Source organism: Pelophylax lessonae (genome assembly GCF_965119305.1).
Source record: "Pelophylax lessonae genome assembly, chromosome: 3".
In the NCBI taxonomy this organism is placed as follows: Eukaryota; Metazoa; Chordata; class Amphibia; order Anura; family Ranidae; genus Pelophylax; species Pelophylax lessonae.
The window spans coordinates 438839169-438911257 of record NC_138770.1 but is presented as its reverse complement, the minus strand read 5'-3'; the positions used below and the strand labels follow the sequence as shown (position 1 = coordinate 438911257).

The following is a 72089-nucleotide window of genomic DNA, read 5'->3' as shown; positions in this document are numbered from 1 at the left end:
TCTGCAAATGGAACCATCTTCCAGGCAGACCCTATACATTTTGGGTCCCAAAGTCTCTGCGACGATAGCAGGAAGCCAACGAGTGTTGGAAGCGCCATAAGATCGGGCCCATACCTTTTGCTGGGCTGTAAACCGGGGAATCTCGTCGTGTTCGACCCTCTTGTCTTGGAACTGCCATACATGTTCCTGGACCGTTTGAGGGCGGAGCATGTCCAAAACAGTCCATGGCTGCCGACCCAAAAGAAGTTCAGCTGGAGTTTTCCTAGTGGTTGCATGTGGTGTGGTTCTGTAAGCAGAAAGGAAGGAGTCCAGCTGCTGGGGTGACAGGGACTGTTATTTACTTGTAGCCACAGTAGCTTTGAAATAGCGTTTGAAGGTCTGAACAAACCTTTCTGCTTGACCATTTGTAGCCGGGTGGTAAGGTGCGGTCAATTTGTGTTTGATGTTGTGGGCAGTCAGGAAACTCTGAAACTCCTGACTTGTGAATTGTGCACCGTTGTCTGTGACAATTTCTCTGGGGTATCCAACATAGCAGCGAGATGTAACAGTATGGAAATCGTCGCCTTAGTCGTCGGCTGGGTAACAGGAATGACCTCAGGCGACTTTGAATGGATATCAATAATGATCAAAAAGGTGTGTCCTCTGATCGAGTCTGCAAAGTCCAAGTGTAGGCGAAACCAGGGAACCGTGGGCCAAGTCCAGGGCTGGACGCACCCTCGAGGAGGGTCTCTTGCAGTTTGTTCACATCCAGCACACGCATTCACATATGTCGTGATATCGGAGTCGAGGTTCGGCCACCACACATAGCCTCAGGCCTTTTGTTTCATACGTGTGCCCCCGGGATGACCAGTATGTAGCAAGTCCAGAATGTGTCTCCGGAGGGTCTGTGGAACGAGCACTTGGTCTCCCCATAAAACACAGTTGCCAGCCACAGTTAATTCCAGACGCCTACGGAAGTAAGGTTCATAATCCTGTGTGACAGTTGCAGGCCAACCGTGCCGTACCCAGGAGAGTATTGTCTTAAGGAAGGTATCCTTGGCTGTATGGGCTGCTACTTCCCCGGAAGACAGAAAGGACAGGCTGGTGTAGCGACAACTCTTGACAGGTGGAGAAGAATCTGTTAATGTCCTTGTCAGACGGGACATGGCGTCCACATTAGCATTGGCATCATGGCTGCGATACTGGATTTTGTAGCTATATGCTCCCAAGAATAGGGCATAGCGTTGAAGATGGGCCGCAGTCGTCTGGGAGATGCCTTTGTAAGGACTAAAGATCGGAAGGAGTGGTTTATGATCAGTCAGTATGGTGAATTCCCTGCCATACAGGTAAAGATGAAACTTCTTAATTGCCCAATGCCCATATGAGCGCCAGAGCCTCTTTGTCAATGTGAGAGTAATTGCTTTCTGCTTTTGTCAAGGACCTGGAGGCGAATGCCACAGGTTTCTCTGACCCATCTGGTAAAACGTGAGATAGCACAGCCCCTAGACCACAGGGTGAGGCATCACAAGCCAAGGTGAGAGGCCTTTGGAGGTCATGCATGACGCCAACAGCTTTCGCTTAGAAACTTCAAAAGCACGTTGGCATGCAGCTGACCAGTTCGATCTGGAGTGTTTCTCCAAAAGCTTGTTTAATGGAAACAAAGTGTGTGCTAGATCCGTCAGGAATTTGTGGTAATAGTTCAGCAAGCCCAGGTATGATCGCAGCTGTTGGACGTTGGTTGGGGCTGGAGCTTTTACTAAAGCATCAACTTTGGCTTCCGTGGTGTATATACCCTCTGCATCCACAAGGTGGCCACAAAACTCCAATTTAGGTACCATGAATTGGCATTTCGCTAAGTTCACTTTTAGACCCTGCTCTTGGAGTCTGGCCAACACAAGCTCCAAGTTACGCTTGTGTTCCTGGTCCGTCAGGCCCGTGATGAGCATGTCATCTAACAGGCACTGTGTGAAAGGAATGTCCGCCAAAATCGAATCCATTTTGCGTTGCCAAATGGCTGGGGCGGAGGCTACCCCAAACACCATCCGATTGTATTCATACAGTCCCTTGTGAGTGTTGATGGTTAGAAACTTGCGGGACGAAGGGTGGACCTCAAACTGTAAATAAGCTTGCCTGAGATCAAGCTTGGTGAACTTTTGACCTCCTGCAAGAGAGGCAAAAATGTCATCTACTCTGGGTAGGGGATACTGGTCTATCTCCAGTTCAGAATTTAGTGCCATGCGGAAATCGCCACAAATACGTAAGTCCCCATTCGCTTTCTTTACTGGTATAACTGGTGATGCCCACTCGCTGTGCTCTACCTTTGAGATGACACCTTGTTCCTCCAGCCGGCTTAGTTCAGCTTCCACGCCTGCTCGGAGTGCGAAAGGTACCGTCCGAGCTTTGAAGAACCTAGGCTAGGCATTGGGTTTCAGCCTGAGTCTCACACAGTCATGCTTTATTTTTCCCAAATGGTGATCAAAGACTTGTGGGAATCGCTGTTTCAAGGATTCCACCCATTCCTCTTCATCCCCTGATGGGATGGTCACGGTGTTGCAGGGGTTAATGGCGATGTCTGGCATGCCAAAGTAAGCAATCCAGTCTCTCCCAAAGAGAGGGGGTCCCCCATGTTCTAGGATATATAATGGCATTCTCTTCGTCTGACCCTTGTAGGATACCTGTACTTTCACGTACCCCAGTGGGTGGAGTATCTTCTTTGAGTATGTCTGCAGTTTGATTGGTGTTGGACGGACAGCTGTTCGGATCAGAAGTTTTCTCCATGGTTTCTGGGTGATGACTGAAACTGCTGCTCCTGTGTCTACATCCATCTTGAGTTTCTTTCCTTCCACGGTTACCTCTACAGTCATTGCTAAGGGTGCTGAATGCATATGATGTATGTCCAATCTGTGGAGCACTTCCTCATCCTCGGATTCAGATGACGATGTATATCTTCCCACCATATATGCCTTTGTCCTGGTGTTCAGAGGTTGTTTATTTCGTACCTTCTTACTACGGCAGACTCGTTTCAGATGGCCTGCCTTACCACAATTATGACAGAGCTGATCCTTAAACCCACAGACTTTGTGATCATGGTCTGTATTCCCACAACGGTAGCAAGCTGACGTCTGGGTTGCTGAGGTTCTATATTTACAGTATGCTGCAGTTTGCTTGACTGCTGTTCTGAAAACTTCCTCTTTAACCTCTTCCCTTCTGCTCTGGGGGTTCAATGCCTCTGTATCTTTCACAGCGATTTCCATCACTGAAGCTATCTCAATTGCCTTTGTAAGGGTAAGGTCTTTCTCTGTTAACAGTCTCTTTTGGCTAGACTCACTATTTAGTCCCATGACAAACTTATCCCTCAGTGCAGTCGGTGTGTACTCCCCAAAAGAACAAGTTGAGGCTAGTCTGCGAAGGGCGAGCACATAAGCCTTAATATCTTCACCCGGCTGCTGCTGCCGCTGATAGAACCAGAATCTCTCTGCAATCTCTAGTGGTTTAGGCTGGAAGTGATTCCCTAACAGTGTCAGGAGCTCTGTCAAAGTCTTAGTTGCTGGTTTTTCAGGGAAAAGGAGATCCCTAAGAGTGTCATATGTCCTAGCACCAACCAGTGTCAGAAATACTGCTACTTGCCTGTCGTCTGGGATGGCATTTGCAGCAAAATATTGTTCCAGTCTCTCAATCCAGGAGCTCCACGACGTCTGTTCTCCATCAAATTCACTTAATGTCCCGATCAATGACATTTTCCTGCTGGGCTCTGTGGGTGTTTGTATCCAGCTGACAATCCAGAGTTTTTTTTTTTTTTTTTTCTTCTTCTTTTCCTTTCTCACATGGATAGTAACCTTGTAAATCCCATCCTCGTCGCCACTGTTGTATTCTCCGTGTTGTGAGAGACACGGGACTCTGGTCTGGAACAACAGATGTTTATGTAGTACTCTCTGTACAGCATTACAGGACAGCTCTGTATTTCAATACATCTCTACATGTCTCCAAGATGGCCACTCTGCCCCTTGACCCTTGTCATCACTCCTGGGTGGAGCCAGCCAGTACATGTGAAACCCTTCAGGTATAACACCAACATGTACTGTGACATACTGAAGCAGAGCATGATCCCCTCCCTTCACAGACTGGGCCCCAGGGCAGTATTCCATTATGATAACGACCCCAAACACGCCTCCAAGACAACCACTGCCTTGGTAAAGGTGATGGACTGGCCAAGCATGTATCCAGACCTAAACCATATTGAGCATTTGTGGGGCATCCTCAAACGGAAGGTGGAGGAGCACAAGGTCTCTAACCTCCACCAGCTCTGTGATGTCGTCATGGAGGAGTGGAAGAGGACTCCAGTGGCAATCTGTGAAGTTCTGGTGAACTCCATGCCCAGGAGGATTAAGGCAGTGCTGGAAAATAATGGTGGCCACACAAAATATTGACACTTTGGGCCCAATTTTGACATTTTGACTTAGGGTTGTACTCACTTTTGTTGCCAGTGGTTTAGACATTATTGGCTGTATTGAGTTATTTTGAGGGGACAAGCAACTTTACACTGTTATACAAGCTGTACACTCACTACTTTACATTGTGGCTGATCTGAGTCAGAACCACAACCTTCATCACAATTGTCCTCACACAATTACAAAAAGAAGGGGATATATGAAAAGATGCAATAAAATATTTACAAAAATGTGAGGGGTGTACTTGTTTTTGTGAGATACATACATATATATATATATATATATATATTGTAACGGCACCCCGGACACAAAAGGGTTAAAACCGTTTAGGAGATCTTCCCCTTCCAGAGCTACAGGCACAGCTACTTGCAGGACACCAAACTCCCGAACTGGAAACCAAGGAATGATGCAAACAGTGTAGCTGGAACCTTATGAATGCTGCATACAGCTGAATAGGAAAAACCATATGAAGGGTTTACACTCCTAGCAGTCAAACTGGAACAGCATACAATAAATCCCCCCAATAACGAGACAAAGCTCCGAGTTGAGGGTAAAACAGGAACAACATATATTGGAAGAACACAGCACACTTTTATACAGAATTTGGAACATCCTTCCCCCAACAACCGCTTTCCTATTGGTCAATTGTAAAGTACCTGCAGTTCCCAATAAGGTCCTCTCCAGCCATGCAAATGAGGGCTTGAAAATGAGTCAGCAGTGATTGGTCAGATAGCTTGACCAGAAGGACTGCCATGTGCAAGGAGACAGAAGCCCCAGGGGGCAATCAATGTACACAATAGTCAGACACACAGTGGCGGCTGGTGCTCAAAATTTTTGGGGGGGGCGCAAAAAGAAAAATGTAATAGGTATTGCTTCGCGTCAAAAAACGCAGTAAAAAATTGCGTGACTTTGAAGTCATGGTACAGGCATGGCACAGGTGATGGTACAGGAGATGGTATAGGCATGGCACAGATATGGTATAAGCATGTCACAGGTCATGGTGCAGGAGATGGTACATGCCCCCTTTCAATGCAGAGACCAGCGTACATGCCCCCTTTCAATGCAGAGACCAGCGTGCGTGCCCCCTTCAATGCAATGAACACTGTGCTATGCCCCCTTCAATGCAATAAACACTGTGCTGTGCCCCCACAATGCAGAAATCAGCGTGCATGCCCCCTTCAATGCAACTGTGCTGTGCCCTCTTCAATGCAATGAACAATGTGCTGTGCCCCCTTCAATGCAATGAACACTGTGCTATGCCCCCTTCAATGCAATAAACACTGTGCTGTGCCCCCTTCAATGCAATAAACACTGTGCTGTGCCCCCTTCAATGCAATGAACACTGTGCTATGCCCCCTTCAATGCAATAAACACTGTGCTGTGCCCCCTTCAATGCAATGAACACTGTGCTGTGCCCCCACAATGCAATGAACACTGTGCTGTGCCCCCTTCAATGCAATAAACACTGTGCTGTACCCCCTTCAATGCAATAAACACTGTGCTGTGCCTCCTTCAATGCAATGAACAATGTGCTGTGCCCCCTTCAATGCAATAAACACTGTTCTGTGCCCCCTTCAATGCAATGAACACTGTGCTGTGCCCCAACAATGCAGAGTTCAGCGTGCATGCCCCCTTCAATGCAATAAACACTGTGCTGTGCCCCCTTCAATGCAATAAACACTGTGCTGGGCCCCCTTCAATGCAATAAACACTGTGCTGGGCCCCCTTCAATGCAATAAACAATGTGCTGTGCCCCCTTCAATGCAATAAACACTGTTCTGTGCCCCCTTCAATGCAATGAACACTGTGCTGTGCCCCAACAATGCAGAGTTCAGCGTGCATGCCCCCTTCAATGCAATAAACACTGTGCTGTGCCCCCTTCAATGCAATAAACACTGTGCTGGGCCCCCTTCAATGCAATAAACACTGTGCTGTGCCCCCTTCAATGCAATAAACACTGTTCTGTGCCCCCTTCAATGCAATGAACACTGTGCTATGCCCCCTTCAATGCAATAAACACTGTGCTGTGCCCCCTTCAATGCAATAAACACTGTGCTGTGCCCCCTTCAATGCAATAAACACTGTGCTGTGCCCCCTTCAATGCAATAAACACTGTGCTGTGCCCCCTTCAATGCAATGAACACTGTGCTATGCCCCCTTCAATGCAATGAACACTGTGCTGTGCCCCCTTCAATGCAATAAACACTGTGCTGTGCCCCCTTCAATGCAATGAACTCTGTGCTGTGCCCCAACAATGCAGAGTTCAGCGTGCATGCCCCCTTCAATGCAACTGTGCTGTGCTCCCACAATGCAATGAACACTGTGCTGTGCCCCCTTTAATGCAATAAACACTGTGCTGTGCCCCCTTCAATGCAATGAACACTGTGCTATGCCCCCTTCAATGCAATAAACACTGTGCTGTGCCCCCTTCAATGCAATGAACTCTGTGCTGTGCCCCAACAATGCAGAGTTCAGCGTGCATGCCCCCTTCAATGCAACTGTGCTGTGCCCCCTTCAATGCAATGAACACTGTGCTATGCCCCCTTCAATGCAATAAACACTGTGCTGTGCCCCCTTCAATGCAATGAACACTGTGCTGTGCCCCCACAATGCAATGAACACTGTGCTGTGCCCCCTTCAATGCAATAAACACTGTGCTGTGCCCCCTTCAATGCAATAAACACTGTGCTGTGCCCCCTTCAATGCAATGAACTCTGTGCTGTGCCCCAACAATGCAGAGTTCAGCGTGCATGCCCCCTTCAATGCAACTGTGCTGTGCCCCCTTCAATGCAATGAACAATGTGCTGTGCCCCCTTCAATGCAATGAACACTGTGCTATGCCCCCTTCAATGCAATAAACACTGTGCTGTGCCCCCTTCAATGCAATAAACACTGTGCTGTGCCCCCTTCAATGCAATAAACACTGTGCTGTGCCCCCTTCAATGCAATGAACACTGTGCTATGCCCCCTTCAATGCAATAAACAATGTGCTGTGCCCCCTTCAATGCAATAAACACTGTGCTGTGCCCCCTTCAATGCAATAAACACTGTGCTGTGCCCCCTTCAATGCAATGAACACTGTGATATGCCCCCTTCAATGCAATAAACACTGTGCTGTGCCCCCTTCAATGCAATGAACACTGTGCTGTGCCCCCACAATGCAATGAACACTGTGCTGTGCCCCCTTCAATGAAATAAACACTGTGCTGTGCCCCCTTCAATGCAATAAACACTGTGCTGTGCCCCCTTCAATGCAATAAACACTGTGCTGTGCCCCCTTCAATGCAATGAACTCTGTGCTGTGCCCCAACAATGCAGAGTTCAGCGTGCATGCCCCCTTCAATGCAACTGTGCTGTGCCCCCTTCAATGCAATGAACACTGTGCTGTGCCCCCACAATGCAGAGTTCAGCGTGCCTGCCCCCTTCAATGCAACTGTGCTGTGCCCCCTTCAATGCAATGAACAATGTGCTGTGCCCCCTTCAATGCAATAAACACTGTGCTGTGCCCCCTTCAATGCAGAGTTCAGCGTGCATGCCCCTTTCAATGCAGAGCGCCACAGCATTGTCCCCCAATAATTGCAGAGCGCCACAGCATTGTACCCCAATGATTGCAGAGTGCGCCACAGCATTGTACCCCAATGATTGCAAAGAGCCACAGCATTGTCCCCCAAGCACTGCAGAGTGCCACAGCATTGTCCCCCAATGATTGCAGAGCGCCACAGCATTGTTCCCCAATGATTGCAGAGCGCCACAGCATTGTACCCCAATGATTGCAAAGAGCCACAGCATTGTCCCCCAATCACTGCAGAGTGCCACAGCATTGTACCCCAATGATTGCAGAGCGCCACAGCATTGTTCCCCAATGATTGCAGAGCGCCACAGCATTGTCCCCCAATAATTGCAGAGCGCCACAGCATTGTCCCCCAATGATTGCAGAGCGCCACAGCATTGTCCCCCAATAATTGCAGAGTGCCACAGCATTGTCCCCCAATAATTGCAGAGCGCCACAGCATTGTCCCCCAATAATTGCAGAGCGCCACAGCATTGTCCCCCAATGATTGCAGAGCGCCACAGCATTGTCCCCCAATAATTGCAGAGCGCCACAGCATTGTCCCCCAATAATTGCAGAGCGCCACAGCATTGTCCCCCAATGATTGCAGAGCGCCACAGCATTGTACCCCAATGATTGCAGAGCGCCACAGCATTGTACCCCAATGATTGCAGAGCGCCACAGCATTGTCCCCCAATGATTGCAGAGCGCCACAGCATTGTCCCCCAATGATTGCAGAGCGCCACAGCATTGTCCCCCAATGATTGCAGAGCGCCACAGCATTGTACCCCAATCACTGCAGAGTGCCACAGCATTGTACCCCAATGATTGCAGAGCGCCACAGCATTGTCCCCCAATGATTGCAGAGCGCCACAGCATTGTCCCCCAATAATTGCAGAGCGCCACAGCATTGTCCCCCAATGATTGCAGAGCGCCACAGCATTGTACCCCAATGATTGCAGAGTGCCACAGCATTGTCCCCCAATGATTGCAGAGCGCCACAGCATTGTCCCCCAATGATTGCAGAGCGCCCACAGCGTTGTACCCCAATGATTGCAGAGCGCCACAGCATTGTCCTCCAATTATTGCAGAGTGCCCACAGCATTGTCCCCCAATAATTGCAGAGCGCCACAGCATTGTCCCCCAATGATTGCAGAGCGCCACAGCATTGTACCCCAATGATTGCAGAGCGCCACAGCATTGTACCCCAATGATTGCAGAGCGCCACAGCATTGTCCCCAATGATTGCAGAGCGCCACAGCATTGTCCCCCAATGATTGCAGAGCGCCACAGCATTGTACCCCAATCACTGCAGAGTGCCACAGCATTGTACCCCAATGATTGCAGAGCGCCACAGCATTGTCCCCCAATGATTGCAGAGCGCCACAGCATTGTCCCCCAATAATTGCAGAGCGCCACAGCATTGTCCCCCAATGATTGCAGAGCGCCACATCATTGTACCCCAATGATTGCAGAGCGCCACAGCATTGTCCCCCAATGATTGCAGAGCGCCCACAGCGTTGTACCCCAATGATTGCAGAGCGCCACAGCATTGTCCTCCAATTATTGCAGAGTGCCCACAGCATTGTACCCCAATTATTGCAGAGTGCCAGCATTGTACCCCAATTATTGCAGAGCGCCACAGCATTGTCCCCCAATGATTGCAGAGTGCCAGCATTGTCCCCCAATGATTGCAGAGCGCCACAGCATTGTCCCCCAATGATTGCAGAGTGCCAGCAGTGTACCCCAATCGATGCAGAGTGCAGCGTGCGTGCTCCCTTCAAACTTACCTGGCGGCGGCGCGGCTCAGCTTCTTCCTCCTCTTCTGCGGCGGGTCCTTCTCCCTCGTCTCGCGGCGGGAACCGGCGGGCGGCCTCTCCTCTTCTCTGAGCGGCGGTGACGGTGAGTGATTGATGCACGCACCGGCACCGCCCCCATTCGACGTCAGCGATATCCTGGATGATGATTGGTCCAGGCTGGAGACTGGACCAATCACAGCCAGGATATCACGAAGGTGGGGGTGGCCAAGCGCTGTTTCCTGCGCCCAGGTTACGCCCCCAGAAGGCAGCCAATCGGCGCCTCTTCTGGGTCGTAACCCCCACCCCCCCTTTAGCCACCACATTGGCCGGCGAACCGATTTTTTTTTTTTTTCCGAACTTTATTGTTCTTTTTGTCTTTTTTTTTTTTTTTTTCTTCTTTTTTTTTAGGGGGGGCGGCGCCCTGGCGCCCCCTATGCACGGGCCGCCACTGCAGACACAGAACAATGGTTCCCTAACAAGCCCTCAATACACATTACTCTGAGTGTCAATACATCTCTTAGCAGACAGCAGGTGAGTTCATTAGCACACCCGACAATAGGTGAATGGAGAGCCACCTCAGACAGTCCGTCTCCTCATTGGACTTCCTGGAATGACCATATTAGGAGTGCACTTCCTGTGCCTTACAGTTTACAGGAATAAGGTTTAGCTTCCAGGATAGAGGCAAGACTCCATTAGCCACATGGTTAAAGAAATACAAAAAGACACAAAAATGCATAACTCCCAGTCTACTGAACAGAACCCCCACATTCAACCCATCCCCAGATAGCCTGGATCTGAGCGCTCAACATATCCAAACAGCGTTTAGATGCCACAAACACAGTCAAATCGCCATGGGGTTTACGTTTAGCATGGGCTGATGAGAGGGTCCATAGTCACATTGCAGGAGGCGAGCAACCAAGCTTCTCCAATGCCCAGTGGCGAGATTGGTCTCGTCACATATATATATATATATATATATATATATATATATATATATATATGTATATATAGATATATATATATATATCAACTAACTTAAGTTATTACAGATGCATGTCAAAAAACTTTTGATCCCTTGATAAAGTCACGTGTGTCAATGATGTATCGCGTTGGGAGGAGCCGGGTGACGTCACTTCCGGCTTACGGCCGTAGCCGGAGGTATCTTTGTGTTTGGCACTGCATCCGCGGTTTTTTATTTACTGCTGCAAATACCCTTTTTAAATGTAAGTGCTTTTCTATTCATTAGAATTCATCTGTGATGACATACTGCACCATGATGGCATTTATTTGAATCCCCCCTATCTGAGAATATTGGCGTGAATTGGGAGTCATTTGATCACCATTAGCAAGTCCGCGGTCGTCTTGGAAGGACACATAGAGGAGTAAGGAGAAAGAAACTAAGAAGCTAGGACCTTTCCCCCCCTGTTTTTGGTGACAACCATCCATTAATCCATCCATCCATCCGGAGGAGATCCATCCCAGAGGCAACCATTGGTCTGATTGAGATTATTCTCAAACACGCTCTACTGAGTGTGCAGTGAGGTGAGCGGCTAGTGCACACTTATGTTGGATTTAGCTCACGATCACCAGACAACACAATTTTTTTCTGCATGAAATTTTGGGTGTTGATTCATGAAGTTTCTGTTTATTCACTTAATTGGGATATCACTATCTACTCACTATATGGACTTTTTATCTATATTGGTTGATTTCGTTTATTAGAAGTTTTTTTGGGGAATTTGTCCATCTGTACGTCATATATTATATTTTATTTTTTCCTCATCATTGCACCTATTGTTTTGGTTATATCTTATTTATCACTTCTAGCACATAGGACACATTCATATTTGGTTTATTCATTATATTTACACTTTTTTTATCCATCTGTACCGTTCATTTTTCTAGTTTTTTCTACAATATCTTTGCACAATTTATTGTTGAAGATAATTATTTACATCTACACTTATTGCACATCATTGTCTACTTGCGTTATCAAATATTTTTTAGGGATACTATTTTATATAATTGGACACTATTTATTTCACATCAAGATTTTTCCACATGAATTAGCGCCAATTTTTGATTGATTTTACCATATTACAGATGCATGCTTTTGAAACCTGTTCCTTCTTCAAGCAGTTTTGAAATTGGTTCAGTAGAAAATAAAGTACAGAGCTTTACGATTTTGCTGGCAAAAGCTAAAGTTCAATAGGAGCGAAAACTGCAAAGAGAAAGATGGACAACACAAAATGCAATTGAGATGAATGTGATCCAGTTTACCAAACAGTATAAAATTACATTGATTTTGTTAGCATTAGCCAATAAAAAATATACAGAATTTATTTATTGTACAGTATGCAGCCAACTCTAATACAGTAATATGCCTTTTCGATGTTTAGTAAAATTAAGAATATTAATTTCTGCTGACAAGGGTGTCCATTGTCATCTCATATTCATCATGTTTTGTTGTTTGTTTTTTCTCTCTATTTTACAAAATAATTTCAAGTTTGCACCTAATTTCAATTTGTGCACCTTGATTATTTTCTGTTGTATAGAAAACATCTTTGGTTGTACTATGGAAAAAGGAGTTGGCTCAAAATTCTGATTCCTCTTGAATAAACCATTATCTTGAATTATTGTTCAATTATTATTATTGCCTATTATTGTTTTTCCTTATTCTAAAAAAAAACAAAACAAAAAAACAAAAAGTTTTAACAGTCTTTAGGAATACATTGGTAATGGTAAATACATATTTCTGCTGATAATCATAATAGGAGATATATGTATGTTTTCATTAACGAACCCGACCCTCTCCCTGCCGAATTTACTACAAGAACTGACCAGATACGGATCTCTTTCGAACTTTAAAATTAATTTTGGTAAGTCGGAGGCGATGGGAGTGAGGGTGCGCCCGCCTCTTTAACGCGTTCTACAATCGAGTTTCGGTTTTCGATGGACCGATAAAGCCCTACGATACTTGGGTACCTATATTCCATCTTGTCTGACTAGGGTATATGAGTTGAATTTTCCCCCCTTGATTGAGGAGACACGTAGTCTTTTGGAAAAGTGGCATACAGGCCTCCACTCGTGGTTAGGCAGGTGCAACTTGATAAAGATGAGTATATTGCCTAAGCATATTTATCTGATAAGGGCTCTCCCGGTATGGTTGCCTGCTCGGTACTTCAACTCGATCCATGCTCTTTTTACCAAATTTGTCTGGGCAAAGAAAAGACCTCGTCTTGCGCGGTCGCATATGACCAGTCCAAAAGTACAGGGTGGTTTGGCCTTTCCGGATATTCAGAAGTACTTTCAGGCAGCCCACTTAAGTAAAATGGTCGACTGGTGCCGGCATCAGACATCTAAATTATGGATTAGTATAGAACAAGCACAAACTAATATTCCTCTTAGGGTAGCACTTTGGTGCTACCCAGATCTGCCACCACAATTAAGACTTCACCCTCTTTTGGGTACTACGCTTCGAACATGCCACCTAGCTAATATGCGGTACCTTCTTTCACCCTCTTGTTCCCCATTATTTCCGGTAATTGGTAACCCGCGATTCGGTCCGGGCCTTTCGTCACCAGATTGGTGACATTGGGCCCGGCCGGATATGTTTGGGTGGCCCAGGTCTTCGTAGCGGATAGTTGGCCGACATTGGAGACCCTGACAAATACAGATGGTGATTTTAGGATTACTTTTTGGTCTGCTCTCCAACTCCACAACTTCCTACATACCCTACCGAAACCCGTAGACTTTACGCGGAGCTTGACTAAATTTGAAGAACTCTGCCTAGATGAGGGAGCTTTGTCGCATACAGTCTCCTTAATATATGGTTTATTAACGATCTCGCTAGGTAATTCTCCCTTACCATGTTGACTAAATGGGCAGCTGATTTAAATTGCACCTTCACACCATCACAATCACAGAAGATCATCTCATTGACTTTTAAAACGTCTATTTGTACTAAAATTCAAGAGACCAATTTCAAGATATTGACTGGGTGGTATTATACACCTTATAAACTTCATAAGATTTTCCCAAATGTATCGACGAACTGTTGGCGCTGTGGAGGGGAAGATGCAACGATATTACATATTTTCTGGTCCTGTCCGAAACTTTCAATATACTGGTCAGAGGCTAGATCTATTGTTCAAAAATTCACGGAATTTCATATTCAGGATGATCCGGCCTTTTTTTTGCTCCACTTATCAGATATCCCCATACAGAGATATGAGAAGTCTGTGGTACGCCATCTAATCAATGGAGCGAAGGCTTGTATCCCCGTGTTATGGAAAAGTTCCGTTTCTCCCACAGTAAAAGATTGGCTACGGAGGGTAGAGGCTATCAATAACATGGAAGATTTGGTGATGACTGCACACGGTAAACGGGGGCTATACTGTGAGACCTGGGAGCTCTGGAATACCTTTATTATGTCTGATGAGGGTGTGGCTCTGTTGCACTCGTAGGTGGAGACTGTGAGAGAATTTCCTCTGTCGGAGCTGGCGACTATTTTTTAATTTTTTTTGGGGGGGGAGGGGTGTTGTTTGTTATGTCCTGAATAAGAGAGGTAAATCTGGAATAGACGGGCAAGTCTAGGGTGTTCTCTGCTCCTTGCCGTGAGCACTTGCTATGGATAGTTGTGTAAATCTAATGAGCTTCGCTTATGAGTGTTCATGGCAGGGGTAGTGAGAATCTGTATTATACATTTTTTTTTTCAGGATTAATTGATCCAATTTTCCCTTCTTTGATGATAATTTGGTCTGATATGTATTTACCTTTATTTATGTTTCTTCGTTGTAAATTTTGTGTGCTTCGAAAAAAGAATAAAAATTATATTTGAAAAAAATAAATAAATAATAGGAGATATATTATTCTAATGTGGTAATGTAGAAAAATACTAAATACACACTAATAAAATTATACAATCCTAATCAACCATATTCAAGTTCTCAATAAGGCTACAATCCCACCAAAAAAGTAAAATGAGGGCATCTAGTGGTAGATAGGGAATTTAACAACAAAACTAGAAGGTTTTAAAAAATCTTTTGATAGATTTAATTTAAAAAATACTACTATAGTCAGGACATGCACCAATCTTAAAATTATGAAACAATATACAGAATAATCAATCAGAAAATCTAAATTGTTCTATACTGAACAACACATGTTGAAAAGTAAAATGAAACAAGAACTTGAACATTACTTTAGATTCAACATGTCTACAAATCATAATTGTTGCAATAGAGAAGAAAAAAAAGTATTAAAAGGTATAAAGATTGTTTTTTATCCTTACAGATGTAGCACTACCCCCAGAGGAGCTGAATTGTTTTGTGATTTCTCTGCACACCTGAAGATGACACCTTACTCACCCAACACTTACTGACACGCCTTGATATTTTTTAAAGAATTAATTAGGCCAAGCATAGCCTAGAAGAAGAGAAGTTTAGCAAGTGTATCTAAAAAATCAATAATGAAATAACTTTACTCTTGAGAGAAATAGTTAACACCTGCAGTATTCTGATTAACAGTAATTAACAGAACTAAATTGCTTTTACTGAGCAACAATATATAAAGACAGTCCTAACTTGCTATAGCAGTCCCTGTTTTGTCACACTGGCCAGTGATTGATGAAAAAAGAAACATGTTGGTCAAAAAAGTGCTCTGATTCAGCAAAAATCATATTTAAGTCAGAAAGGGATAGACATTGCTGATTATCTCTCTTCAGTGCTGCTGAGACAGTCCCTCTTTTCGTTCCTTACAAGTGATGGGAGTGCTCTCTAGTACAGTCTGATCTCACCAGGCATCCAAATCACACCCTCCCAGGGAGAAGGTTCTCAGTCTGTTTGCTTCTCACCCAATTGTGGTCAGCTATGGCAGGAATCCATTCCTTCAGCAACAGCAGCAGCTCAGTCTCTTCTGCACACACCTGCTTGTTTGAGGACTGTCCTCTTCTAATGGTAAGGGGTCTGCTGATGGTCACAGTTACTAACCACGTCAGCAAGTGAAACACTTTTCCCTGGGTGAGCTCTTAGGATCCAGGTCCCCTTCCATGTAGCATTGCACAGATGAAGCATAGGTGTGTGCAGCCAATTGCATTAGGGTGTGCACCCCAAAGCTCAAGCACACATACATGTGTTTGTATTTATATGTACTGACTACATTGTGCTCAGCCCAGCGTACCTTCTCCTGGCAGGCGTAAGTCCATCCCACATTGCAGGATGTGTTTACTTCTCCCTCTCTCGCCTGCTCCAGGTTTCGGCACCTCCTGTTGTAAAGTCAAATAAGGCAGGCTGGGGAAGGAGTCAAGTACAGTGTTGTTCACATTGGATAAGGAGGCAGCAGAGACATTGAGCAACTGTAGCTCCAGGCTTTTTATAGATACTGAATGGTTGGCAACGTTGGTAATTAAGGTGTTCCCAGGCATACCTAGGACCCCCCTCCGCACACCAATGACACAGAGTATGATGGCAGCAGCAGTCTCTGATCAGCACTCTTCTCCTGGGTAGCACATCATCAGATAACTCCAGCAAAAACCACACACCACTGTTCCCACCCTACTGCAACCTTGTGTTCCACTCTCAAAGTTGCTGTCAGGAAAGCTCTGGCAGAGGATTAGTTAAACCCACAGGCTAATCCTGGCTCCACCCTTCTCATCAAGGAACAGCATTATTTAAGCTGGATCAGAACACAGGTTCAGTGCTGTCTCGTCTTCAGCTTCCCCTGTTTGTTCCTGCATCTGCTACCTGTCTCCTGTGAAATACCAACCCGGCTTGATTTTGACCACCCCTGCCTTCTGCCTGCATCGACCTCGGCTTGACCTTGACCATCCTTCTGCTCCAACGATTTAATCTGATCTGCTCTTCCTGTGTATGACCTGGCTTGTTTAACTCTGCTTACTTTCAGTTCCTGGAAGCTCCCAGTCACACCCGCTGCCTTCTCTCCACTGGAGTTCTGTGGCCACCTGACATCCTACTCTGCTATTAACCAGCACCAGCACGCCATCAGGCACTCGTGCGACTTTGTACTCCTGCGCCTCCTGTTTACACTACCAGGGGCCCCGAGTCAGAGGTGTAAGAGAGGCCTTCCTCAGCATATTCAGGCTCCACCCGCCAGGTACGTGATAGTACGAGACAGCCATGTCTGAGCCTGAGCGAGGAACCTCTCCCATGGATGAACTTTGCCAACACCTGGCTGGCCTTACACAGGCCGTGAAGAGCTTACAGGAAGGTTATGTTCAACTGGAGGAACGGGTCCTATCCCTCTCCTCTACTACCTCCGCTCCCAGTGCTGCTTCCTCATCCTCCACCGGAAACCCTGCACCTCCATCAGTTGTGAGGTTACCTCCAGAACCCAGAGTGCCTATCCCAGAAAGATTCTCTGGTGACCGCAGCAAATTTAGAGCCTTCCGCACTGCTTGTGAACTGTACTTTGCCCTACAGCCTCGCACCTTTTCATTGGAAACCACAAAGGTTGGATTCGTGGTTTCCTTGCTACTGGGTGAGCCCCAGTCATGGGCCCACCGCCTATTAGAACAGAAGGCTGCTTCCCTTAATACTCTATCCTCCTTCTTTGAGGACATGGCCCAGATTTATGAAGACCCTCAACGCACCGCCACTGCAGAAACTGCGCTTTATTCTCTCCAACAAGGCCGCAGAATGGTCGAGGACTATGTCTCTGATTTCAGACGTTGGAGTGCAGATACAAATTGGAATAACGCAGCTCTCCGTTACCAGTTTCGTATGGGACTCTCAGAATCCCTAAAGGATGAACTTGCCAGAGTTGGAGTGCCACATTCCCTGGACGATCTCATCAAGCTCTCTATTCAGATCGATCGGAGGTTAAGGGAGCGCAGGTCTGAGAGGTCTACCGGAGTTTATCGCCCTGTATGGATGCTTCCTCGGGTCCCCAGTCCTCCTGGTCCCGCTCTCGTTGAGAATTCAGGATCTGCTGGTGATTTTGCTGAACCTATGCAGCTCGGCCTACTCCGTCCCTCGCTCACCCAGGAAGAACGCCAACGCAGGCGTCTGAATAATCTGTGTATGTACTGCGGGGAACCAGGTCATTACGTGAGGAACTGTCCTGCCAAACTCCGTAAGTGCCTGTCTATCTCCTCTCCCAGGCCTTTCACTCAGCTTAACAACTCTTCTCATCTAAATATCTCTGTTCTATTACAGTTCCCAGGAAGAGTTATTCAGGTTCCAGCTATCATTGACTCAGGAGCCTGTAGTTGCTTTATTGACCAAACCTTTGCTGCCAAGCATCAGATCCCTCTGCAACCCAAGAGTCTGAAGCTTTCTGTTCACCTTGCGGATGGATCCGCTATTAAATCAGGACTAGTCTCACAGGAAACCATACCAGTACCTGTCATCATTGCTTCCTGCCATAAAGAACTCTTATGTCTTGATGTCATTGCCTCACCCTTGTTTCCTATCATCTTGGGGATGCCGTGGCTGCAGGCTCATAACCCACACATCAATTGGATTACACAAGAGATCCAGTTCAACTCTTCCTATTGTTGCCAGCACTGCTTATCAGATTCCCCTGGTTCACCTTTGTTATGTATGGACTCAGACTCTGAAGTTTATAAATCTGTTCCTACTGCCTACCTGGACTTTCTGGATGTCTTTAGCAAAAAGGGGGCAGAAACTCTTCCCCCTCACCGGTCTTATGACTGTCCAATCGAGTTACTCCCCGGGGCTGAGGTACCTTTCGGTAGGATTTTTCCCTTATCTGAACCAGAACTCTTGGCCCTAAAGGACTATATTGATGAAAGCTTGAAAAAGGGGTTCATTCGCCCTTCCACCTCTCCGGCCCGAGCGGGCATTTTCTTTGTTGAGAAGAAGGATCATTCCCTTCGACCTTGTGTCGACTACCGTGAACTTAACAAAGTCACAATAAAGAACCGGTACCCCTTACCCTTGGTACCCGAACTTTTTCTAAAACTCAGATCAGCAACGATCTTTACAAAACTGGATCTTCGAGGAGCGTATAACTTGGTCCGCATACGGGCCGGGGATGAATGGAAGACGGCATTTCGTACCCGATTTGGGCACTTTGAATACCTGGTGATGCCCTTCGGTCTGTGTAATGCACCTGCTACATTTCAGCATTTTGTCAATGATATTTTTCGAGACTTTTTAGACCTTTTTGTTATTGTCTATCTGGACGACATTTTGATATTCTCTTCTTCTTTGGAGATTCACAGGGAACATGTAAGGAAGGTGCTAACTCGTCTTCGACAACATGGTCTATACGCCAAACCAGAGAAGTGTGAGTTTGAGCGGTTGAGCATCCAGTTCCTGGGACTGATAATTTCTACCGGAGGCATAGAGATGGACCCTCAGAAGGTTGCTGCGATTCTAGACTGGCCTGCTCCCACTGATAAAAAAGGAATCCAACGTTTCATTGGTTTTGCAAACTTCTATCGAAGATTCATTAGAGGATTTTCAACCATCATTTCCCCTATTACCCAATTAACCAAACAGGGCAACAGGTTCTCCTGGACTGCTGAGGCCCAGTCTGCCTTTGAAAACCTCAAACAATTATTCACGTCAGCATCCATTCTTAAGCATCCTGACCCGGTTCTACCATATGTCCTGGAGGTTGATGCCTCAGAAACGGCAGTAGGGGCAGTACTCTCCCAGCGCCAAGGAACCAAGGGCCTTCTGCATCCAGTTGCATTTTTTTCCCGTAAACTCTCTCCAGCCGAGAGGAATTACGATGTAGGGGATCGTGAACTCCTAGCGATTAAGGCAGCATTGGAGGAGTGGAGATATCTTCTGGAAGGGGCAGCTCATCCTATTCTTATTTTTACAGATCATAAGAACCTGGAATACTTAAGGACAGCAAAACGCCTGAGGCCACGTCAAGCTAGGTGGGCATTGTTCTTTGCGAGATTCTGCTTTCACATAACCTACAGACCTGGGTCAAAAAATACTAAACCAGATGCCCTATCCCGAATGTTCGCAGAATCGGAAGAAGCTGATCTCCCGGACACCATTCTATCTCCCGGAAACTTCCTCCTGTTGCAGGAAGACTTAATTTCTCGAATCAAGCAGGCTTCTGTAGGAATTCCCTTGCTCCCTGAGACACCTTTACAAACCAGGGATGGTCTATTATGGCACCAGGACAAGATCTTTGTACCAGAAGGTGTACGCATTTCTGTTCTGAACCTGTGCCACGACCATGCGTTGGCAGGACATTTTGGGGCCAGCAAAACAGCCGAATTAGTACTCCGTACATTTTGGTGGCCCCATTTACAGGAAGACTGTAGGAAATATGTGGGGGCATGCACCACATGTATCCGGAACAAAAGCAGCAGGACGAAAGCATGGGGTTTGCTCAAACCACTGCCCATCCCAGACAGACCTTGGAAAATGGTGTCAATGGACTTTATAGTGGAACTTCCCCCTTCTGAGGGGTGTACAGCCATTTTTGTAGTCGTCGACCGGCTCTCTAAAATGGCACACTTTTTACCCATGAAAGGCACCCCTTCTGCGTTGGAAACAGCACAAGTGTTCATTAAAGAAATTGTGAGGCTTCATGGAGTCCCGAATAATATTGTATCTGATCGAGGGGTACAATTCACCTCAAGATTCTGGAAAGCTCTATCTGAGGCCCTGAAGATTGAGTTATCCTTTTCCTCAGCCTACCATCCTCAAACAAATGGACAGATGGAAAGGACGAACCAGACTCTGGAACAATACTTACGGTGCTTTTCCTCCTTCTCTCAAGATGACTGGGTAAAACTGCTGCCATTAGCCGAGTTTGCATATAACAATACTAAACACTCAGCTACCCAGCAAGCTCCTTTTTTTGCTAACTATGGTTTTCATCCATCTTTTCTACCCAATTCTATCCCTGAATGTCTCGTTCCAGCTGTGATGGAAACAGTAACCTTCCTCGAGGCTAACAATAAATTGTTACAGGAAGCAATTACCAAGGCACAGGAATACAGTAAAAGAAACTTTGACAAGAAAAGACGTGGGGAGTTAATCCTGGAACCTGGCGATCAGGTATGGTTATCCACAGTTAACCTGAAATTAGCCTGTCCTTCAAGGAAATTGGGACCTAAATTTGTAGGACCATTCCCAGTAAAAAGGAGAATTAACAACGTAGCCTATGAATTGGAACTACCAGCTTCCTTTAAAATCCACCCGGTTTTTCATGTCACCCTGCTAAAACCCGCCACCCCTGATCCTTTTCCTGAGCGAAATACAGGTCCCCCCGAGCCAGTAATTGTGGACGGTGAAGAGGAATTTGAGGTCGAGGCAATTATGGGTTGCAGGAAAAGGAGGAATCAGGTACAGTACCTGATTAAGTGGAAGGGGTATGGTCCTGAGGACAATTCCTGGGAACCTGAAGAAAACATCCATGCCAAAAGACACATACAGGCTTTCAACCGGGCCCATCCAGCAAGAATGGCCCAGTTGGGCATCCGGAGGCTGCCCATTGGGGGGGGGCCATGTCAGGAAAGCTCTGGCAGAGGATTAGTTAAACCCACAGGCTAATCCTGGCTCCACCCTTCTCATCAAGGAACAGCATTATTTAAGCTGGATCAGAACACAGGTTCAGTGCTGTCTCGTCTTCAGCTTCCCCTGTTTGTTCCTGCATCTGCTACCTGTCTCCTGTGAAATACCAACCCGGCTTGCTTTTGACCACCCCTGCCTTCTGCCTGCATCGACCTCGGCTTGACCTTGACCATCCTTCTGCTCCAACGATTTAATCTGATCTGCTCTTCCTGTGTATGACCTGGCTTGTTTAACTCTGCTTACTTTCAGTTCCTGGAAGCTCCCAGTCACACCCGCTGCCTTCTCTCCACTGGAGTTCTGTGGCCACCTGACATCCTACTCTGCTATTAACCAGCACCAGCACGCCATCAGGCACTCGTGCGACTTTGTACTCCTGCGCCTCCTGTTTACACTACCAGGGGCCCCGAGTCAGAGGTGTAAGAGAGGCCTTCCTCAGCATATTCAGGCTCCACCCGCCAGGTACGTGATAGTTGCTCAGCCCATGAAAATGATTGCAACAGTACATGGACCACACAGTCAGTCCTCCCTTCATTCTGCAGGCTGATGGAACAACAGAGTTTCCTTTTTTCCAAGCAGCCCAATTCACTGTTTCTTTGCTCTATTGCCTAACTCAATCACCATCCTCCAGGCACAGGCAAGATGGTTGCCCCCTGCACTGGAGATAAATGAGCATTGCATTAATTGATTCTGGACCAGTATGTCTAAAGAAAGTTAGAGACCCTGGTCACCACAGGAGAAGTGGATAGGCTGACTCTTTGCCGAGCAGGGTCCGCCTCCACTAACAAAAGTGGCCCAAGGTCGGAAATTAAGAAGAGAAGACAAAAGGATGGAAAAATCAAGATGAGGGCTAGTAGGACTTTAACGGCACTGTACACACACTATAACTTCATGTATATAAAAGCTAGAAAAAGTTTTATTTCATAAACAAAATTAAAATACAATACCACAAGTCATAGTTAACAAAACACATTAGTGTACACAAGTATGTTAATACTATAGCATCACTTAATAGACATGCTCAGAATAGGCCTGTTTGGCTGTATCCAATAGAACTATGCCCGACATGTTTCGCGATAGCTTCTTCAGGGACGGATGCCTTTACTAAGAGTGTCCTTGATAGTATTCTATATTTGAAATAAATATATTGTTAAACAAACATATTTGTTGATCAGTTTATTGCACAGTGGATCCCCCATCGTGGCGAAGAAACACCCAACCAGCCATGATACCCGGTACCAGTGTCCCAGATGGAAGGAAGGGGGCGAAAAATGGCATGCACTAACAATGTCTCCCCGGACGAGTGCGGGAATTGAGTGTGTACAGATAGACCATAACATTCCAACATTCAAGTTCTCATGGCAATGTATACTTTCTTTCAGATGTCAGCGTTTGGTGACTAGTGGGATGAGTATTATGACCCCTAAGAGATTTCTCTCCCTTTCTGAAACAACTGTTGAAAAGCCACTCATAACCTTTTTGAGATATCCTGTGAGCAGCGATTAACATATGTATGCCATCCCTGTATATATATAGGGTGCAACAGCAGGTGGGAATATTAAACACATATCATTTTATATATATATATATATATATATATATATATATATATATACACACACACTTCCTTTTCATCTTCTGTGTCTCTTTACATATTAAAACAGAACCATATATATCTTCTATAAAAATACACCTGATATCAAATTACATACCAGTACCCTTTCCTTTCCCCCCCTTGTAGCCCTATTTATGGCACATATATGATCAGTGGACTCAGTGTGAGATACTATTTCATGACAAGCTGGTGCCCCCTTATGGCCTAATTGATACTTTTGTTTGAACAATACAAGTATAGGTAGGTTTTTGATATGGATTATCTAAACAAGACCTCTTTTACCCCACTTGACCAATACTGTAGGTAGTGGTGGTGGTCTAGAAAATTGTTAGTTTACCCTTTCTTTTGCCTGGTCTTGCCTTCATTTTACTTATGGTCTATCTGTACACACTCAATTCCCGCACTCGTCCAGGGAGACATTGTTAGTGCATGCCGTTTCCCCCCCCCCCCCTTCCTTCCATCTGGGACACTGCCCCTCAGAGAGGTATATTGACTCTCCCATGATTCTTCACTCTCCCATGGCTCCCTGGGAGTATAGTTCCTTCTGCCATCCATGTAACAATCTGCCGTCCACACCAAACTATATCTCCCACAATCCAATTCGTCCATTTCCGGGGAAACCCGATCCTTCTTGGAAAATTCTTAAAGGAGCACTCTAGTTGTATTATAACAATAACTTATATATATATTTATGACATATATACATATATATAGTAGTCCCATCTTGGCTACAGCAACATACTACAGTACTGGGGGGTGTCGGTACCGGGGGTGTGTGCCAGCAATCGGTTAATGCTTCTACCTTAAAGACAGAAGACTGCCTGTCAGTTTTACACACAATCCCAGTGTGGCCACTGGATTGAAGCCCCCCCCTATCCCCCCCCCCCCCCCCCCCCCCGCTGTCAGCTCTGTACAACGTATGGAACATGCAGTGAAACAGTTAAAACAAAAAACAAACATAAAAAAAAAAAAAAAAAATTTGGTCCCGGGTACCTGTCAAAAAAAGGTGCCTGCTACCCATAAAAAAAGGAAAAAAAAAAAGCTGAAAATATATTAGGGGCTGGGGGCAGAAAGACAATGAGTGCTTTCTAGGATCCACTCTAAGGGCCCTTTCACATGGGCTTTCCGATCAGGTCTGGACCTGATTAGACGCTCCATGCACCCCTATGGAGCGCCGGATGTCAGTGGTGACTAAGGATGATCGAACTTTTGAAAAGTTCGGTTTGGCCAGAACATCCGAACTTCCCGAAAGTTCGGCCCGGATTTCAGAACCCCATTGAAATCAATGGGACCTGAACTTCGGTAATCAAAAAACACAATTTTTAAGCCCTAAAACCCAATAAATGCCCCTAAAAAGTGCCTAGGGTTCTGGGTCATGCCCCATTAACTATTAATCACACAAAACAAAGTTCTTAAAAATTGTCATTTTTGATAAAAAAGCCAATTATTGAAAAAATTAAAAAAAAAAAAAAAAAAGAGAGATTTTTTTGGATTTAGTATCTGGGGGGTCTAAAAGGTGTGCATGTGAAGTTTCAGTTCTGTAGCATGTCCAGAACCATGAAAAAAAAAGATAATTTTTCAGTAGAACAGGGATGTGGGTCGGGACCCTCCTTTAACTTTAACACCTATATGATCTTTTTTCTGGTTCTGGACATGCTACAGAGCTGAAACTTCACAGGTACACCTTTTAGACCCCCCAGACACAAAATCACACAAAAAAAGTTCTTAAAAATTGTCATTTTTGATAAAAAAGCCAATTATTGAAAAATTAAAAAAAAAAGAGAGATTTTTTGATTTTTACTTTGGATTTCAGATCTGGGGGGGGGGGGGGGGGGGTCTAAAAAGTGTACATGTGAAGTTTCAGCTCTGTAGCATGTCCAGAACCATAAAAAAAAGATAAAAAAGATTGTTTGTATTAGAAAACTTTCTGACAGGGGGTTTGCTTCGCTCCTGTAACACCTTGCCGGTTTAATAGAAGGCATTTTTTTGGGATCTTTGCAGTCAGGAAACACATCTGAACTTGTGTATAGTGGTACTGTGCACAAGTTCTGATGTTTTGCCTGCCTCCAAAAACTCCCAAAAAATGCCAGCAAAAACACACCTGGGCATTTTTGTTTTTGACGCTAGCGTTTTTTTTTGGCATTTTTTGGGGTTCTTTTGAGGCAGGCAAAACATCTGAACTTGTGTATAGTGGTATATATACACACATACATATATTTATATACACACCTAGACATATATAGGTGTGATAGTAGCAGAAATATATTACTGTAAATGATTTCATTAGCGCAAGCATTTATTTCTGCTACTATCACACCTATATATGTCTAGGGGTATATATTCAGACATACAGTATATGTCTATATATACCCCCTATACACATGTTCAGATGTCATGTCTGACATCAAACATGTCCTCAAAAAAGCACTGGCAGTGGCAGCCCCTGCAGCATAAAAAATGCTTGGCTGGTGAGAAGCCATATTCCAGTTCCGAAGCTATTCAGAGAAATGATCATTTCTCTATAGCGGTCACCCTTCTATGGAAGGGTTTTGTCACCCTGCCATAGCAGTTACTGGCACTGCCAGTTAACCCTACACTACACTACGGTCCCCTGACACTTAACACTTTCCCTACAGAAACTAAATTTTTGAAGCTAACTAAAGTGTAAAGGAGCACTCTAACTACCCTAGATATCCCTTTCCTCACACTAATAAATAGCTAAATGACACTTTTAAAGTAAAATTAACAGAACTGCTTCCACTCTCTTCCATGTCCAGTATAACAATGCTAGGAATATGGCGGGGCGATCTTATATACTGGGGGGCGTATTCACTAATGATTGATCTAGGGACCCCCTAGTCACTCCAATCACATTCCTAACATTCTCCTGCCCCCTCAATTGGCTTTTGCTAATGGTTCTGGTCCAATCACGGGCTTTTAAAGCCCATTTCCTGAAGCATTGCATTTTGGGCGGTTGTGGTTGCCGAATTCCGAACTTTTTGGGCAAAAAGTTCTAAATTCGGCCGAACCTCGAACACCCAATGTTCGGGCCGAACCGATGGTGGACCCGAACCGTTCGATCATCCCTAGTGGTGACATGTCCGCTGACACCCGCTGCTCTCGGATCCGATCCTGTCTGTGAAATCCAGATGGATGGAAACCCTATTTTCCATCCGTCTGGAGGATCGGATCGGATCGGATAGGATGAGATAAAAATGGACAGGTGGTGCGTTTTTATCGGATCTCCCATAGAGGACAGCGGGGATCTGACAGCTTTGTCTCTGCACAGGGAGCGGAGACGGACCTGTCATCCGCCTGCTCAGCAGGGATCAGCGGATCGATCCCTGCTAAGAAAAACAGAGGCCAGCTGAGCAGAAAGCCCGTGTGAAAGGACCCTAAGGCCTCAAGTACACTGGACGTTATCAAAACGTCAGCAGAAAGCTGTAGCTGTAGAAGGAGTTTTTCAGCTTTTTTGCAGTAGTGTTTTTCAGCATTTTTCAGCTGATTTTAGCTTTTTTCAGCTGTAGCGTTTTTTAGCTTTTTTTTTTTATAACAAAACTATACTCCCACAAAAGCTTATGGCTCAAAAACTTTGATAAACACGGAATAGTCAAGTTTTTCAGCATTTTTTGGCGTTTTTCAGCTTTTTTCAGCTTTTATCAGAGTTAGAGCTTTTTACAGCTGCTGTACTAGCAATTCGATGTTAGTACAGCGATCTCCCCTGCTGATTTATTTTGTTTTAACAGAACACTCCGGTCAGTGCTTTTTGCCATTGGCTGAGAGTACTGATCAGGAGCCGGTTGGCTGCTGGTTTTCCACCATGCACGTCCGACAGAAGCTAGCCGAGCAGCAGAGGACCAGCTGCCATACACAAGGTCCGAATGTTGGATGGCTTTTATTAAACAGGCCGATGTTGCCCGACATTTGGTCCGTGTGTACTAGGCTTTAGGTAATGTGGTTTTTGGTGTTCTGTAGACTTCCTAATAGCACAGCAAACTGTTTGTGAATGTTCTTTGTTCACCTCTTGCCCTAGGCTATAGCAGGGAAAACATTAGCTGAGAAGGAATGCTGGATGAGCGGTTTGACACAGCTAGGGCGGCATACACTGTGACGGAAGTGTTTTAACCAACAGGAAAAACAAGGAAGAAGGTGCTATAGTGACACATGCTCAAATCACATATCTGCCATCTTTACCGCCTGGATTAGATCATTGAACTGGTTTATGATGCCTCCACCAGTGAGAAGACCCTGCAAATGCTAAGAAGTCACTTGGAAGGCACCAGCAGTGCCAGTGGCGTGTATGATGTTGCGGCTCCTGCTCCTTTTACTTATTCTGCTTTTGTCTGCTTCAGGTAAACTCTGACTTGTGTAACTTGTGGGTTTTTGTATTGCTTGTCAGCTGCAAGCCTGAACAGGAAGTCTGTCAGGAATCTTACTGAAGATGATTATACACTGAGTAAGGGCTGATTTACAATAGGAACTGAGGTCCCTCACACAATGAATTCTGTCAAGATTCACTTTAATTATCCAATCATCCAAGCAGGTCTCTGTTTACCTAGTTCATCCTTGCACAACTGGATAATTGAAGGAAATATTCACACAATTTATAGTGTGAACATTCTCACCTTCTTTATTAAACCAATCAGTGTATAAAGCAGTAAGTCGGTGGGATTTTATTTCTTATAGATTAGAAAATGTTCATCTTTTGAAACGGGCGGTCCGGACAGTGCCATCTTAAGAGCCTTATAGGCCCCTGGGCAATGCAGGGCACTGGGTCCCTGCCTACACAATCACCCATGATAATAAAAATGGTAATTATTGATAAGGCGGTATTTATTGGTACCTCCAACAAAATCAGTGTTTAAACATTAACACAACGTTCGGACAATATAACATGATTTTGAAACACAAGGAATTGAAAAACAAGAAATTACAGTAAGAAAACACTATGGCTTATTAAATAACAGAGAGAACATGGCAGGTAAAGGATGGCACAGAGACAGAGGATGTACCTGACAGGTATAGGATGGCATACAGAGGATGTACATAACAGATATAGGATGGCACAGTGAGATGACTTACAGGGCAGGTGCAGGAGGGCACATGGACACAGAATGTACATGGGAGGTATAGGATGGCACACAAGAGGATGTACATGACAGGTATAGGATGGCACACAGAGGATGGCAAATAGAGGATGTACAGGAAAGATATAGGATGGAACATAGATGATGGCATACAGAGGATGTACATGGCAGGTAAAGGATGGCACAGACAGAGGATGTACATGGCAAGTATAGGCTGGCACACAGAGGATGTACATGGCAGGTAAAGGATGGCACAGAGAGAGGATGTACATGGCAGGTATAGGATGGCACAGACAGAGGATGTACATGGCAAATATAGGCTGGCACACAGAGGATGTACATGGCAAGTAGAGGATGGCACACATAGGATAGACATGGCAAGTAAAGGATGGCACACAGAGGATGTACATAGCAGGTATAGGATGGCACACAAAGGGTGTACATGGCAAGTATAGGATGGCACACAGAGGATGTACATGTCAGGTATAGGATGGCACACAGAGGATGTACATGGCAGGTATAGGATGGCACAGACAGAGGATGTACATGGCAGGTATAGGATGGCACAGACAGGGGATGTACATGGCAAGTATAGGATGGAAGACAGAGGATGGCACACAGATGATGTACATGGCAGGTAAAGGATGGCACAGACAGAGGATGTATGGCAGGTATAGGATGGCACACAGAGGATGTACATGGCAGGTAAAGGATGGCACAGAGAGAGGATGTACATGGCAAGTATAGGATGGCACACAGAGGATGGCACACAAAGGATGTACATGGCAGGCAAAGGATGGCACAGACAGAGGATGTATGGCAGGTATAGGATGGCACACAGAGGATGTACATGGCAGGTATAGGATGGCACACAGAGGATGTACATGGCAGGTATAGGATGGCACACAGAGGATGTACATGGCAAGTATAGGATGGCACACAGAGGATGTACATGGCCGGTATAGGATGGCACACAGAGGATGTACATGGCAAATATAGGATGGCACACAGAGGATGTTCATGGCAAGTATAGGATGGCACACAGAGGATGTGCATGGCAAGTATAGGATGGCACACAGAGGATGTACATGGCAAGTATAGGATGGCACACAGAGGATGGCACACAGTTGATGTACATGGCAGGTATAGCATGGCACACAGAGGATGTACATGGCAAGTATAGGATGGCACACAGGGGATGTACATGGCAGGTATAGGATGGCACACAGAGGATGTACATGGCAAGTATAGGATGGCACACAGAGGATGGCACACAGAGGATGTACATGGCAGGTATAGGATGGCACACAGAGGATGTACATGGCAAGTATAGGATGGCACACAGAGGATGGCACACAGTTGATGTACATGGCAGGTATAGCATGGCACACAGAGGATGTACATGGCAAGTATAGGATGGCACACAGAGGATGTACATGGCAGGTATAGGATGGCACACAGAGGATGTACATGGCAAGTATAGGATGGCACACAGAGGATGTACATGGCAGGTATAGGATGGCACACAGAGGGTGTACATGGCAAGTATAGGATGGCACACAGAGGATGTATGTGGCAGGTATAGGATGGCACACAGAGGATGTACATGGCACACAGAGGATGTACATGGCACACAGAAGATGGCACACAGAAAATGTACATGGCACACAGAGGATGTACATGGCACACATAGGATGGCACACTGAGGGTGGCACACAGAGGATGGCACACATAGGATGTACATGACACACAGAGGATGGCACACAGAGGATGTATATGGCATACAGAGGGTGGCACACAGAGGATGTACATGGCACACGGAGGATGGCACACAGAGGATGTACATGGCACACAGAGGGTGGCACACAGAGGGTGGCACACAGAGGATGTACATGGCACACAGAGGATGGCACACAGAGGGTGGCACACAGAGGATGTACATGGCACACAGAGGATGGCACACAAAGGATGTACATGGCACACAGATGATGGCACACAGAGGGTGGCACACAGAGGATGGCACACAAAGGATGTACATGGCACACATAGGATGGCACACAGATGGTGGCACACAAAGGATGGCACACAGAGAATGTACATGGCACACAGAGGATGGCACACAGAGGATGTACATGGCACACAGATGATGGCACACAGAGGATGTACATGGCACACAGGTGGTGGCACACAGAGGATGTACATGGCACACAGAGGATGGCACACAGAGGATGTATATGGCATACAGAGGGTGGCACACAGAGGATGTACATGGCACACGGAGGATGGCACACAGAGGATGTACATGGCACACAGAGGGTGGCACACCGAGGGTGGCACACAGAGGATGTACATGGTACACAGAGGATGGCACACAGAGGGTGGCACACAGAGGATTTACATGGCACACAGAGGATGGCACACAAATGATGTACATGGCACACAGATGATGGCACACAGAGGGTGGCACACAGAGGATGGCACACAGAGGATGTACATGGCACACATAGGATGGCACACAGATGGTGGCACACAAAGGATGGCACACAGAGAATTTACATGGCACACAGAGGATGGCACACAGAGGATGTACATGGCACACAGATGATGGCACACAGAGGATGTACATGGCACACAGGCGATGGCACACAGAGGATGTACATGGCACACAGAGGATGGCACACAGAGGACGTACATGGCACACAGAGGATGGCACACATAGGGTGGCACACAGAGGATGTACATGGCACACAGAGGATGGCACACAGAGGATGGCACATATAGGATGTACATGGCACACAGAGGATGTACATGGCACACAGAGGGTGGCACACCAAGGATGGCACACAGAAGATGGCACACAGAGGATGGCACATAGAGGGTGACACACAGAGGATGGCATACAGAGGATGGCACATGGAGGATGTACATGGCAGACAGAGGATGGCACACAGAGGATGTACACGGCACACAGAGGATGTACATGGCAGACAGAGGATGGCACACAGAGGATGTACATGGCACATAGAGGATGGCACAGAGATGATTTATATGGCACACAGAGGATGGCACACAGAGGATGTACATGGCACACATAGGATGGCACACAGAAGATGTACATGGCACACAGAGGATGGCACATAGAGGATGTACATGGCAGACAGAGGATGGCACACAGAGGATGTACATGGCACACAGAGAATGGCACACAGAGGGTGGCACACAGAGGATGGCACACAGAGGATGTACATGGCACATAGAGGATGGCACACAGGTGATGTACATGACACACAGAGGATGGCACGCAGAGGATGGCACACAGAGGCTGTACATGGCACACAGAGGATGGCACACAGAGGATATACCTGGCACACATAGGATGACACACAGAGGATGGCACACAGAGGATGGCACACAGAGGATGTACATGGCACACAGAGGATGGCACACGGAGAATGTACATGGCACACAGATGATGACATACAGAGGGTGGCACACAGAGGATGGCACACAGAGGGTGGCACACAGAGGATGTATATGGCACACAGAGGATGGCACACAGAGGAGAGGATATACATGGCACACAGAGGATGGTACACATAGGGTGGCACACAGGGGATGGCACACAGAAGATGGCACACAGAGGATGTCCATGGAACACAGAGGATGGCACACAGAGGATGTACATGGCACACAGAGGATGGTACACAGAGGGTGGCACACAGTGGGTGGCACACAGAGGATGGCACACAGAGGATGTACATGACACACAGAGGATGGCACACAGAGGATGTACATGGCACACATAGGATGTCACACCGAGAATGGCACACAGGAGGATGTACAGGGCACACAGAGGATGGCACACCGAGAATGGCACACAGGAGAATGTACATGGCACACAGAGGATGGCACACAGAGGATGGCACACAGAGGGTGGCACACAGGGGGTGGCACACAGAGGATGGCACACAGAGTTCAAAGTAGTCCCTGCACTACTTTGGTGCGACTTTTCTGCGTTTTGAGGTCCATAGACCTGAAGAATACACAGGCATTGCTTTAAGTCCAGTCAAAATTGCGGCAAATTCGCACGACTTTTAGGTTGCACAAGTATGAAAGGGGCCTAAAGAGTGCTACTCTATATGGGTTCCTTCTATCAGCTCGTGATTGAATATAAACAAAAGAAATATGAATGATTAATGCAAGTAAATCAAATACAATGCATCATAATTCACATAAAGTCCACTATCTCAAATCTTCTTAATAGTGAAATAAAATCCCATTGTGCTAAAGTGCCAAGTGCTGTAAACTGAAATACGGTGTAAATTGTGCTCCCACCCACTCACCAGCTGTTATAGACTCCCAATGACAGGAGTCATATGCGCTTGTGCAAATATCCTAAGTCTGCTGAGCTTTGTAGTCCTATTAACCACTTCCATACCGCCGGCCATCATATGACATCCATAGGTTGAAGTAGTGATATCTGAATGATGCCTGCAGCTGCATCATTCAGATAACATTTTTTGAATGGCGGAAGTTTACCATAGAGCTGACCAAGGAACAGATGGTCCCCAGTCATCTCTATGACTCTCAGAGGCTGGGTGCGATGTTATGACGTCATGTCTGGCCCCATCAGTTGTAAACACTGCCATGTATTCCACTGAAAAAGCCTAAGATCATTTTTTTTATCTCAGGATTTCCAGCCTAGAGGAGAGATGTGGGATCTTATAGACCCTAGATCTCTCCATAAAGAGGACCTGTCATCCATATGATATGTCATCCATTAGGAATGTTTACATTGAGTACACCCCTCACATTTTTGTAAATATTTTATTATATCTTTTCATGTGACAGTACTGAAGAAATTGCACTTTGCTACAATGTAAAGTAGTGAATGTACAGCTTGTATAACAGCGTAAATTTGCTGCCCCCTTAAAATAACTCAACACACAGCCATTAAGGCCTAAACCGCTAGCAACAAAAGTGAGTACACCCCTAAATGAAAATGTCCAAATTGGGTCCAATTAGCCATTTTCCCTCCCCAGTGTCATGTGACATGTTAGCATTACAAGGTCTCAGGTTTGAATGGGGAGCAGGTGTGTTAAATTTGGTGTTATCGCTCTTACTCTCTCATACTGGTCACTGGAAAAGCTGAGGAACTGAAAAAGGAACTGAACAAAAAAAATCGTTGCTCTACATAAAGATGGCCTAGGCCAGTGATGGCAAACCTTTTTGAGCCCGAGTGCCCAAACTTAATCCCAAAAGCAACTAATTTTTTTTCAAAGTGCCAATACTGCAATTAATCTGCACACACCCAGCCACCCAGGTGATGATCGCACACTCCAAGAGAGATTGTAGTCAATTCAGCACTCACCTGGCTTCGGGGTCCAGTGTCGGTGTGCCTGGCAGCAGCTTCTCCTTTTGTTGGTGCCCTTGATCACCCTCCTCACTCTTGATGGTGTCATCTCAGCACCTTCCTCTTGCTCCTCTCTGGCTAGTTCACCTCCAGAGGCTGTTGTGGCTTGGGCTCTCTCTCCCTCCTGAACCACCTCAGCCTCCTCTCATTATTTTCTCCACACTCCTCTCACCTTTTCTCTCCCTTCTCTCTCAGACTTTTTTTTCCCAGGCTCCATGCTGTCCATCCTCTTATTTTCTCAGGGCATGCTGGGGCTGTATTTTTTATCTTTAATTGATTAAAATGGAGCAATAGTCTTCCGGGACTACATGTCCTGTGGTGCACTTGTGCTGGCTCTTTATTGGTCCCTGGCTTCAGCCAATGGGGAGGCAGGAGGAATCAGAGTGGGCGGCGATCCATGCAAGTGCTGCTCTGTCCCATGCTGCTTGACAGAAGAAGGGGGGCGAGCGGGGGAAATAAACTGACAGCCTGCACTCACTTCTCAACTTGTCACAGTGCGGGCAGTGGCAGCGGCTCTTGCATTCCCACAGAGAGTGTTCTGCATGCAAGCTGTGGCACGCGTGCCATAGGTTCGCCATCACTGGCCTAGGCTATAAGAAGATTGCCAAGACCCTGAAACTGAGCTGCAGCAAGGTGGCCAAGACCATACAGCAGTTTAACAGGACAGGTTCCATTCAGTACAGGCCTTGCCATGGTCGACCAAAGAAGTTAAGTGCACGTGCTCATCGTCATATTCAGAGGTTGTCTTTGGGAAACAGACATATGAGTGCTGCCAGAATTGCTGCCAGAGTGCTGCAGAATTGGTGTACTCACTTTTGTGAGATACTGTGTGTATATGTATATATATATATATTTTTTTTTTTTTTTACTCTGTGAGATAATGGAGTTAATTTCCAATAGGAAAATTGGCTATTTAATTTGCAGGGTAAGTTGCACTTTGCAGGGAAATTTGCCCCAGAGCTTAGTGAATGAGGTGAAGCTCTGCTGACTTAACGTCATCCAATCATGTGCAAGCAAAAATGTTGGTTTTTTTGTCCTTGAACGTGATTGGGTATTTTTTGCATTGTGAAATTTTACTAAAAATCTACTAAGCCCTGGGGCAAATTCCCTTGCAAAGTGTAATTTTCCTTGCAAAGTGAACAGCCAATTTCCATTTATTTAATTACCCCCAAAGTTGGTTATCTATTTAGTTAAAACATCAAAATTCACTTTACCCATAACTCCAAAAAAGAAAAGGCTATTGGAATTTTTAATGCTTTACAGGGATTGCCAGATTTATACACACAGATTCTAAGTGCTATATTGTTTAAGGGTTGTTTCAAAATGATAATTTATATACATTCTGGTTGACACAATATAATATGAAAATATTTCTTTAATGAAATGATAAACATTTTAAAGGTTGCAGAGGAAATGTATTATTTTATTTGGCATAGTAATTCTGTAAATATAGAGTGCGATGTTAATGCTAGTTTAATGGGGGGCTTGGCTTGGCTTGGCATGTGAGAGGATGCTCCCGTGACATCCAGCTAAAAATCAGCTAAAACAGGCATCCACGGCGATATCTTCTGCCCACCACCACATTCTGTGTGAGCAGAGAGTCTGTAGGCTCAACGTTGCAGTGAAACCCTTGTACCAGGGCGATGGGGAAGAGGCTCAAAGATGCCGGGAATAAGACAGATCCTGGGATCCCAAAATGGCGCTGACCCGCTACCGCCCCGCTCACAGACAAAGGACAGTGGCAGGGAGCCTTTTGGCTCAAGATACTGTATCTATACTGCAGCATAAATCATTTTCCACGCAGTACCACTCAGTGCACTTAATCTATGCCAGAGACACTAGTATACTGCTTTTTTCCAAACTTCAATTTTCCTGCAAGCAAAGCTTGGGCAGATTTGTTTTGTTGGTATGTACAATATCTCCATGCAGTGCATTTTGGGTTCAGTGTATATCCCCCCATGGGGGTGAGGTGTTCTGGGGGATAGGTGCTTTTTTAGAGGGATTCTTGGACTCTCCATTACTGCTTATGGGGGAATTTAATAGTGGCAGCAACCATCCAAACATTCAGCAGGTTCCCAAGTTGAGACTCCCTTTTATAGACTTTGTAGGGAACTAGGATTACACAATATATGGCGCCTTAAGAACCCACTGTCCCACGCTTACTCTTGCTGCTCTAGTACTTATCAGACCCCCTGGAGAATAGACCTGACCTTGGGCACAGATCCGATGCTTTCATGGGTCTCCAAAGTAAAATACTTAACCAGAGGGCTCTTGGACCACTCTCCTATCTTAGTTACACTGCATAAGATCAAACCGAAAATTAACCCTAATTGGCAAGTCCCTGCCATATGGTTAAAGGTAATTTCTCTGGAGGACACAACGAGCGATACTTTAGTTGAAATCTTCCACAATAACATCAACTCTGCCACCTCTCAGGTGGTATGGGACACAATGAAAGCATTCTTATGGGGAACACTGCTTAAAGCTATTAATTCACACAAAAAATCCAATCTAGCATGGGAAAAAAGTACTGATAGCTGAGGTACAGCAAAAGGAAACCCAGTATATTCATGATCCCTCTCCTTTTAATCGCTCAGCCTGGAGGGACGCACAACAAATGTATGGAAGGTCAACTCTAGATAAAGCTGATCGCTCTCGATTTCTTTCTAGGTGTAGGGGTTTCGAGGAGGGGCAAGGAACAGGTCACATGCTGGCGGCGATAGCAAATTCTCAAGTTAACACTAACTTTATTTCATCTATATTAACAGCGGAGGGTGTGTGCTCACATGATCAGCAGGACATCCTAGGTTTGTTTAACACTTTCTATAGCAACTTATACCAGAATAAAGTTGATTATCCTATGACCCGCCTTAGGGAATTTTTGGAGCCACTTCAGCTACCTTCTCTCTCCGCTACTGCCATGCGGGAGCTTAACGTCCCCTGACACAGGAGGAGCTGGAACAGATAGTGGCAGATTCCCCTAATGGGAAGGCCCCAGGCCTTGATGGTTTACCACCAGAAATCTATAATCATTATGGATGGGTACTGCTGCCAGAGCTGCTGACGTTTCTGAACCAGGCTCTTAAGACCTTTTGGCTCCCAGATTCTATGAATGACACCTGTATTATAGTGCTTCATAAGCCGGGCAAGGATTTACTGATGCCGGAATCCTATCATCCTATTTCCCTGTTGAACTTGGATGATAAGATTCTAGCTAGGGTTTTGGCAACAAGACTCAGTGGAGTGATGCAAGGGGTGATTCACTCGGATCAGTCCGGATTAATCACTACTAGGTCTACGGCAATAAATTTAAGGAAACTTTTTTAAACATGCAGATACCATCTGACAACACTGGGAAAAGAGCCATCCTGTCGCTTGGTGCTGCGAAAGCTTTCAACAGCGTTAAGTGGTTTTACCTATGGGAGGTCTTGGAGGTGTTCGGTCTCATCAACAGATTTTTTCGCTGGGTTAAATTGCTTTAAGGGCCTGCATGCAAATCAATGGCTCCGTTTTTGAGTTTTTCCCATTATTTTGGGGGAACCGTTAAGGGTGTCCCCCCTTGCTGTTTGCCTTGGCCATCGAGCCATTGGCTGCAGCAATTAGGCAATCCAAGGATATCTGCAGGTTTAATAGGAGCACCCAATGTGAGAAAAAATCGCTATATGCGGAAGACGCACTACTGTTTCTTGGAGACACAGACAAATCCTTCCATACCAGAAGAGGCTCAGTAAATTAAAATTGTGTCCTCCTTTAACCACTTAAGCCCCGGAGGATTTGGCTGCTAAAAGACCAGGGGGTATTTTGCGATTCGGCACTGCGTGACTTTAACGGACAATTGTGCGGTCGTGCGAAGCTGTACCTAAACGAATTTAACGTCCTTTTTTTCCCACAAACAGAGCTTTCTTTTGGTGGTATTTGATCACCTGTGCGATTTTTTGATCATGCGCTATAAACAAAAAAAGAGCGTAAATTTTGCAAAAATAACAATATTTTTCACATTTTTTTTATATGAAATTCCCCCCAAAAAAATGTAAAAATCAAAATTCTTTTAACATTTTCGGCCAATTTGTTTTATGCTACATATGTTTGGTAAAAAAAATCGCAAAAAGCGTATTTTTATTGGTTTGCGCAAAAGTTATCGCGTTTACTAACAAAGGAAAAGATTTTTGTCATTTTTGTTGTTTTTTTTTTTTAACGCGTAATGGCGGCTATCTGCGATTTTTTTTGCGGTACTGCGACATTGCGGCGGACAGATCGGACCCTTGACTGACATTTTTGACACTTTTGGGGTTACCAGTGACATTTCTACAGTAATCAGTGCTATACATATGCACTGTTACTGTAAAAATACACTGGTAGTGAAGGGGTTAACTTTATTTGAGAGGGAGGGGCTGTGTGTGTCCCTAGGGGCGTGATTCTTACTGTGATTGTGATACATTGTAGAACCGTGTGATCAGTGTTTCTACACCGGGGAGAATGACAGGTGGCTTGTTTACACAAGCCGCCTGACTTTCTCCCTCTTCCCCGACGATCGCCCAGTGACCGGCGGACATCGGGTCCGCCGGTCACACGCGCGGGGGGGTCCGTGGGAGCGGGAGCGTGCCTCCGCGGGCGCGCGCTCACTCCCCAGAGCCTCACAGGCTAGTGACGTAGACCTACGTCGCTCTGCCTGTGAGGGGCTGACTGCCGCAGTAAATATACTGTGAGCAGTCGGCAAGCGGTTAAATATTTGGGAATATGGATACATCCCAGGATAGAAGACTAACTGAAATTAAATTTGTACCCCATTTTCCATAAATTTAAAATCAAGAGCAATATCTGGACAAAACTGCCTATATCGGCAAATCCTATTAAAATTATTTTTCCTCCACAATTCGCCTATTTGGATTTTCCTTAAGTGGTTCAAACAAATAGAATCATTATTTTGCGCACCACTTTGGAAAGGTAATAATTCCAGGATTAAACTCTCCACTCTTCAGCTACCTAAAGATGAAGGTGGTTTAGCGGTACCCCAGCCGAAGACATACTTTATAGGTTCCCAACTTCAGCACTTTGCTTGTTGGGGGGGGAGATAAAATGGGAAGACCCTATACAAGCCCTATTGTTGAGTCATAGCCCATGCTATAATTTATTGGCCCAGCTAGAGTCTGGTGCGTTTGCCCAAGCTCAATGTTGTCCAACGATAGTACTCAGAGTCATGAATAAAATATGGCAGGCAATGAAGCAAACAATGAAGTATGAAGGGGTGTCGGAATATGCGCCGTTATGGGGAAACCAAAATTACAATGAGCTTGATAAATTAGATGGATTGGACTGTTGGCATACCCAAGGGCAAAACTTTATTCTCAAAATGTTTTGAGGACTTTTCAGGACCTGAAATAGTCTTTCAACTTCCCCACTCAGATTTTTTTAAATACCTACAAATACAACATACGCTTCAGTATCAGTTTACAGATACTGCGGCGATTGTAAGACCCATGTCACTGATGTCCCTCCTGACAGAGGCTAATGAGAAAAAAAGGCCTTATCTCCTCATTGTATAGCTTCCGGATACTACTCCGCTCTTCAGACGCTTGCATGCAGAGACACCTGTGTGGCGTCACAAGTCAGCAGCCAATCGCACGGCGTGTTTCAGAGCATGCACGGGAGCCTCTCTGGGCGTGTTTCAAGTGCAACTTCTTCTGTAATTGACATTCAAAGTGTGACAGCGCTAAAAAGTGAAAATTGGCCTGGGCAGGAAGGGTATGAAAGCGTCCAATATTAAGATTGAGGCTGTTAAAATAAATAATGTTACTGTAGCTAAAATGCATGTATTTTAGTCTGTAATTTGTACTGTTTAAAATGACACAAAAATAATTATAACTTGGTAAATAGCATTAAATTAAATAAAGTGTTTTTTCTTTCTTTTTTGCACTTTTTTAACCACTTGAGCTCTGGAAGGTTTTACCCCCTTCATGACCACAGCATTTTTTGCTATTCAGCAGTGCACTTTTTTTTTTCACACAAATAGAGCTTTCTTTTGGTGGTATTTAAATACCACTGAATTTTTAATATTTGCGATATAAACCAAAAAAGGTTGAAAATTAAAAAAAAAAACAAAACCCAATATTTTCTACTTTCTGTTATAAAACATATGCAATTAACATGTCATAGTGGATTTGACTGGACTCTGAGTCAGTGGAGGACTACCTCTGTGTGCAGTATGGCACTCACTGCAACTACTGCAGTGCAGTCAGTGCAATACTGCTAGAAGAAAAGCAAGGCAAGTAGGCAACAGCTACACATGTCACAGTGGATTGGACTGGAGTCAGTGGAGGATTATCTGCACTGCAGTATGGCACTCACTGCCTGCAACTACTGCAGTCAGTGCAATACTGTTAGAAGAAAAGCAAGGCAAGTAGGCAACCGCTACACATGTCACAGTGGATTGGACTGGTGGAGTCAGTGGAGGACTATTCTGCACTGCAGTATGGCACTCACTGCAACCAATACAGTCAGTGCAATACTGCTAGAAGAAAAGCAAGGCAAACAGCTACACATGTCACAGTGGATTGGACTGGAGTCAGTGGAGGACTATCTGCACTGCAGTCAGTGCAATACTGCTAGAATAAAAGCAAGGCAACAGCTACACGTCACAGTGGTTTGGACTGGAGTCAGTGGAGGACTATCTGTCTGCAGTATGGCACTCACTGCAACTATTGCAGTCAGTGCAATATTGCTACAAGAAAAGCAAGGCAACAGCTGCACAGTGGATTGGACTGTGGATTAGGGCACTCACTCACTGGAATAATTTAAAATCACTACTGCATTACTGCAGTAGTGATTTAAAATTATTGCAGCAGTGAGTGGTGTTCTACTACAGCAGTAGTCCACTGGCACTGACTCCAATCCACTGTCTATGTCTATTTTTTTTTCTAGCACTTTTGCCCTGACTGCAGCGCAGTGCAGTCAGTGCAAAACTGTTAGAAGAAATTAGACACAAGCTAGACAGTGGATTGGACAGACTCAGTGGACGGGTGGACAGACACTACTATAGACTAGCTAGTACATTTTCAAATCAATACTCCTAGTTAAGTTGAACAATAATATAGTGCAGAAAGCATAACATTTCAGCATGTTCAACAGTTAAACGGCTTCTTTTCTTTTCATAAATTGCTGCCACTTCACTAAAAACACGCTCACTTGGTACTGAGGAAGGAGGAGCAGAAAGGTATCTTCTAGCATGGAAAGCAAGTCTTTTGTAGCGTGCCTCATTTTCTTTCCACCACTGAAGAGGATCACTTCTTCTGTCAACTACTGGTTCCTTCAAATAAAGATGAAGTTCATCATTCAGGCTCATTATTGCAGATTCTGATGAATCCTCTGCATGAGGCCCCAATAAAACACTGAACATTGCATCTATATGACCACAATGAATTTTCTCTTCTGTCCATTGTCTTTTGCCATATTTTTCTCCTGCATCCTGCTCTTTCACATCAGAAACCTTCTCTTCTTGTCCTTGGCTTTTCTTTTCCTCAGGAGGAACCTCCTGCACCTTCTGTTGAATATCTTCTGTCAGCCATTGCTTTGCCTTGGCCAATACATCATCAGAGGAGAAAGGACGGTTCTTGTATCGAGGATCCAAAAGACATGCAAGCACAACAGTTTTATTCTCCTCATGCTTCTCAAACCTTTTGGCGAGGCTGTCCCTCATGGCCTGCCTACATGCTTTTGATGCCACATGTGTTGGGTCCTTCATTCTTTTGAAGAAACATCTTCAGGACTCTCACATGGGATCACAGAGGAAACAGATGAGTCGTAATGACTCACCTCTAGTGTCACTTCCTCAATGGGTACAAGCGTCTCTATAATGTTGGCTACTATGTCCCACTGATCTGCAGTAGGGCAAGAATGTCCTCCAAATCCATATTCACCAGAATATATAGTGAGAGCTCACTTCTGCTCCAGCATCCTCTGTAACATGTGTAGCGTTGAGGTCCATCATGTTGGAACAGCCTGTATCAGGTTGTTTTTGGGTAGGCCAAGGTATTCCTGAATGCCCCCTAGTCGCTGCTTGGCAAGAACAGAATGGTGGAAATGGCCTGTGCACTTCTTCAGCATGGTAATAATGTCCAGCAAAGCTTTCTGGTTTGACAGAGCATCATTTACCACCAGTTGGAGGGTGTGTGCCATGCAACTGAGGTCTGACACTTCAGCAAGTCTCATACCTTTAACCATGTTCGCTCCACTGTCTCGCAGCACAAGCATCACTCGGTCTTTGCTGATTCCCCAAACTTCTGGCATGCCTAGAAACGTTTCTTTAATGTACTCTCCAGTGTGTGATCCTTGCATCACTTTTGTATTCAACACCAAATGCCTTCTTGTCCATCCGCTGTCAATGTAGTGGCATGTAAGACTCATTAGTGACTCTGTTTGTTCCTGACCAGCAGTCCGCCGTGAATGAGAGTGAGTTGCCAGCATTCTTTGGTTGCAGCATAGTCTTAACTTTGTCAACGACCTTTTGGTGAATCTTTTGCAGCATTTCAGTTCGATAAAACTTGTCACTCTTCAGTGTGTACCTTGGCTAAACTATGGACATCAACCAATCCAGAGTCAGACACTATTGTAAATGGCTGGTTATCAGTGACCATCATCTCAGCGATTACTCTGTCCAGCAGTTGTGATCTTCCATCCGATTTTAGCCACTTGTTTTTTTTCTGTAACATATCTGTTATTGTTGCCTTGGATAGTGATGATTCACCTTGTGATTCATTTTGTTTTTTATGTGCTACATTATACAATTCAAGATGATGAACGCTTAGATGGGCCCAAGGATTAAATGTATTTTTGTTTTTTGCAGTTATTGATCCCATGCTCACATTGTTTTTGCATGCGTTGCACAGTGCTGCTGATATTCCTGGAGATGGAGAAGAGAAATACTCCCAGACCACACTTTTCATTTTTCTATCTCCATCCATCTTCATTATAAACCCAAAATTAGCCACGCTCGGTCGCACTCTGGATAATGACAGTCAGCCAGTACAAAGGTAAGATCAGACCACAAATAAATGATAAAAATAAGGGGTACAGCGCCACATATATGAATGAATACAAAATAACAATGAATGGAAAAGGAAATCATGCAACTGTGTTGAACAGAAACCAAAGGTCAGTCGATGAGTCCCACAGAATATAATGATTCACTTGGACCAAATAAATGCAGAGAATTCAGGAGAGTCCGGCACCAAGAACAGGATCAAGTTAAATAAGGATGCATCACCACGTGCACAGAAGAAGGTGTCTGCTTATCAGATCATTTGACCATCGGTTAAGAATGGTCAAAACATGTGTGTGTTGGAATGATGAACTCAGAAATTAACAGCACACTACCAAGCTCCAGTAGCGGTTCAGTTCCTGTGTACAAGTGGCGCCTTCAACCCACCCAATGCTAGTCAGCTGGACAAGCCAAATAACTCTTAGGTAAGTAAAGGCCGGTACGGTAGGTGAATGGGATCATCCATCTTCTTCTCCTGGATACCGTTGTGGAAAGGAGGGGTTCGGGGTGCCGGTGGTGCGTGGAGGCTGTTGTCTGGCAACCTGTCTGATGGTGCTGTGGTCACAGGCATGTTGAGTGTTTTGCAGATCTCACTTTTGTGTCACAAAGTTTTGGAAATTGAAAAAAAGAGGAGAAAAAATGCATTTTCCTTTTTTTTCTTCATTTTCCAAAATAAATAAGAGCTGCAAAATACTCACCATGCCTCTCAGCAAATAGCTTGGAGTGTCTACTTTGCAAAATGGGGTCATTATGGGGGGCGGGGGTTGTGCTATCTTGGCATTTCATGGCCTTCAAAACTGATAGGTAGTAAGGAGTGAAATCAACAATTTACGCCCTTAGAAAGCCTGAAGATGGTGATTGGTTTTCGGGGACCTGTACGCGGCTAGACTGCCAAAAAGTATCACACATGGGGTATCCCTGTACTCAGGAGAAGCAGCAGAGTGTATTTTGTCATTTCACATATACCCATGGCATGTGTGAGCAATATATAATTTACTGACAATTTTGTGTAAAAAAACTAACAAAAGAAATAATAATAATTATCCCGAAACTTGTGGCAAAAAATAAAATATTCCATGGACTTACCATGCCTCTCAGCAAATAGCTTGGAGTGCCTACTTTGCAAAATGTGGTTATTTGGGGGGGGGGGGGGTGGTTTGTGCTATCTTGAAATTTCAGGGCCTCTGAAACTGTGACAGGTAGTGCGAGGGGTGAAATGCACAATTTACGCCATTAGAAAACCTGAAGGTGGTGATTGGTTTTTGGGGTCCCGTACAAAGCTAGGCTCCCAAAAAGTCTCACACATATGGTATCCCTGGAGAAGCAGTAGTATTTTGGGGTGTCATTTCACATATACCCATGGCATGAATGAGCAATATATCATTTAGTGACAACTTTGTGTAAAAAAAAAAAAACAAATTGTCATATTCCTGAAACTTAGGGCAAAATATAAAATACTCCATGGACTCAATATGCCTCTAAGCAAATAGCTTTGGGTGTCTACTATCCAAAAAGGGGTCATTTGGGGGGTATTTGAACTGTCCTGGCATTTTATGCTCAAACTTAGCCACACATCACCCACTCTTCTAACCACTTGAAGACCAAGCCTTTTCTGTCACGTTTTGTTTACATTAAAAAATATTTATTTTTACTGGAAAATTACTTTGAACCCCCAAACACTATATATTTTTTTAAGAACAAAATGGTGGATGTTGCAATTTTTTTTGTCACGCGGTATTTGCGCACAGATTTTTCCAAACGCAATTTTTGCGGGAGAAAAACACTTTTTTTAATATTTAATGCAGAAATACACTATATAATTTCTAATTGTTTTGTAAAATTTAAAAGATGATCTTATGCCGAGTACATAGACACCAAACATGACATGCTTTGAAAATTACGCACGCCCATGCAGCGGCAACAATCTACATACTACAAAGTCTTTACAGTTTACCACTTTGGACTTACAGAGGAGGTCTACTGCAAGAATTACTGCCCTCGACCTGCGGCGATACCTCACATATATGCTGCAATTGCGGTTTACATATGACACTAGACCAACGCTTGCGTGACCCTTTGCACGCAAGCACGGGGGGACAGGGGGGCTTGATTTTTTTTAAATTTATTTTTCTTTTTTTATGTTATTTTGACATCTTTCCTTTCATTTTTTTCTTTTTTTTTTAATCATTTTTATTGTTATCACAGTGAATTTAAATATCCCCTATGATAGCATACTGTAGTGACAGGTACTCTTTTTTTTAAAAAAAAATTGGGGTCTTTTAGACTCTAGATCTCTCCTCTGACCTTAACGCATCTGACCACAACAAAATTGGTGTGGTAAAATGCTTTCCCAATTTCCCAATGGCCCTGTTTATTTCTGGCGAAACAGAAGTCATGAAATGCTCGTAGCTTCCGGTATCTTAGGCCATAGAGATGATTGGAGCCATTCTCATCTCCAATCAGCTCTATGGTTAGATAATTGAACCACCGGCTGCACTCCTGGATTAACCGGTGGGACAGGAGAGCCAGAGAACAACTGCAGAAGGCGGCGGGAGGGGGGTGGAGTCCCCTCCCACTACTTGTAAAAGCAGTCTAGCGGCCAATTATCCACTAGGATTGCTTTTACATGTAAGCTGACCGCTGGCTGTAAAAAACGATACCAAGGTGATGCCTAAATCTGCAGGCATCATCCTGGTATAACCGCTCTAAGACCAGCAACGTACCAGTACATTGCTGGTCCTTGTTTGGCATATAGTGTAGGTTTTTTTTTTTTTTTTTCATGCAGCCTGTGGGCTGAACGAAAAAAAGAGAACCTAACAGAAATCTCGCAGGAAAGTTGTGTAGTATACGCACCATTAACCGCCCAAACATCCAAACCCACTTCTTAATGGCGGGTATACATGAAAAAATTCCACATATACCTAAAGGTATTTTAACTGCAGTGGTGAAATCAACCTACCACAGTGCTGCCATCAGAGGTATCCATATATGCTGAGTGCAAACGCTGTTTGTGTCAGAATATATAAAATCAGTGTGGCAGCCGATGAGTACCTGCAAGGCAAAGTGAACAGTAAACATAAAACATTACATTGGTACCTGAAAGGTACCAATGAAAAACAGTAAAAGTAGGAAGAGTATAAGTAGAAGAGCAGAGTAAGAACAGAAAAATAACTCAGACGACAACTATTATTGGCTTTTTTATTTTATGTTTTTTTTTGTAATTTTTATTTTATGTTTTATGTTTTTTTTTGTATTTTTTTTACACTTTTTTTTTCTTCAACGTTAAAGTTCCAGGTTCCAGGTTAGGGTCTCTCAAAATGACGATAGCCATCGAAAATCTTTTGAGACCCTGTTGTTAGTGTGCTCTAGACTGTGCCGTGCTGTAACCTACGCTAATAATCCACTATTGTGTGGTAGTGACGGAAACAGTCACCGTGGCAAACACCAGGTTGGTCAGGACAGTCGGGACAATAATTACGGGTGTCACGCCTAAATCCGCACTTGCTGCAAACACTGCACCTTTTTTGGGAGTATCTTTGGGTAGTTGTACTCGGGAGGAATTCCGGAAAATGTCTCATGCATCCAGCTCACTGCATCTGGTTGGGGAAGTTGGGTAGGAGCACCTGCTGGAAACAGAAGGGCTCTGATTATCTCTTCTTGGTAGTGTAGGAAGGATAATGTTCCAGCAGACGCTTTTTATAAGACAAAAGCAATGTAAATAGCCAATTGAAATTAGTATACAGACACTTTTTTGCACCAGCGTCTGGCCTTACTGGCAATTAAGTACGGTCCCATCATCTGGTCGTTGAAGTCCACCCCTCCCATTCTACGGTTATAGTCGTGGACACAGAGGGGCTCCTCAACAACAACACCAGAGACCGTAGTCATTTTGACTGCCGTGTCTGGGTGAATGGAGGACAGAACGAAAACTTTCCGTTTGTCCCTCCACTTCACTGCAAGCAATTAATCGCACCTCAAGCAGGCTCTCTCCCCCGGACTCAGTGGGGCATTTACTAGCTGTTGGGGGAAGCCCCTGCGATTAGATCGCACGGTGCCACATGCGCCAATTTGTAATTGAAAGAGGTGTCTAAAAAGTGGCACGCTCAAATAAAAATTGTCCACATACAAGTTGTACCCCTTTACGAATAAGGGTGACACCAAGTCCCAAACTACCTTACCGCTGCTCCCTATGTAGTCTGGGCAGTCGGGGTGCTCCACAGTGCTATCTTTTCCCTCGTAGACACAGAAACTAACTGTATAGCCTGTGGCCCTGTCACAGAGCTTATACAGCTTGACCCTGTATCTGGCACGCTTGCTGGGGAGATACTGTTTCATAGCAAAGTGACCAGTAAACTTAATCAGGGACTCGTCAACGCAGACATCTTGTTCAGGGGTAAACAAGGCTGCAAACCACTGATTGAAGTGGTCTACGAGGGGCCGAATTTTGTGGAGCCGGACATATTCAGGGTCTCCCTGAGGACGACAGACTTCATTGTCGTTGAAATGCATGAACCAAAATATTTGTTCGTATCGAGCCCTGGACATAGCAGCAGAGAACATGCGCATTTGGTGAATTGGGTCAGTGGACCAATATAATCTCAATTCACTTTTTGTAATGCCCATGTTGAAGGATAGGCCCAGAAAGATCTTAAATTCGGAAACCATTATAGGTTTCCAGCTGAATTCTCTGGCAAGGTGCGAATTTGGATTGGCGGTAATAAATTGACTAGCATACAAATTACTTTGATCCACAATAGATCTGTAAAGATCTTCAGTGAAAAATAGCTCAAAAAATTAAGGGGATTAAAACCAGCTGTTTCCACTCGAATTCCGGGTTGGGCAGTGAATGGGGGAAGTACGGGCGCTGTAGAATCTGTGGACTGCAAATTAGGATATGCCAGCACTTCAGGGAGGGCACTATGGGCTCTACAGGCCTGTCTTCGAATACACGGTGGCTGCGGGCCACTACTTGTGCTAGCCACCGCACCAGCTTCAACTGCACTTATGGGACTCGCCACATCACCAAGTCTTACTGCAGTGCTGGTATGTCTAGGTCCAGGGTGTACTAGGCCGTTCGTGCTTTCTAGATCACGAGAAGTGTGAGCGGCACTAGTACTGGCACTCTGCTGCATAGGAGAAACATCCGGTTTTGCATCTCAGCAACTCCAGAATGGGGTCGGGTACACCTGACCTTAGCAGGGACCCATCCATCATGGGAGATATCTGTCAGGGAGCCGCTGTTCTCTAAAGGTTTGTGTACTGACCCTGATTCTGCCAGTGAGGCTTCCCCATCGATCTCATCTGACATGGTCAGTATACTGTAGGCCTCTGCACTACTATACCACTGTTTGGACATTTTAGCAACTACATTTAAAGGTACAGTAGTGTGACTAACAGGAAAAAAGCACCTGGTTGTCAAGGACTATTTGGTCGCTACAAAAAAAACTGCTAGTGCTAGCAGAGATCAGGCCTGACTCTGCTAACACAGCGGTTTTGTGTGACTTGTGTTTTTTGGAAGTTACAGTGATCTATTGATTATTGCACTTGCCTGGGTAGGGTGGGCTGGGCGGAGGAGCTAAACATAAGTGCTGGCAGGAATCAGTGCTGATTGTGCAAACACCTTGTTTTGGGAACACTAAACTATGGGGACGCTTGTATATTTCTGATCAGATCAGATATTGATCTGTTCAAACACTATACTAGTAATGGAGGTGTATGTATGTGTGTGTGTGTGTGTTTGTGTGTGTATGTGTGTTAGTGTAATTGACTCTAACTGACGCTAAATAATGGTTATGTGGTGGGACCCTGACGCTAACTAGCCTAACTAGCGTCACCCATGACACTAATACAGTGAACGGTAATCACTGTATATAGTGAACACTGTGACAGGGCAGTCAAAGGGTTAACTGGGGGAGATAAAGGGGTTAAACCTTTTTAGGGGATGTATGGCGGGTGGCCTAAACCTATTTGGGCCTAGTGCAAGCGCAAACTGGGGTCACAAGTGACACTAATACAGTGATCAGTAGTTAGCTGATATACTGTATATATAGTGCACTGTGTGATAGGGAGTGAAGGGGTTAACTGGGGGAGATCAAGGGGTTAAAAGTTTATTAGGGGATAGATGGCGGTGGCCTAAACCTATTTGGGCCTAGTGCAAGCGCAAACTGGGGTCACAAATGACACTAATACATTGATCAGTGGTTACCTATATACTGTATTTAGTGCACAGCGTGATAGGGAGTGAAGGGGTTAACTGGGGGTGATCAAGGGGTTAAAACTTTATTAGGGGATAGATGGCGGGTGCCCTAAACCTAATTGGGCCTAGCGCAAGCACGATTTAGGGTCACAAGTGACACTAATTACAGTGATCAATAAAATATCTGTACACCACTGTATATAGTGTACACTGAGGGATTTGGGAGGTGATCAGGGGTGATCAAGGGGTCAAAGTGTGCCTATGTGAGGTGGTGTTAGTTTGCTGTTGGTGGAGCTCATGTTTTAGATGTCTCTCTTTCTTCTCCTGGAACCGAAAGGGCTCCAGGAGGGAAAATTACATCACTTCCCCTGCCTGTGTTTACATTACACAGGCAGGGGACATGATGCCATTGGCCAGAACCGATCACCAGATCCAGACCAAAAATCATTGGTCTGCATCTGGTGACTGATTGGTTCTGAGCCCAATCACACCAGGATCGGCTCGCAGGGCGCGCCGTGAAAAGCCGTGAATGTGTGCGACGTAGGACTACGTCGCCAGACCCTGCCGAGTCGCTCTGCTGCAGTAGCAGCAATGTGAGCAGCTGGCAAGTGGTTAAAGAGCGCCTTGACTCAAAAAAGGTTGAGAAACACTGAGTAAAAGATTAAGTTAAGTTTAAAAAAAAAGAAAAAAGATCAGCAGAACGGGCATTGCTTGCCATTAGTGTGATGTGTGATTTGTGCTGCTGTCTCCTGGTTTAGGTGACATGTTCCTCTTCTGAGGCCCATGCCCACCCCTGCCACCTCATTCTCCTGGTGCAACAGGGGTTAATAAATCTAAGGGAGCAATAACAGGCTTTAATCAAGAGTACCTGACTATGCCCACCCTTTCTGCCCAGCAATTCCATTCATAGAAGCTGGTACTACAGCTTCTATGAATGAGTCACGATCTATGAATAGAGGACGGGCAGATGATTGAAAGGTCGGCCCCCTTCATTCATAGACCACATTTCATTCATGGAAGCTATAATACTGCTTCTTTGAATGTAAGAGGTGAGCAGAAAGGGTGGGCAAAGTCAGGCACTCTTGTTGAGACAAGACAATGTATATGGAGCTGGAGGGCTATTAGAATCAAAAGTCTAAATATAAAGTTCATAAAGGTCTACGTGGGATCATAAAATGGTGGGAGGTTGGTAGATCAGAGCACCCACGGCAGCACCCTTTGAGTGAAGCAACTGGGGGGATTGCGACTGGGATTTTTAAGTCTCGATCCCGCCCCTGGCTGTGTAGCATATATTAGACTGCCGCAGTTACCACCGTTGTGATGGCATACTGACCTACTTCCACCTCGGGGGAACATCAGAGCCTGGCCATGGAGTATACTTATGGCACTTTTCCACTGCAAGTACTGACTCGTACTGGCTCGGCTCTACTCGGCCCTGCTTGGCCCAGTTTGCTTTTCCACTGCTGGTACCGCATGGTATAGTGTCGGAACGGTTCGGTACGGTACGGTATAGGTTTGCTTTTCCACTAAAGTAGTACTAAGTTAAGTGGGTGGGATAACAACGGGGTGGGTGGGATTCTCTGACCAATCAGTGGCTAGTAGTGACTGCATGCAAAGGATTGTGGGATATGGTACCAGTTTGGTACCTGTTGGAACCACAATCGAGTAGGTACTGTTTTTTCAGAGCCGTACCGTACCGTACCGTTCGGTTCCATGCAGTGGAAAAGCAAACCTATACTGTACCGTACCGAACCGTTCCGACCCTATACCATCCGGTACCAGCAGTGGAAAAGCACAAAAGCGTGCCGAACCGGTGCGGTTCCATGCAGTGGAAAAGCGCCATTATATGCATACTGTGATTCACCAAATGGGATTGGCCAATTTATTGTGCTTTTAAACACTTCCCGACCACTCGCCGCCTTTTTACTGCGGCAGGGTGGCTCTCCTGCGCAAACCAACGTAGGCAGTGGGGAAGCCAATGCATGTGTCAGGCGGCTCCGATTGCACAATCGTTCCCCGCTAAGAGAGAAGAACGGTCAGCTGTTGTAAACACAGCTGACCGTTCTTCTACCTGGAATGGTCAAAGAGCCCATGTGATTCTTCTATATAGGATCACATGTCTCTATGGTCATTTCAGAAGCCACGCCACCCCACAGTTAGAATCACTCCCCTAGGCTCCCATTTAACCCCTTGATCACCCACAAGGTTAAACCCTTCCCTGCCAATGTCATTATTACAGTAATAGTGTATATTTTTAGCACTGATTACTGTAGTAATGTCACTGGTCCCCCCAAAAGTGTCAAAAATGTCAGTTAGGGGTCAAATCTGTCTGCCGCAATGTCGCAGTCCTGAAAAAAATCACAGATCGCCGCCATTACTATTTAAAAAAAAAAACAATAAAAATGACATAAATCTTCCCGTAGTTAGTAGAAGTGATAACTTTTACGCAAACCAATCAAAATACGCTTATTGCGATTTTTTTTTTTACCAAAAATATGTAGCAGAAAACAAATTGGCCTAAAATGTTAAAAAAGTTAGATTTTTACTTTTTTTTTTTTTGAGAATGTCATAGCAGAATGTGAAAATTATTGTTTTTTTTTTTTTTAAATTGTCGCTATTTTTTTGTTTATAGCGCAAAAAATAAAAATCGCACAGGTGATCAAATACCACCAAAAGAAAGCTCTATTTGTGGGGAAAAAAAGGAATTTTATTTGGGTACAGCGTCGCATTTGTCCGTTAAAGTAACGCAGTGCCGAATCGCAAAATAGGGCCTGGTCATTAAGCAGCCAAATCCTCCGGGGGCAAAGTGGTTTAAGGTTTGCCTTCAGGTTCTCTTTCCTTCTTTGTCACTGACTGACTTTGTCAATTGGCCTAAAATGTTAAAACATTTTGATTTTTAAATTTTTTTTTGGGAATGTCATATAGCAGAATGCGAAAAATATTGTTTTTTTTTTTTTTCAAAATTGTCGCTCTTTTTTTGTTTATAGCGCAAAAAATAAAAATCGCACAGGTGATCAAATACCACCAAAAGAAAGCTCTATTTGTGGGAAAACAATTACATTAATTGTATTTGGGTACAGCATTGCATGACTGCGCAATTGTTTGTTAAAGTAATGCAGTGCCGAATCGCAAAATAGGGCCTGGTCAGGAAGGGGGCAAATCCTTCCGGTCTTAAAGTGATTGTAAAGTCTCGTTTTTTTGTTTTGTTTTTTTTTTCAATAAAAATAACAAATATGTTATACTTACCTCCTCTGTGCAGTTGGTTTTGCACAGAGCAGCCCAGATCCTCCTCTTTGGCTCTCCTGGCCTTTCCCTCCCTTTGAGTGCCCCCAAAGCAAGCAGCTTGCTATGGGGGCACCCGAGCCGAGTCACAACTCTGCGAAGTTGTGGAGCTGCGGTTCGACCCCACCCCCTCTCTCTTCTCATTGGCTACTTGACTTTCATTGACAGCAGCAGGAGCCAATGGCACAGCTGCTGTGTCTTAGCCAATGAGGAGGGAAGTCCCAGAAGGCTAAGACAGTTGTGAACATCGCTGGATCTATAAGGGGTACTGGTAAGCATTAGGAGGGGGGGCTAAGGGGGCTGCTGCACACAGAATGCACATAAAATACATTAAGATAAAAAACCTTCTGATTTTACAACCCCTTTAAGTTTTCTAGTAAATCAAACTCAGCATTTGATAATGTAAAAATATTTGTTTACTGTGCACCTATTTTTAAAATATTTTTTCGATTTCACTTGCAGCAAATCAGTGTGAATTTCTAAAGCCAAGAAACGTGAGCTTCTGTTCTGAGGACTTGAACACCAATTTAACCTGGATGCCACCAGAGAATGCAGAAGGCGTGTTTTATAATGTTTCATACTCAGAGTAAGTTCTAACAGCCTCCTTGTATTCTTATGGCCTTCTCTTTGATTATACAGAATACAAATTCTTCTTATCATGAGTAAGTATCTCTTACCCCTTAAAGCAGTATTAAACCCAAAACCAAAAATGTCATATATTGCAGCTTACCAATCATTAGATGTGGAGGCTGCAGTAGCTTTCTTTTTTTAGTCTTTTCCTATCTGTTTTCACCTGGTGATCTGGCCAGTAACACACCTCCTGTATTAGAGTGCCCCCGCTTTGGATGAAGGAGTACAGGGGGCACCTCTGGACAGCAGCATTGTGAGAGGGGGGAAGGGAAGTGTTAGATGTACTAGCAGATTTAAATACAATAACAAATTGAAACCAAACTCCAGCCCACAATTTATAATCAGTTACAGCAAACAGTTTTTTCTCCTTTTGGGACAAAGGTTTTTACATAAATAAATAAAAGCTGATCAATATAAGCACCACTATCAGTGTTAAATGGTTTGTCTTATTTCTGTAAATTATACATTCCGCTGTAGAGCTTGAAAAACAACAGACTTACTTGCTAACCTAAAAAAAGAAAATGAATGCAGCCATCACATATAAGAAATGGTAAGGTGCACTTTAATACATGTTTGATGTTGGGTTTAAAGTAATACTAAAGGCTCAGTTTTTTTTTTTTTTTTTGTAAATAACAAACATGTTATACTTACCTGCTGCCTGCAATGGTTTTGCACAGAGCAACTCCAATCCCTCTTTTCAAGCCACCTGCTATAGGGGCACTTGTGCATGCTCGCTCCAGAGCTCTGCGTGTCCATAGGACACACAGAGCGGGGCTGGGCCCTGCCCCCCGCTCCCTCTTCACTGGCTGTGATCATGGCCGGTGCTACCACTAGGCAAACTAGGCGGCCGCCTAGGGCGCACTGCCACCCCTAGGGCGCAGCCATTGCCAGTGCCCCATTCCTCTCCTGTCACCTCCTCATCCCCAGGGGAGGTCACCTCTAGAGAGGGGCAGTGTGTATATGAAGGGGGTGTAGGGTTAAAAGGGGGGGCAGTGTGTAAATGAAGGGGGGTGTAGGGTTAAAGGGGGGCAGTGTGTATATGAAGGGGGTGTAGGGTTAAAGGGGGGGTAGTCTGTGTAGGAAGGGGGGTGTAGCATTAAAGAAGGGCAGTGTGCGCAGGAAGGGGGGTGTAGGATTAAAGGAGGCAGTGTATACAGGAAGGGGAGAGTGGGGTTAAAAGGGGGAAAGGGGGCATTATGTACAGGAAGGGGGGCAACGTGTACAGTTTTTTTTGGGGGGGGGTGCAAGGAGCTGGTCTTGCCTAGGGTGCAAAATAGGCTAGCACCGGCTCTGGCTGTGATTGACAGCAACAGGGGCCAATGGCTCCTGCTGCTGTATCTGAGCAAATGAGGAGCAAGAGACCGGAGAGAGCCTTGGCTATCGCGCAAATCGCTGGAACGAGATCGGATTCAGGTAAGTATTTAGGGGGCAGAGGAGCTACATGAAGAAGATTTTCTACCTTACTGCATAGAATGCAGTAAGGTAAAAAACCTTCTGCCTTTAGAATACTACTTTAATGCTGAACGTACGCATATATGTGTCCTTACAGAAGTGGATTTTCTTCCATGGAGCCACATAAATGTACCAGTGTGCTTGCGCTTAGCGCAAGCTGCACAGTGCACTCTCAAAGATGGGATTTTGTACTAACATTATAAATGTGAGGCCCACAGTATCACAATGATCAGTCACTGGTCTCCCCCCCCCCCCTCTTTGTGTTTTTTTTTTCCCTTCCTGAAAAGAGAAAAATATATATTGTATATTTTTTTCCTTCCTATAGGAGAAATGTGTAAGCAAAAGCAGTGTGTAAAAAAAAAATAAAAAAAATTCCCTGTGATCTCCCTGCAACTAATCTCTTCCCACTACTGCCATACCATATTCTGCACTGTGCATTTGTGTTGAGGTGGTCGTTTTGCAATAAGCAGGGTTTTGCTTTCTTATGTTAGCATCTCCAGCATGGAGACCAGTGACCAGCACAGTAGTGACATTACCAAATCTCACTAACAGTAAAAGGCAGCAGTGCCTTATATCACAAACTGCAGATATACAGCTATAAGGCCCCATGCACACACAGCGTTTTTACTAGTGATCGACCGATATCGTTTTTTTACCGCTGATACTGATTTTTTGGTCATCGGATATCGGTATTGGCCGATATTATCAGACATTAAAATATTTTTTTTTATGTCTACAGGTACTGTGGTGGAGGGATCTGGGGGTCTAAAAGACCTCAAACCCCTCCTCTGCACTTAAAAGCATTTTAAAACGCCACGTTTGGCTGTTTTGAATGCTGTACGTTTTTGAATTCGGCGCCGCCAGTACCCGGAAGTGATGTCATGGCATGACATCACTTCCGGGTACTCGGCGGCGCTGAATTCAAAGGAATGGAGACCCGGTCAGACGGCAGTGGTGAAGGTAGGATTCCCAGGTCTCCCGGTGGGACAGGAGACCAGGACGAGCCGCGGAAGGCGGCAGGAGGGGAAGGACATCCCCTCCCGCTCCTTGGAATGACAGCCGAGCGGCTTCTCAGCCGCATCGGTTGTCATTATAAGACAGCCGATCATCGGCTATAGACACAGGTACCGGGGTGATGCCTCTAGCTGCAGGCATCACCCCGGTAAATGCACTTTCCTGAAATATCGGCAATATCGATAAATCAAAAGGCCGATTCGGATATATCGGGGAAAGTGCATATTGGCGCTTGATATATCGGCTTTGCCGATAATCGGTCGATCTCTAGTTTTTACAGCTGCTTTTAAGAGCGTCAGACGTTGTTATTTGCAGCTTAAAAAGGCCCCTCCATGTTATTCTATGGCCTTATGCACACACAGGCGCATACAGGCTTTTAGGTGCTGTAAGTGGCATATGCGTTTTCAAGCTGTAAAAAAAAAAAACCTAGGACCAGTGCGTTCTGGAGCTGCAACGTTAGGCTGTAAAAATGCTGACGCGGCTAAACGCTATATAAGCTGTATGGGAGTGGAAAATAGAAGAGGGCAGAGAAAGGCTGCTAAATGCTAATGCTGCTAAACATGGCTAAACGCGCATTAACGCCAATGCTTCTAAAAGCACGTTTTTATAGCTGCTTTTCCCTGGCGTCAGAATTGACTTTGCAGCTCGTTATTTCAAACGCCCTGTGTGCATGAAGCCTAAGGCTGCAAATCAACAGTGTCTGGACTCGCTCACATCCCAGGAAGTGCTTTGGTATTTTATATGAGAAATTTAAGGCAAAAGTGAATCTTTCAGGGTAGTGCTTAGACACAAGTAATGTCCGGAAAACACAATGAGGTTATCGGATGAATAATCGCCCGTTTTTTATTTTTGTGTGCTAGTCTCATATCAAAAATGAAGAGGTTACTATAGTACCAAAAATTCTCGTTCGACAGAAAAAAAAATCGGAAGTGATGTAATGTGCTTTAGTGTATTTGTATTTTTAAGTGCCAACTGTACTAAATAAACGAAAATCATACGATCTGGTGTCATATGAGAAAGATTTTCATGCTTGTGCTTGTCCCATCGGACAATTTTGCATGAATTGTCATAATCGGCTCTTGAAAGTTGTGTTCTAATGATCAGAGTATCGTACGATTGCTTCGAAAGCGGTATTTTTCGTACAATTTTCTGATTGTGTGTACGGGCCTTAACACTTCTACAGTAAATGTTCCTATAACAAAGCAAATCTTTGCTTTTTGATTTCAGGTCCTCTTTAACATGTAACATCACCTATAAACCTAACATCTATTCTGCTGTATGCTCACCTTGTCTTGCACTGCTTCCACAGCAAAATCCTGCAGGTTCCTCTTCAAAAAGAACCAAGATCCTGGTTGCAGAAAAAAAATTATTTTGAAATGCATATTAATCTAGAGTGCAGATCAAAGTGATTTTTTTTTAACTTGCCTTAGTCTTGTATTTGTACATTACTATAATGATACCAATGGTGTGTAAAGAACCAGTTTAACCACTTGGCAACCGTATTCTTTATATATATGTCGGCAAGCTGGCTCTCCCAGGCAAAACCACGTACCGATACGTCATTTGACTGGGAGGAGCTAGGGGGGAGCGCGCGGCGCCACCGGTGCCCTCCCGCCCCCGGTCGTCAGCGGGGAAACTGGCGCGTGTGTCAGGCGGCTCCGATTGCCGCTGACACTCTCGATCTCTCCCCGCTGACAGAGAAGGGCTGTCGGCTGATGTAAACCCAGCCGTCCGTCCTTCTCCCTGGGATGATCACAGAGGCTATGTGATCCTGCTATATAGGATCGCATGTCTCTGTGTTCATCTAACAAGCCCAGCCCCCCCCCACAGCTAGAATCCCTCCCCTAGGCTTACATTTAACCCCTTGATCACCAATAATGTGAACCCCTTCCCTGCCATTGTCCTTATTACAGTAACAGTGCATATTTTTAGCACTGATTACTGTAGTAATGTCACTGGTACCCCCAAAAGTGTCAAAAATGTCAGTCAGGGGTCCGATCTGTCCGTCGCAATGTCACAGTCCCGCTAAAAATCGCAGATCGCCGCCATTACTAGTAAACAAAAAAAAACAATAAAAATTACATAAATTTTTCCCGTAGTTAGTAGACGCAATAACTTTTGCGCAAACCAATCAAAATACGCTTATTGCGATTTTTTTTTTACCAAAAATATGTAGCAGAAAACAAATTGGCCTAAAATGTTAAAAAATTTTGATTTTTCATTTTTTTTTTTTTTTGGGGAATGTTATATAGCAGAATGGGAAAAATATTGTTTTTTTTTTTTTTTTGCAAAATTGTTGCTATTTTTTTGTTCATAGCGCAAAAAATAAAAATCGCACAGGTGATCAAATACCACCAAAAGAAAGCTCTATTTGTGGGAAAAAAAGGACGTCAATTTTATTTAGGTACAGCGTCGCACGATTGTCTGTTAAAGTAACGCAGTGCTGAATCGCAAAATAGGGCCTGGTCATTAAGGGGGAAAATCCTCCGGTCTGAAAGTGGTTAAAAGATATTTTAAAAAATGAACCTATTGCAGCTTACCAGCTCTTAGATGTAGTGGCTGCTGGGGGTGAAGTGAAGGTTTTGTCCGAATATAAGCTTGGATTGAATGTTGGCTGTGCAGACAAACACCCAAACATTTACCCATTCAGCGGAAGCTGATCTTCATGTTTAAAATTGGTTTTGCTTCTACTATTATACTTGACAGCTTCCCACTATCAATGGTTGTTAAGGACACTGGCAGCTGAATGCACCATCAACTTCTTAACAACCAGTTATATCACCTGGCCTTATTCACTTACACAGCCGGAAATCCTAGTCCATGCAAGCAAAGGGGCAAGGATAATTAAAAAATTGGCATTTGGGTTCCCTCATAATTCATACCATACCTTTCAGGTCTGGTGTGCATATTAAGGAGGAACCCACACAAAAGAAGCAAAAAACAGCGTGAAGCCAAATTCTATATTAGACCCATCAGATTTGGTATGGATAGTAAAAGGAAGCTACACGAAAAAGAAAAAAGCATGCAGTACCCTCTAAAAATGTATCCCAAAACCCTTATCAAGCATGCAGCCTGGCAGATCAAGAAAGGGGGGAGGAGCGTGCACCTCCTCCTGAACCATACCAGGCACATGCCCTCAACATGGTAGGGATACCTTGCCAGGGAGTTGTCCCCATGTTGAACAAGGATCTCTTCCCCACAACTCTTGTCCAGTAGTTGTAGGGGTCTATGGACAATGGACTTATCAGAATCTGGAAAGCCCCAGACAACCCCCCCCCCCCCCCCACTTTACCCCTCACTCATTCACAAAATTGTAAACAACAATAACACAGACAGTTTTGGACAAGTCTTTTAAAAAAGTTTTTCTAAAAAGTCTTACGATGTACACGCATCATCAATCATGTCATCCAGCAATGTAGATCCCCATCAATCACGGTGCCTGCAACCCGCTGACCTATCGTGGGTCGTGGAGGCCTGCTTAAAATTTATACCAGACCTGAACAGCCTGGCATGAATTTGGAGAGGGGGGGGGGGCATGCCATTTGTCATGTGTGGGGGTCCCCAATAACATCTATATCAGACCCTTATCTAGGACAAGGGTTTGGTATGTATGAAAGGAATCCCTGACCACTTTGTTAAGAACCAAAATGAAGCAACTGGGAACTGTAATTTTGCCTGCAATTTTAAACCCACTTTTTTCTATGTAAATGTCAGTGTTGCTGTAATAGGTTGTATACATCGAGCAAATGCGCTACTTCCAAAGCAGGTTCAGAGCATCCTCAGTATAGGTTGTTTATTGGAGTTTTGCATTTTTAATGTTTCACTTAAAGCTCATAGACAAACAAATTATCATCTTTTTTTTTGCTTAGGTATATGTTCCTTATTACAGTGCATAGTCCCCCATGCCATTTATTTGACAATCTTGCCTATTAGCCTAGAAAATGGGCAGAAATGCTTTTTAACATTTGCTCCTATTTACTCCAATAGGGTTCAGATTTGGCACCCAAACTTTAGTCATGTTTGCTGAAGCCTTTATGAACCAAACATGCATTTGACTTTTCACTAGTGGCTGCATTCATTTACAACCTTTTCAGCAAGTACAGAAAAAACACTTTGATCCCAGAGTGTCCGCCATTTCCTATGAACTGAGCTGAAATTACAAACAATGTTATCTTTCTTCTAAGTTATCTTCTATAAAATACTAAATCCACTGCCCCCATGTAATAGAGATGAAGACAGAAAGGTGTATTTTATGTCAAAATCAGTAGAGCAGCTTACTGACAACCGCGGCTCTCTCTAAAGATACAGTGGAGTAATAAGCTGGTACATCAGATACAGGATGTGTTTATCATAGGATTAAAATGTAAAAATATAGGCGAGAACTGCTAAAAAAAGAAAACGAATGCAGCCACCTCATCTTCAGGCTTGTAAGCTGCAATATGTAGCATTTTGGTTTTTGGATTTAGATATGCTATAACAATTTCTTTACCTTGTTCAGTTCAAACCATCTGCTGTTAATGTAGTTCCCCTATAAATCTATAAGAAATATTACATTGTCTTCTATAGCTTTGGTCATTATAGCAACACATAATTTCATGTTATCTCTATATGCAGATATGGGAGTGAAATCTGGCACACGAAATTAGAATGCACAAATATTACTTGGACGTGGTGCAACCTAACTCATGAAACAAACAAAAATTCTGCAACATATGGAAGAGTTACTGTAAGCAATCTGAACTGTTCTGCATCTGAAATTTCAGAAGGGTTTGAACCTTACTATCAAAGTAGGTTTGCATTTGCTTTTTTAGTTGTATATAGTAACCATGATAATGCCTTATTGCTGAGTATTAACCTCCCTGGCGGTATGATTCTTTCGGATTTTAGGTGCTGAAAGTGGTACCATTATTTTGCATGTAATTCTTGAGAATGAGCAGCCCAAACCAACTATTAACATATTTTTTTTTTTTTTTTACTGTGCGTTCTTCTTTATAACATTTCGGGTATGATAAAGTTTGAAACACAAAATCATAAATTTTAATATAATAAAAAACTATAAATAAGTTAAAGTATGTATGTATGTATACATATATATATATATATATATATATATACAGTATATATATACTGTATATATATATATATATATTATGTGTAATATATATATATATATATATACATAAAAAGTACGGTAAGACTGCAGGAAAGGGCACTGGGGAGCAATGTAATGTGAATTTATTTTATTCTGAATGGTATCAGTGTGTTTGGTGTGTTTTACATTTGAATTTGCCGCCGGTTCCACCCCCCTGTGAACGTCACGTCGCAGGAGACGGAAGCCGGGGCACGGAGAGGATCGGGAGGAAGATCCGCCGCCGCATACCGCTCGCATAGATCGCTATATCCTGGTGACACGGTAAGTAACCTCTTTTAGAGGATCCAGCGATGCTTCTGGCGGTACCCCGAGTGTGGCTCGGGGTTACCGCTTTTGGCTCTGAAATGTAACCCTGAGCCAAGCTCAGGAATACCGCTAAGAAGGTTAACAGTAGAACAGCGTGCACCCAAAGGGGGCTATGTGGGTTACTATAGGTTTGAGGTCGCGAGCCACATCAGATGGCTTCATGGGTCACATTCCTCCTGTACCATGCCCACCACCCCTGCATCTCCTGTACCATATCTGCAGCCTCTGCATCTCCTGTACCATGTCTGCAGCCCCTGCATCTCCTGTACCATGCCCGCACCCCCTGCATCCCCTGTACCATGTCTGCAGCCTCTGACATGTCCACCCGTACCATGTCCACACAGCCTATGACCACCTCCTGTACCATGTCCGCACTTTTACCACTTTTAACCATAATTTGCTCATTTATATATATATATATATATATATATATATATATATATATATGAAGCCCTTCAAATGTGCTTTAAAATGCATGGTTTTCCCTTTTATGAACAAGAACATAATGACGTTATGCTGTTGGGCTGGTATAATAATGCTATGGGACTGGTATGAAATTATTTCCAGGGCTGAATTGTATTCCCAATCAGCCCTGCCTGCAAGATAGTAGGTTGTTTTGTTGAAACTACATTGTCTCTACACTACTGGCTAAACAACAGCTGTGTGCACATCTATGCACTCAATCCCAAACCTATAACTGACAGGATTCAGCAAGGGTCCACTGGCTTAAGTCATTAAAATAATATTGTATTTAAATTGAATATATTTTCTGCCTCTTTTTTTCTCAGCTAACTTTGGACCTCCAAAAATCAGCTTGTTTTCCAGTGCAACCTCAATAGTAATCAATCTAACTCATCCCGTTGTTGATCATTTCCATATTAAGTTTAAATATCACATCTACCTAGATGGCATAAACATCAAAGAAACAGAAGTAAGTTGTGAAATGACTGATACAATAAAAATATCAAGCATGGTAATCTCAAACTTGAGTCAGCAGAACCAAAAGCCGGAATAACTCATGGGTGCTTAAATTGATAGATTAAACTAGCACTGTCATTTTTTTATATAATTGTTTTTTTTTGTGTAAATTGTGTAAATTGTCATATGATGGTCAAGGATATGATTCCATCATACAGTGGCATGGGAAATGCTCCTGACTTTCACTATATTCAAATTAGCAAAACCCGCAGAGAAAGCTGCATAGAACCCTTATTGGAAATAGTTAACCCACCCAACTTTACATGGGGAACAACTAACTTGCCATCTTTGATGCCTAAACATAGAAAGAATGAGAAGCAAAATATAGGCCAGAGGGGGTCAGATTTATTGAAAGAGAAGTGTGGGATATAGAAAATACAAACCTACATACTTACCTAGATGGTTGCAGCATGGATCAGAGCATCTGTCCCCCGCTGGCTCTACCCTGAGAACTGAGTGATCAAACATTGCTGATCACTCAGTTCTCTGGTCCACTCTGAGTACTGTCAATCACCACCCCTCCAACTCTCACTGGAGCGCTGGGCTGTGGAGAGAGCAGGAATGACTGGTTCAGGCTCTCAGCAGCGAGCTAAGAGGCTGAGCCGGCTGCTGGTCAGGAATCTGAGCAGATCCCAACATTGTTGTTGGAATCCATGCAATGCCTGGACCGGCTCTGTGACATCAGCCAACAAGGGACCTTTAGCAGTCGACTGAATCTGGGTCACAGGAATAACCCAAATGAGAAGTATGGCTTAAAGAGCTTTGACCATACCTCTCATTTAAACAATATGACTAAACAGCAGAAAATAGGTTCCTAGTAAACTGGATTAATCAAAATGAACAAAAAATAAGACCAGTGAAGAAAGTATAATAATAAGGTATTCAGAAAACTTGCTAAACAAGAAAAGTTATCAAATGAGCTGATTTGAGGATAGTAACGCAACAACCGTTATTTAACTGGTTGTTTTTTTTTTTTGTGGAGTTGAATGGCGTCAGCAAGACTAGAGACATAAGACCAGCCAAAAAAGAAGAGGAGATTTTATTTTTACAGTAACCTCTCCAATGCTGAAATCACCAAAAAAAAAAAAAAGGTGATGCATTTAGGAAAAGAGAAAAAAAAAAAAAAAAAGGAAAATAAACTGAATTTAAAATGAGAACTGATTTACCTAACAAATCTGCAGAAATGGGACATCTGCTATTGGAATTTTAAAAATCATCTAACGTATTTAACCGCTTGCCGACCGCCGCAAGTAGATTTACTGCGGCGGTCAGCCCCGGCCAGGCAGAGTGACGTTAATTAACGTCACTAGCCTGGGAGGGTCTGGGGAGCGAGCGCGCGCCCGCGGAGGCGTGCTCCCGCGCGGTCACGGACCCCCCCCGCGCGTGTGACTGGCGGACCCGATGTCCGCCGGTCACTCGGCGATCGTCGGGGGAGAGGGAGAAAGTCAGGCGGCTTGTGTAAACAAGCCACCTGTCATTCTCCTCGGTATAAAAACACTGATCAGACGGATCTACTATGTAGAACCGTTGATCAGTGTCCTTACACCTCAAGCCACAGCCAATCACAGTAGAAAGCACGCCCCTAGGGACACACACAGCCCCTCCCTCCCAAATAAAGTTAACCCCTTCACTACCAGTGTATTTTTACAGTAACAGTGCATATGTATAGCACTGATTACTGTAGAAATGTCACTGGTAACCCCAAAAGTGTCAAAAATGTCAGTCAAGGGTCCGATCTGTCCGCCGCAATGTCGCAGTACCACAGATCGCCGCCATTATGCGTTAAAAAAAAAATAACAAAAATCTTTCCCTTTGTTAGTAAACGCGATAACTTTTGCGCAAACCAATAAAAATACGCTTTTTGCGATTTTTTTTACCAAACATAGGTAGGATAAAACTAATTGGCCGAAAATGTTAAAAAATTTTGATTTTTACATTTTTTTTGGGGGGAATTTCATATAAAAAAATGTGAAAAATATTGTTATTTTTGCAAAATTTACGCTCTTTTTTTTGTTTATAGCGCAAAAAGTAAAAAGCACACAGGTGATCAAATACCACCAAAAGAAAGCTCTGTTTGTGGGGAAAAAAGGACGTCAAATTTGTTTAGGTACAGCGTCGCACGACCGCGCAATTGTCCGTTAAAGTCACGCAGTGCCGAATCGCAAAATACCCCCTGGTCGTTTAGCAGCCAAATCCTCCGGGGCTTAAGTGGTTAAGGAATGCCAAGACTCATAAACATGAGAGAAAAAAAAATAACATACATTTAGATATAAACAATGAGATTAAAAACTGCATTATAACCTGCTTACAGCTAGTCTAAATCCCATGGTTGACAAGACAATCATTATGCCAAGAAACTCAATAGCAATAGATGTTTTGCCAGCCAGCAAATATTTTGCATAAGTGGAAAACACAGGATAAAGTTAAAAATACTGGTGAATTAGAAGAATAACATTGTCTACTTAGTGAATAAAAATTTTGAACAGACAATAGATAAAATCCAAGAAAAAAGAGAATGCTTCAAAATAAAAGCATGAATAGGAAAAAAAAATTGGAGGTGAGTAAATAGCTGGAGTTTCACTATTTCTTTCTCCTGTCAGCTGCTCTATTAGACCCCTCTAAGGTAGCTGTTTCTATTCCATCAAAGAAATAGATTGCACATATGCTTAATATAACTGAAAGATTTTGGATGGGACAGCATCTTCTTGGACCATTCAAGGTCTTGGCTTACCAGATTAGCAGCTGCAGAAGATCTTTCATAACTGCTGTCGGTAGAAGGTGAGCTGCTACTGCAATCTGCTTAGACTGTCTGATGCCTCAGCGCAGGAAAAAGAAAAACTGCTACAAAGTGGACAATCACCTTTCTGCCACCAGGGGTGCCGGAATTCCTTAGACCAATTGGGAATCACCAAATCACCTGTACAACCAAGGAGATAGAGAGAAACAGAGCAGCCTAAATGCTATCTCATGGGGGTCCCTGCTAAAACCATGGACTGGCCCACTAAACATTCTACCCAAACTGTTATTCTTTCCTTTTACACAGGGTTACCTTTTAAGAGCAGCAGGACTGGTAAAGCGTTTTACTTGTGATAGATTTTAAATCTCTATATAAAGCTCAAAATGTGTTGGAAATGTTATAAGCTGATAAACAGTATATACACAGTATGTTTGAAATGAAAATACAAAACTAAATGAAACACATGATCCCAAAACTACTTACACCCACATTTTCCTATGTTTTAGATTCCTTGTTACAAAAAAGAACATTTAGATTCAAATACAAAGTATTGTATAACTGCCAAATTGTCAGTATTTGGAAAAGAGAGCAATATGTCTGAACCAACATGTATTACAACAGAAAAGGGTAAGAAAACATCAAATTTGTGGTTGCTACTGTGATTGAGTTCCAGGAATAGATCTTGTTTTTAAAGTCTTGATTTTGTACCCAATGTGAAATTGGCAAAATGCAACTTTCTTCTGAGCTGAGGCTTATTATAAGTAATAATGTTAAGACCGGTTGGAAAACTTTTTCTGATCATAGAAAATGATGTGTGTAGTGTGAGGGTGGTGGCACCCTAGATGTGAGGGCCATAAGATGTTTCAGACCATCATATGTGCCTGCACATCTGACGGCCCTTAACCACAAATCCCAGGCATCAATGAAAAGGTTGATACCTTTAGGTCCATGGAAAAGCAAATGGGATGGGGTGCAGTTGCAGCACCCTAGCATGCTATGGTTTATCTACCATGGTTATAGCTTAATATGTTTGAATTAATAAAGTGTTTAGTCATTTTGAGCATTGTAAAAGATTAAGGGATTAATTAACATGATAAATACACATTTAAGTCTGTTTTTCTCCTTTTACAAAAGAGTAAATTTTATTCTGCGATTTTCCCATTTATAGAGGCACAAAAAAAATTTTCTGGCATAAAACAAGCTATTTACAAAAAAATTAAAAGGCTTGCTTAAAATTCTTTTTTTTTCCTTGGTCTGAACCAAGACTGTACTTTTTTGAGGAGTTAATATACAGTAATGACTACAGTTAATAAGGGCAATGGGCTGCTTAAAAAACATAGTAATTTGTTTTGATGTAGTAAAGTTTACCACGGACCCTTCATGCAGGCCGATGTCCCCTTGTTTCCCTTTCGATAATCCAATGTGCAGACTACTTTCCCATTGGTACAGTGCAGTTTCTGGTACAGTGCTTTGGGAGTCTTATTCCCTGATTTTACATAAAAATGGGCCGATGTCTCCTAATTTTCTTTATATTTCAGAGTGCAGAGCAACAAAATGGATTTGCTCAGTGGTTGCTCCAAATCCAAATGAGTAGCTCAGAGTCTAAGTGAGAGGTGTCCCTAAAGCCTCGTACACACGCAACGATTATCGGCCGACCGATCGGCCGTCTTTTGTCCAGTGTTGTTGTGTTGGTTGAAATGTGCTCTAGACTGCACACGAATTTTGTCGGCCAACAACAACCAACTGCAGAAGTGATGTCATGTGATGGTTTACTTTCCGTGTGTTTTTTCTTCTCTGAGCATGCCCAGTCTTCATCATCTGACTTTTGTCTGCCAAAATCTGTACTGCCTGACGAACAATCGGCCATTCTGGTGACGACCAACAAAAATTTTTTAGCATGCACACCAGATTTTGTTCGACCGAAAAGTCGCAGTCGGTTGTCGGAAACATCATACTAACAAGCCGACAATCGGCCGATCGGACGTTGGCCGAAAATTTACAGCCAACAATCGGTGCGTGTGTACGAGGCTTTAGTGTCTAAGTGAAAGGTGTGAAATGATTCTGAGGGTGGAACTCCACTTTAAGTACCTGCATTACTCAATGCTATTAGGCTGTGAGTTGATGTTGGTAGTGAGGAAGTGACACATGTTCTGTCTTGCCACAATGCATAAATTTAGCAGCACACAGGTTGGCATAAAGGATAAATAACCAGCATCAGCATATTGGAACAAAAGATTTAATAGTTTGTTGTCATCCTCCCAGACTGCTGGCTTGGTGGCAATTATTTTAGAAACCATGTTCTGTTAACATCATTTTACATGTATTTAAATGTTGGTTAACATTAATTAATACAAAATATTAATAAACAATGAATTGTTACAAAGAATTTTTATATTTTTCTTATGCAGATTACAGTGAAGAAACTGATAAAGTGTTACAATATAGTTTCCCAGTGATATTGGCCACATTAACATTCATTTTAGTAGCTTATTATGTGCATAAGTATATTCATGTCAGCAACTCCAGCCAACCACATATACTGGTAAGTAACATAATGTACAAGTATTTAAAAAATGTAGCATTTCAGAGCAATAGCGTGGGTGCTCTCTGCAGTTAGACAGGTTTGTCACTGTTAAAGTGTTACTAAACCCACAACAGTAAATTGTGTCTGTATGTGCAGCAAAGCATGCTTGTTATACTTACTGTGGAATCTAAGGGGCTAACCTCTGCATTGTGTATAAAGGCTGTTTGATCCTGTCTTCTTTGATCCTCCTCTTCTTTAACTGCCTCCAACCCATCTCGTGATAGAACACAGCATTAGATGTCAGGTTGCACATGCTCAGTTTGGTGTGTATTGCTACAGTTTTTTCTTTCTTGGGTGCATGTGATTAGCACAGGGCCAATCAGCACTGACCAGGCAGAGGATCAGGTGAGAATGAAAACTCCTCCTACAAGCTTTACTAGGAACTGTTACAAGTCACAGGGCTGCTATATACTGCTGATGAGAAAAGGTATTTAGCCATTTTCTTACTTACTAAAATAATTGCATTTCCAGGTTCTGTGTACTGTGGGAGACCAGATATAGTGAATGCAGGCTCCTGGGTTTAGTAACACTTTCAGGAATTGGAAATCGGCACCATTGTCATTAAGAATGTGCTATAATATTACATTTAGAGTACTGGTTTAGTGGAATTTATAACTCTATTTTAATGCATAAAAGAGATATAAATATTTCTTTTTTTTTAATTTAGTACTAAAATTGTGATTTTTTTTTAAATATAAAAAAATAAATAAATAAATAAAATGTAAAACATGTCTATATGTTTGGTACTGTTATATAGTGTTGCATTTAGTGGAGTTACACTTTAAGTGTTTATTGTTGGTGGGGTTAAAGTGACCCTATCACTAGTTCAAAAAAGATAGAATTAAAACCACCATGTAAAAGAAGGTTAATGCCTTTCTGGTAGGTGGTGTGTTAAATCTTCTACAGCAAATTTTCTCAACTCCAGTCCTCAAGTACCCCCAACAGGTCATGCTTTCAGTATTTCTCTGAGATGAAACGGCTGTTGTAATTACTAAGGCAGTGAAACTAATCAAATTACGTGTGCAAAATAATGGAAAGCCTGAAAACATGACCTGTTGGGGGGACTGCAGTTGAGAAACATTTTTCTAGAGCAGGGATCCTCAAACTACGGCCCTCCAGCTGTGGCGGAACTACACATCCCATGAGGCATTGTAAAACTCCGACATTCACAGACATGACTAGGCATGATGGGAATAGTAGTTCCTGAACAACTGGAGGACCATAGTTTGGAGACCCCTGTTCTAGAGGATTAGTTAAAGTTGAACTCTATCCATTTTTTTTAGTTTAGAATACAGTAACGAAGGGTTCGAATCTCTGTCAGGTTTCTTTTAAGAGTCACCTTTATTTTTGCCCTAGTAACCATTATTATGAGGACAGGAAGCGTGAATAAATCCAAAATGTAATAGTTTTGCATGGTGCAAAAGCAAACATAACTTACAGTGGGAACAGCTGGCAGAAGTGGAATGTTGCCTAACTTGAATTTTCACTTGCATCCTGTTGTGTATCCAGGAGAGAAAGTAAATGGAAATATTTAAATAAGAACATAGACAGCGGTACAAATCTGGCAGAAGTTCTAACCCTTGTCCAGTCTAACCAAATTTAAAAAAAATGTCTGAGGTGCTAGTTTATTGATAAAAAAAAGGATGAGCTGAAAAAATAGGGGGAAGGAGGAGGAAGGGGTTTAATTAACCGGTTGCCGACCGCCGTACGACTATATACTGCGGCGGTCAGCCCAGGCCAGGCAGAGTGACGTATCGATACGTCACTCGCCTGTCACTGACTTGCGAGCCTATTGCGGGCGGGTGCGCGCCCGCCGAGGCGCGCGCCCGCCGCGGCTCGTTCACAGACAAGTCAGTGCGTGTGACCGGCGGACTCGATGTCCGCCAGTCACACTATGATCGCTCCTGTGAAGGGAGAAAGACAGAGCGGCTTGTGTAAACAAGCTGCCTGTCAGTTCTCCCTGTGTAAAAGTGAAGATCTGACCGTTCTACTATGTAGAACTGTTGATCTTTGCTTTTACACCAATAGCAATGTCCCTGCACAGTTAGAATCACGCCCCTAGGACACACTTAACCCCTCCCTGTCCAATAAAGTTAACCCCTTCCCTGCCAGTGTCATTTTTACAGTAACAGTGCATATGTATAGCACTGATTACTGCAGTAATGTCACTGGTACCCCCAAAAGTGTCAAAAATGTCAGTCAAGGGTCCGATCTGTCCGCCGCAATGTCGCAGTACCGAAAAAAAATCGCAGATCGCCGCCATTACGCGTTAAAAAAAAAAACACCAAAAATGACAAAAATCTTTCCCTTTGTTAGTAAACACGATAACTTTTGCGCAAACCAATCAAAATACGCTTTTTGCGATTTTTTTTACCAAACATAGGTAGCATAAAACAAATTGGCCGAAAAATGTTAAAAAAATTTTGATTTTTACATTTTTTTGGGGGAATTTCATATAAAAAAATGTGAAAAATATTGTTATTTTTGCAAAATTTACTCTCTTTTTTTGTTTATAGCGCGTGATCAAAAAATCGCACAGGTGATCAAATACCACCAAAAGAAAGCTCTGTTTGTGGGAAAAAAAGGACGTCAAATTCGTTTAGGTACAGCGTCGCACGACCGCGCAATTGTCCGTTAAAGTCACGCAGTAAAAAATCGCAAAAAAACCCCTGGTCCTTTAGCAGCCAAATCCTCCGGGGCTTAAGTGGTTAAAGCTGATTATGGTTAAAGCGGAGTTCCGGCCTCAAACACCTTTTTTTTAACTAAAAATACCCCTATAATACTATTCCATCACCCTTTACAGAACCGCTACTCTCATACTTACAAGGTGTACAGTATTGGATTTTAGTCAAAATCTTATTTTTATAAACGCTGTCTGAGCGCGGCCATCTTGGATGTGGGTATCTGAAGCCGCAGTGTAATCTGCTGTGTCCTTCTTCCTGATTCCAGGGAGTGTTCTGGGAGTTCTTCCTGATTCCAGCCTTCTGGGAGTGATGACAAACGGCTCCCAGGATGCAATGCAAAGGCGGAAGTGATGTCGGTGGCCGTGGCCACAGAGGGGGGCGAAGGAGGAAGTACAATCAAAAATGCCCTAAAATTAAGGGACCCCTGAAAAAAATTGAAAATGCCCAATTGTTGATCAGCATAGCGAGCACTCCAGGAATCACTAAAGTTGCTAAATAGGCTGGAACTCCACTTTAACTAAGGGTTCATTTGAGGTTATACAGGAATGCATTTTATATAAAAAAAAAAAAAGAAAAAACTTTGTTTTTACTTGTTAGGTTGCTTTATGCAATGCAGGTCAAATGTCACCTCTTTGATCTACATATGAATGAAGTAGTAATAGATGTTACCTTACGGGACATTCTGTTATGTTATTTTATAAAGAATTGGTTGAGTTTCTGACAGCTGTTCCTGCTGTCACACAAAGCAAGTCCTTGCTGTCATTTTGACAGGTGGGAATTGCTGATATATATGACAGGGAAATGACAGCAGGACGACAGGAGCAGGGGATAGGAGATATGCCCTAGAAATGTTGTTTACATTTTTAGAGCATATCTGATACCCCTAAGGTCCTCAATTGTTTAAGTCATAAGTGTTGGGTGGACATGAGTTAAGGGCTCAAGAAAGGGAAGGTTTACCGTTGCTTTATTGTAGGTGATTCTTAAAAAGCTAGACTGGCTCCGAGATCTAACTTACTAATTAAAGGTTCAGTTCAAAGTCACTGAAATAACACCAACTTAGATATTCAAAAATGTTTTTAACAGTGTGTGTGTTTTTTTTTTTTTTTCTTTTAAATCAGACCATAAGAAGAAACAATGCTAAAGAACTTTACTTGGAGACGTGTTCTGTACCTATAAACATTATCATCATAGATGGAGACATAATAAACCTACAAGGCACTGTAAAATCTGAAAAGGATGAATCGCTGAGTAAGAGTTATATAAATTTAAGCCTACCCGAAGATAAACTTATTCATGAGTCAAATATTACTGATGATAACAATTGTTACGGTTATGACAGATTTCGGGAGTATGAGCAAACTGCAAGACCAGAAATGTCATCATATGATATGCCACATTGGACATTTGACATTCCTACACTTAATCAAAAGTCATAGCATGGTATAAGAACTTCTTTTATACAGGACCACAGCTATAATCGTCAGTTTTAGTACGTTTCTGTTATCCTAGTTAGTGAAAGAGTTGGTTTATTTGCTATGCTTACCCAAACAATGGCTATCTAACCATTATCAAAGACAAAGGTAATTAAGATATTGATCTCTCCAAAACTTTATTTTGTCACCAGGATGAGCATACTTTTCCACATTAGTAGCTGAAAAACACCAGATGGACCTTTTTTTATTATGACTGTTATATTTAGTAAAAATTCACATTTTAAAATTATTTTTACTAAAATGTAATCTGGCAAATATGACATATTGTATGTCAAGGTTTCATACTTACTGTTTAATGTCAAAAGGTGGAGTGCTAAATCCGTTTTTTTTTTTTTTTTTTTCTGCAGTGATTTATTACTATGTTGTGAACAGCCTAAGTAGACTGTTTAATTTGATCTCCTGCTATGCAGGTCTATTTAAAATATACGCACAGCTGAATGAGTAATAAAAGGGACTCATTTTCCCTTTTTATTAGGTTATGTAAACTTGCATATTACAAAGTAAATACACAGCTTGTTACGTAACTAGACTTTAATTGAATAAATACCATGACTGCCGATCCTGTTCCAGACCTGTCTCAACCAGCTTACCGGAGTCTACTTTTTAGGAGTTAGGAGTTAGAAATTCTATATTATTAGTTTGGTTAAAATATGCCTCTGAAAATTCTTCTGCACTCGGGTGGTAGGCCTGGGGATGTATAGTACAGACAACTCCTTTCAATGCTAACGGCCTTGCTGCCCTCCTTAGGACAATGGGTATCCTTAGAATTGTAAAATAATGGCAAAAGAAGGGCGCACTGACTTAGCGCATTACCAAAATAAATTTTATTTTAAATAAAAATGACAATGGTTATATTCACATACAAACGTCACACTCAATCACCATCAGGTCTAATGCCAAGAACCAGTGATGCCAGAAGACCAGGCAGTGTTTGGGGTGGCTAGGGCATTTCGAGGGAGAACCCTTTTCCTCAGAGCCAAAGTGATGGATTCACCCCAAACACGGCTTGGTCTTCTGGCAAAACCGGTTTTTGGCATTAGACCTGAGGGTGACTGTTCGCATCTGCCTTTGCTGTGTAATCATTGTCATTTTTATTTAAAATATGCCTCTGACCTGGTTTGATCTGTG

At 43.7% G+C, this 72089-nt stretch overlaps 1 protein-coding gene across 1 annotated transcript; it reads left to right on the top strand.

Annotated features, from left to right (window-relative positions):
* Nucleotides 1–27101: 27101 nt before the first annotated feature.
* On the top strand, nucleotides 27102–71000 carry LOC309549239 (interleukin-20 receptor subunit alpha-like). The gene is made up of 7 exons (XM_082249361.1): nucleotides 27102–27271; nucleotides 52394–52517; nucleotides 59642–59814; nucleotides 61274–61416; nucleotides 64707–64827; nucleotides 66609–66756; nucleotides 70598–71000. The coding sequence occupies exons 1-7, from the start codon at nucleotides 27220–27222 to the stop codon at nucleotides 70902–70904; spliced, it is 1068 nt and encodes a 355-aa protein (XP_082105487.1). The 5' UTR covers nucleotides 27102–27219; the 3' UTR covers nucleotides 70905–71000.
* Nucleotides 71001–72089: the final 1089 nt, after the last annotated feature.

What these genes read in the sequence shown, in the direction of transcription:
- LOC309549239 (XM_082249361.1), top strand. Translation starts at nt 27,220, where the DNA reads ATGATGTTGCGGCTCCTGCTCCTTTTACTTATTCTGCTTTTGTCTGCT. An exon ending in TAAACATCAAAGAAACAGAA is followed by an intron (nt 61,417 to 64,706) that starts GTAAGTTGTGAA and finishes CCTATGTTTTAG; the next exon opens with ATTCCTTGTTACAAAAAAGA. An exon ending in ATGTATTACAACAGAAAAGG is followed by an intron (nt 64,828 to 66,608) that starts GTAAGAAAACAT and finishes TTTCTTATGCAG; the next exon opens with ATTACAGTGAAGAAACTGAT.